This window comes from Notamacropus eugenii, chromosome 1 (assembly GCF_028372415.1).
Source record: "Notamacropus eugenii isolate mMacEug1 chromosome 1, mMacEug1.pri_v2, whole genome shotgun sequence".
In the NCBI taxonomy this organism is placed as follows: domain Eukaryota; kingdom Metazoa; phylum Chordata; class Mammalia; order Diprotodontia; family Macropodidae; genus Notamacropus; species Notamacropus eugenii.
This window is the reverse complement of record NC_092872.1, coordinates 439,947,788-440,019,876: the sequence shown is the minus strand read 5'-3', so window position 1 is coordinate 440,019,876 and position 72,089 is coordinate 439,947,788. Positions and strand designations below refer to the sequence as shown.

Genomic DNA, 72,089 nt, shown 5'->3' with positions numbered 1-72,089 from the left:
GGTTCTGTCTCTATCTACGCCTGTGGCTTCAGGCAAGTCACTTAGCTTCCATAGATCTCCATTATCTTATGTGCAAAATAAAGGAGTTGGATTACCTGATGCCTAAGATTCCTTCCAGCTTTAAATCTATGATCCTAGGTTCTAATGTCTTTTTTAGATCTAAAATGATGTTTCAAGGTTCTGTATGTCTATGTTTTAAGGTCTCTTTCAGCTCTAACGTTTCACAATCTATATTCTAATATTATGTTATCTTTTGTCAGAGAGGAGAAATGAATAACAAGTCTTAGGTTCCTTTCTGCTTTGACCTTGTAGACATCTCAGATCATTCAGTTTAATTACTTTATCAGGGACCCTGTGAGGTGACTAGGTTTGACTCTTAGAATCAACAAAGCTATCATTTCATAGATGGCCAATTCCTGTGGAAACAGGAAGTATTTGAGATGAAAGTTCCAAATGGCTTCTTTGCTCATGACTCTGGTTCATCTATTTCAGCAGACTCTCAGTATGGAAGAAAGACTGACCAAAACATAAGGTATAGATAAATTCACATTTCCACTTTTGATAGCAGTACTTTCCCTCTGAAATCTAAGGCAACTCTCATTTTGAAGCCATGGCCAAGCCAGAAGATGATTATGGACTTGCAAAGTACTTGGGCAAAGAGAAAACAAAGGGGGAGAAAATGAGAGAGTCAGAGAAATCCACTCTTCATCCTCACAGCCTATTATGGAGTATACCCACCAAGTTGGGTCTCCCTACTGTGTTTAACAACACAGCAGGAAATCACCTTGAACAGACTTCAGATTCCTTCTCCCAGACATGAAATAAAACAAAAGATTCCTTATTAGTGGGTTGAAAATGCAGGGAGAGTGGCTGAAAAAATAATAAAGTTATAAAAATTTGTTCCCTTTTAATAGAATTTTGTGTTGGTATTGTAAATTCATGTAAATGTCACTTTAAAAAGGGATACAGAATTAAAAACCCAATAAAGTTAGATGGCACCACAGGGGTGGAGACTAAATTGAGAGAATATTTGATTAGATTTCAAATGCTGCTTTTTTAATTTGTGGAGACCTCTCTTTCCCCTCCTCGCTTTATTAGATGTGCTTGTTCACAGCAAGTTCCCTAGGCTGAAGAAGGCCTCCTTCATCTCACTTTCAGTTTCACATTAGCTACTCAGTAACAGCAATTCCTTTGTCCCACTTCCAAGCATTTCTTAGTTATTAGTCAATCCCCATGACAAAGTAGAGCAGTCATGTCCATTTGACCAGCAAGCAAATGGAAGCAGGGACAGATTAAATAAGTTTGTCAGGGCCACAAATTCATACTTAGGCTTTGGTTGGGTTCTCCATTGTAAGTTCTTGCCTCTCTTCTGGCACATAACTGATTCTGTGTTAGTCAAGGGTTCCCAGAGAAAACTCTTACAGGTTGAGGTAGCATAATCCTAGTGGTGTGTTCTCTACTAACAAGGAGAATTGGGTTTGCTATCAGAAAATCTAAGTTCAAATCTAGTTTCCACAACACACTACCTGTATGATCTAGAGAGTATCATTTAATCTCTTTTTACCTCAGTTTCTTCATCTGTCTGGAATATATGGTCTCTAAAGTAATTTATCAACTTCAGATCTTATGATCTCCATGTTGACTATACTTTGTCTAACATTTTATTCTTTACAAAGCCCTTTGACTCCCTTTGTGTCACTAGGTTCTTCTAATATGCGCATTCCATAAATTTGTATCTTTATTTGGCAAGTGCAGAATATTTTTTTCTTGGAATTTAGAAGCCCCAAAAATGTTTTTCTGTACTTGGGTAGTACTCATTGGTCCAGTCACAGAAAAGATGCTTCTCTGCAAAAGGACTAATTTTGTACGTAGTCTTAAACAAGCTATAACTGAACCAGTAAGTGTGAATGAATACAAAAGATAGCAAGGATTGTAGAAATCCCTTGCATAACATCCATCTGGTAAAAAGAAAGTATTGATTTAATAGCCATCTGGTTTTGAATTGGGCAAAGATGAATGGTCTCCCAGCAGTTATAAAAGGAGCCAATGACCAAAGGTGACAAGTTCTGAGAAGGTTTGGATCTATCTACAATGATTTTATAACTTAGTCATTATAATAACCCAAACCACTAGCCATCTGTTCCTGAATAGGCATGACTCATTCATTTAAGGCTTCTTAAATCCAGTGTTTCTTAAAATCCGTGAAACATTCATGATTTCTTCCACAAATTCTTTCCTGCTTAAACTTAGAGATTTATCAAGAGACACCTTTAAAAATGAAATGCTAGGACATAGAATGCAGAATTTTATAGTGCAAGATATGTAATGTTTGAACTGAAAACTTTCTTAGAGCCATCTAGGACAATACAATTCATTTTACAGATGAAGAAACTGAGGCAAAGAAAGGTAAAGTGACTTTCAAAACTGAGCTTTTCTCAGTTTTTCCCATTGGTATTTTGGGTAACCTGCTCTAGCAATTTGTATGTGCTTTACATATTTGCTTAGTAGATGAATACCATATCTTGATAACTTTAGTTTCACTGGGGGCAAAGAAAAATGATTCTAAATGAGTCTGAGAAAATCTCTGAAATTAGAGCACATTTTCAAAGTGATGTAGTTTGATTACTTTATGTAGTGATGACTTGGACTTCCAAAGCTTTAGCAAATGTAGTTAGTCAGGGAAAATGCTTTAATGAATAGAGATGCATGCCTTGTAATTAACATATTGATAGTTTACTTATAAAATAGGTACTTTAAAACTACTTGAAATGCTAATGATCATCAACAATTTAAACATTTCCCTTCCTATTTTTTGCCATCAGTTTGCTAAACCAACATTTTTTTTAAAATGACATAAATATAAATTTTATTTTGTCCATTATCTGTGACTGTTCCATGTCCCCTCTTTCTCATTCCTCACTTTCCAATCATAGGGTTTAATTCTTGTCAATTGTTCTGGCTTTTCCAGTGCCCTGTGAGATGCTGGGTACCTAGTGATGACTGATTTGAATCATAAAAAACTATTAATGAGGGGAAAGCTCATTAAGTGAAGTAGGAGGATCTGTGCTAACAATTCACCTTTCTGCCCTGATACCAGTTGGAGGCCACATCCAGAGAGTTTAGTAGACAGCTTCTTCTCAATTGGAACTTTTTGATCTTGTTTGAGATTGTCTGCATAGAGTAATGGTAAACCTAGTAAATTAAACAGATAAGAACCTTGTAGCCCTAAATGTACGCTGTTTACTTATTCCAAACAGAAATCTTGTTAGAAAGTCATTAATCATGAATCACCAATCCTCTCCACTGTGTAGCTCCAATTATTTAAATTCTAAACAAGGTCAAGGGATGAATTGTTTTCTTTTTAAATAATAATAACAATAAAATGAATCACAGTATCTAAGAGCTGGAAGAGACCTCAGAAATCATCCAATTCATACCTAAATAAGGCATTGTCTTCTGTAATATCACTGATAATCAGTGCTTGAAGACTTTCAGTAATGGAGAACCCAGTTCTTTCTGAGAGATTCCATTTTACTTTATGAATATCCATCCATTGTTCCAAACCTTCTTCTAGATCAGGGGTGGGGAACCTGTGGTCTGGAGGCCGCTTGTGGCCCTCCTGGTCCTCAAGTGCTGCATTTGACTGATCTCTGTTAAGTCTGAATTCAAAGGGGAGCACTTGAGGACCTGGAGGGCCACACGTAGCCTCCAGGCTACAGGTTCTCCACTCCTATTCTAGATGAAGATCTCCATTTACTTTCATGATTCTGACCTTCTTGCTCTAGACATATTTTACTTTGTGGATGTTTTTCTTAAACTGTGATGACTAAAGTTGAACATAATATGCCAGAAATGATCTGACCAGAGGAGAGTAGAGTGGTATTATCCCCTTCTTTGCTGTCATCACTATATCTATTTCAGCTGATGGTCAAGCTCTTTTTTGGAACTGCTATTTAACATATTTGACTTGAAATAGCTTTCACATTAGAAATATCATTACATTGCCCTTCCCCTCAAAAAAATTTCACACAAGGTTGATATTCTTTTAATGATAAGGATATCCAAATTTAGAGAGTCTCTATCGCAGATAATTGTGGATTCTAGGCTCTTACTCAAAGTCATTCAACTTTTACAAGGCCTGGCAATCTCTTCAAGAACAAAAGCATATATCCTTTGACCCAGCAATATTGCTTTGAGGATTGTATTCCAAACAGAAATATTTATAGCAGCTCTCTTTGTGTTGGACAAGAATCGGAAATCGAGGGGATGCCTATCAATTGAGGAAGGGCTGAACAAGTTGTGGTTTATGAATGTAATGGGATACTATTGTGCTATAAGAAATGTTGAATAGGAGGACTTCAGAGAGGCCTGGAAAAATGTATATGAACTGATACTGAGTGAAATGAGCATGACCAAGAAACATTATACACAGTAACAGCCACAGTGTGCAAGGACTGTTTCTGGTAGACTTAGCTCTTCACAGCAATGCAAGAACCCAAAACATTCCAAAAGAACTCTTGAGGCAAAATGCCATCCATATCCAGAGAAAGAGCTATGGAATTGGAATGAAGAATGAAGCAAATTATTTTGTGTCATGTTTTGGTTTTGTTTTTTCTCATGGCTTCTCCCATTCATTTTAATTCTTCTATGTAATTTAATTCTTCGCTAATGTGAAAATGTGTTTAATAAGAATGTATAAATAGAACCCATATAAGACTGCATGCCCTCTTGGGATGGGAGGAGGGAGGGAGGGGGAGAAAATCCAAGACTTATGAAAGTGATTGTAGAAAACTGAAAACAAATAAATTAATTTAAAAAAAGAATGTATGTGTAGAACCCATAGAAGATTTCATGCCTTCTGGAGAGGGAGGGGCAGAAAATTTAAGACATATAAGTGATTGATGAAAAACATAAACAAGTAAATTAATTTATTACAAATAAAATAAAATAAAATAAAATAAAATAGAATTGAATCTGAAAAAAAGAACAAAAGGATATCTCCATACCACAATGGGCCCTTGAAGGAAGGCTTAGTTTAATATCCATTCTTTTAAAAAGGCAGATGCTTTTGGTGAGTGTGTGTGTGTGTGTGTGTGTGTGTGTGTGTGTGTGTGTGTGTGTGTGTACGGGTGTGTGGGTGTGTGTGTAATATAACAGCTTTATTTTTACATAGCACTTTAATGTTGTACAACATTTCCCCCCAAAACAACTCAGAGGTAGCATATATATTGTTTTGCTCCCTTTACAGAAGAAGATACTGAATTTCAGAGAAGTAAAATGACTTGCCTAAGATTATAAGAAGTAGCAGAACTGAGAAGAGATATAGGAGGTAATAGTATTTATCATGCCAAATCTAGTACTCTTTCTATAACTTTCTTTGCTAATGATTCGTATACATCCTTGATAAAGTACCTTTCTCTCTAGGAATCAATGTTATAAACAAAACACAACAAATTAAACTAGAACTCTCCTTTATATGAAATGGTGAAATTGCTATCTAGTTTGAATGAGTAGTCAACAACTTTTTCAAAATTAACTCATTTGAATTTTGCAACATACAAAGATTTTAGAAGCTCTTATCACTCAGAGTCACTTATGAAGGTGATGTAAGGAAATCCTGTCAACCACAAAAAAAAACAAAAAAACAAACTAACTAGCAATGCCTGATTTTCCATACTTAGCCATTTGTTCTTTTGGGCTAACCATTGCCCTTTCACTGTGCTTCTTTAAAAAAAAAATGCAAATAGTCCCAGGCATGAGGGGGTAAAAAACACACTGCATCTGAAATTAACACAAGGGTTCAAATTCTAGCTCTGTTACTTCTTATAACTGAATGAATCAGTTTACTTCTCTAGGCCTCAATTTCCTCATCTATAAAATGAGCACTGGAGAAGATTTTTAAGCATGCACACCGTCTTGATACTACGAGTAAGAAGTTAGGTCAAAATACCTCGTCATGAATAAATGTATTGGACACATTTCCTTGTTTGAGAGGCAACATGTTATTAAAACTGGAGAGCTGGACCTGATAGTAGGAAGATCTGAATTCAAATCCTGACTCAGAAATCACCTATGGGAATCAGAGTAAGTCACTTAACACTCTCAGTCTCAGTTTTTTCATCTGCGAAATGTATTAGATAATGATAGCAGATAATAAAAAGCTAGTGTTGAGAACAAATGAGATGATGTTTGTAAAGAGATTGGAAAACCTTAAAGTACTTTTTTAATATAAGCTATCAAAGTTCGTCTTTTGCATGACAACCCTTCAAATATTTGAAGACAGCTCCAGTTATTACACAATCTCCACTTGTTCTGACATTCTTTGCCTTTATTTATTTGAGGTTGCACTTGATGCCTAGTTAAAAGGTAACTATCAAAATGAAGGAAGGGAAAAAAAATGAGATGTGTGAGGAAATAGAAGTTTTCTACTTCACCATGAATAGTATATGTCAAAAATCAACTCTGCAGACTTATGAAGTGACACATTACTACTCTACTTAGCCTTTCCCATCTCTTTTCTAAGTGTCATTGTGAAACAAAGACCTATAGGGACCATATTAAGTCTATTTTCATTCACTAAATTATGTCCCTCTGTACTTTAGATTAAAAAATGCAAATGTAACAGAATCTAAGAGTCTAATTCACTAGCTGTGCCTAAGTCACTGGCTACTTTGTTGATTCCTATTTCAGGCTTTAATACAAACACAAATCAGATGATTTTTGAAGATTCATGTCATTGCTAGAGACTCAGGTTAATGAACTCTCATGAGCATTAGACACCACTTATCTCATATCATCAACATTGTTTTTGTAGACCAACCTACTTCCTTCCCTTCCTCCTTCTCTTCTTTTCTTCCCTCCTTCCCTCTCTCTGTCCATGTAGGGTACCACAGCCTTCCCTGCAGATGTTCTGCCCAAAGGAATGTAAATTTTAGTCTTTGAAACATGGAAAGATATCTTAGGGTTTGCTGGCTACATTTTTTTTTTTATTAAACTTTTAACATTTATTTTCACACAATTTTGGGTTACAAATTTTCTCCCCTTTTTTCCCCCTCCCCCCCCCTAGACCCAAGTTTTCTAATTGCCCCTGTGACCTATCTGCTCTCTCCTCTATCCTCCCTCCCTGCCCTTGTATCCGTCTTCTCTTTTGTCCTGTAGGGCCAGATAGCTTTCTTGACCCCTTAACCTGTATTTCTTGTTACCCAGTGGTAAGAACATTACATTTGGTCCTAACACTTTGAGTTCCAACTTCTTTAGCTCCCTCCCTCTCTACCCCTTCCCTGTGGAAGACAGGCAGTTCAATATAGGCCATATCTGTTTAGTTTTGCAAATGATTTCCATACTAGTTGTGTTGTATAGGACTAACTATATTTCCATCCATCCTGTCCTGTCCCCCATTACTTCTATTTTCTTATGGTCCTTTCCCTCCCCATGAGTGTCGACCTCATATTGCATTCTCCTCCCCATGCCCTCCCCTCTATCCTTCCCCCCATCCTGCTTGTGCCCCTGTCCCCCACTCTCCTGTATTATGAGATAGGTTTTCCTATCAGAATGAGTGTGCATTATATTCTTTCCTTTAGTGGAATGTGATGAGAGTAGATCTCATGTTTTTCTCTTGCCTCCCCTCTTTATCCCACCACTAATAAGTCTTTTGCTTGCCTCTTTTATGAGAGATAATTTGCCCCATATAACTTCTCCCTTTCTCCTCCCAATATTTCTCTCTCACTGCTTGATCTCATTTTTTTTTTTTAGTATATGATCCCATCCTCTTCAATTCACTCTGTGCACTCTGTCTCTATGTATGTGTGCATGTGTGCATGTGTGTGTGTGTGTACTCCCACCCAGTGCTCAGATACTGAAATGTTTCAAGAGTTATAAATATTGTCTTTCCATGTAGGAATGTAAACAGTTCAACTTTAGTAGGTCCCTTATGATTTCTCTTTGCTGTTCGCCTTTTCATGGTTCTCTTCATTCTTGTGTTAGAAAGTCAAATTTTCTTTCCAGCTCTGGTCTTTTCATCAGGAAAATTTGAAAGTCTTCTATTTCATTGAAAGACCATTTTTTCTCCTGAAGTATTATACTCAGTTTTGCTGGGTAGGTGATTCTTGGTTTTAGTCCTAGTTCCTTTGACTTCTGGAATATCCTGTTCCATTCCCTTCTATCCCTCAATGTAGAAGGTGCCAAATCTTGTACTATCCTGATTGTATTTCCACAATACTTGAATTGTTTCTTTCTAGCTGCTTGCAATATTTTCTCTTTCACCTGGGAATTCTGGAATTTGGCCACAATGCTCCTAGGAGTTTTTCTTTTTGGATCTCTTTCATGCGGTGTTCTGCGGATTCCTTGAATATTTATTTTGCCTTCTGGTTCTAGAATCTCAGGGCAGTTTTCCTTGATAATTTCGTGGAGGATGATGTCTAGGCTCTTCTTTTGATCATGGTTTTCAGGTAGTCTCAGAATTTTTACATTGTCTCTCCTGATTCTATTTTCCAGGTCAGTTGTTTTTCCAATAAGATATTTCACATTATCTTCCATTTTTTGAATCTGCGTGGTATGTTCTGAGATATCTGTCTTTCTCGAAAAGTCCAAAGCGTCCATCTGTACCATTCCAGATTTGAGAGATCTATTTTCTTCAGTAAGCTTTTGAATCTCCTTTTCCATTTGGTTAATTCTGCTTTTGAAAGCATTCTTCTCCTCATTGGCCCCTTGCACCTCCCTTGCCAGCTGAGTTAGGCTAGTTCTCAAGGTGCCAATTTCTTCAAGATTTTTTTGGTTCTCCTTTAGCAGGGAGCTGATCTGCTTTTCATGCTTCTCCCTTATCCCTCTCATTTCCCTTCCCAGTCTTTCCTCCACCTCTCTAACTTGATTTTCAAAATTCCTCTTGAGCTCTTCCATGGCCCGAGCCCATTGGGTAGGCTGGGACACAGGATCCTCGATTTCTGTGTCTTTGCCTGATGGCAAGCATCGTTCCTCCCCATCAGAAAGGAAGGGAGGAAGTGTTTTTTCTCCGATAAAGTACCCTTCAATAGTTTTATTTCTTTTCCCTTTCCTTGGCATTTTCTCCACCTAGTGGCCTGACCTCTGAATGTTCTCCTCACACCCACCTCACCTCCTGGTCCTCCCAGCCAGCGTTTGGGGACTGCGATTCAAATGCTGCTTCCCACCTTAGGATTTTTGGCAGGGGCAGGGCTGCTATTCAGTGTGAGAATTAAGTTCAGGTGCTGAGGTCAGGGGCAGGGCCGCCTCTCTGGCTCAATTCCCTCAGAGGGTTTATGCACAGACCTTCCACAATGGATCCAGGCTCCCGCCCGCTTGGGGAGCCCCCGTCCACAGCCGCCTCTCAGCCCCCACCTCCCAGGGGGGCCCGAGCCATGGGGGCACTTCACTCCCCTCTCAACCCGCCAAAGAGACTCTCTCATCTACTCCTGTCAGTCACCTGTTGGTGGGGGGCCCATGCAGCTGCTGAAGATCCCGCCTCCGGAGCCCTCTCAGAACTGTGTCTGTCGCAGCCACGGCCGCCGTCGCAGCCACAGGTCCGGGCTTTTCACCGTGTCTGCAGCGCGACGGACCTTTTGTGAGAGGTTTGCAAGTCCTTCTGTGGGTGGGAGGACCTGCATGGCCGCTGGAGATCCCGTCCCGTAGCCCTCTCAGATCTTTTTCTCACGGTGTCACTGCCACGGTAGGGCTGCTCTCTTCTTCCTGCCCCGGCGCCCAGTCCCCGGTGCGAAGGACCCCCCGCGAGAGGTTTGCAGGTCTCTCCGGAACAGAAATCTCCCTCGCTCCAATATTCTGTGGTCTCTGGGTGCAGAATTCACCCTGGGTTAGTCCCCTCTGCCGTTCTGTGGTTTGTGGGTTCAGAGCTATGTGTATGTGCGTCTTTCTACTTCGCCATCTTGGCTCCGCCCCCCTACATTTTTTTTTTTTTAAAGATGATGCTTTAAACCCAAATCCCTCTGGCTCTCATTGATTGCCCAACAGTAGGTCACAGACCAAGCTCCACTAGCTCATTGTTTGGGCCCAGATAGTCTCAGAGTGAATGTGAAGAGCAATTGTTTCTGTTTTGGCCAGAAACTCCGAGAGTTTTCGCCTCTTAGATTATTATTCTTTTTTGCCTAGGCAAAAGAGGCCATTCTCTGCTTCATTTCTTACCTAGCCTTCTTGTTGCTGTGTTTGTCCTTGTTTTCAAAGAGGACCATGACTTCAGGGAGATGATGACTTGACTTGCACTTGACTTTGATCTGAGTGAGGGAAGGCATTGCAAGGTTACCAGACTCAATTTCTCCTGCAGAGCTATCTGGATCCAGTGACCTGATATTCATGATGACAACTGGACATGGCTTAGGATGCAATGGGAGACCATGGTCTTTTCAGACTAAGATCTTTTCAGATGAGGTAAGTGAGTTAAGTGAGGTAACACCCTCATGTCTTAAAGAATAGGTTTAAATAGACTCACTTAAAGAACAGGCTTCTTTAAGTGAGTCAAGGGATGGCACTTTAATTGAAAAGAAAAAAAAAATCAAACTGGAAGGGGAAGACCCAAGCAGTTGTTGATCAAAAGAGAAACAGTTATGATTTACTTTCAACTCTGAGCTAAGAGAGCCCCCCAAATTGCCATTAAGTGGTGCTTGGGCAGGAACCTATTGTTGTCCAATCTTTGAGCTCCATTGAATGAGTGCTGCCTCAGTCAAACTGAGACCTGTTAAAGACTTTAGCTTAAAAAGGTCAAGGTCTCCCACTGCATCCAGGGCCAGCTCCAGTTGTCCTATATCTTGTCACTGGACCCAGATGGCTCCAGAGGAGAAAGTCAGGCTGGTGACTTTGCACAGCCCTCCCTCTCTTAAATCCAAGTCACTTGCATGTCATGGCATCACCTTCCTGATGTCATGGTCCTTTGATAAGCAATAATAACAACAACAAGGGAAAAGTAGCAGACTTTGACTCAGAAGCAGCAGGATACACAATGGACAGAAGGTAGACTTGGAGTCAACTTATTCTGGGTCTAAATGCTTCTTGAGATGCTCAATAAGCCTGGGCAAATCACTTAACCCATCCGGGCCTTATATTTGTAAACTCAGGAGATTAGATTACATGACTTCAAAGACCTCTTTCAGCTCTAGATATATGATTCTATGAGCCCCCAAAAGTAGTCATCTAGCTGCTATTTTAAGACCTCCAGTAGTGAGAAATGCATAGTCTAACAGGTGCAATCTGTTCCTCATTGGGATGTCTCGACTTGTTGGAAAGAAACTCTTAGAAACATTCACTCATTGTTTCTAGTTCTTCTGTTTATTACCAAGCAAAACAGTCATCATGTCTCTTCAACATTCCAACCTTCTAATGTGTCCTCTTAAAGTGAAACATCTCCATTTCTTCCAGTGAATTTTCATATTGCATAAATTTTATTTCCTTCACTCTTCTGGTCACCCTCATCTGGACATGTTGTAGCATGTCAACATCCTTCCTAAAATGAGATACCCACAACTGAGCAAAATTTTGCAAATATAGTTTGATAATGGAAAAGGATAAAAAGTTATAATTTGCTTTCAAAGTATAGCAGATCACAATCATTCCTGTCTAATCTTTGATAAAGTGGGATTATGAAAAAGAGCTGTCAGTAACCTTGAATTCAAATCCTAGTTCTAACACTTTCTAGTCATGTGACTCTGGGAAAGTCTCTTAGCTTCTTTGATTCTTAGCTTCTGTACAATGAAGCAGAAACCTTAAGCATTGGATTTGGTGTGAGGAAGACCTGAGTTTATGTCCAGTCTCTGACTTAGCTACTTAACCTCACAGACTGAGGTATACTAGATTAGAAGACTAACATTTGTCTATCTTCTTTAGTAGAGGAAGTGTCCTCACCATGAATTCCTGTGACCATTGAAATCATAGGTCTGATTTGTTAAAAGTCTGTGTGTGGTGGTGGGATAGTAATATGTGTACCACCTACCTTACAAGTCTGTTTAAAGGAAAACAATGAACTTCAAAATGTTATAATAAATATAAAGTCATTCTTATTGTTATTATTTCATTAAAAGATCCCATGGAGATTTTCATAAAAAGACACCAAAGAAGCAATACTATGTTGCTATAGTAGAGCTAACAGTGGCAAAGGCAGATGAAGGAACACACAATGCCTCACATAATATACAGGGGATTCCTTTGAGGTGCTTGTGCTGTGCTATGACTGAGGAATATGTGAATCAAGAGATAGCTGATTGCACCAACATTTTCTCTAGAATATTTATGGGAGCCAAAAAGTGAGAATGGGATTGGGATAAAATGGATATAACAGCTTATTTGTAGTGATGAGCAGTGTGGTAGAGTGAATGTTGTACAATTTGGAAGAAAGTGATGGAAGTTAGAAGAAGTCACATAGTATCAGTCTTTCATATTTATATCTCTGATCAGTTATTAATTGGTGAATGGCTCTCATCTTAAACATATGAGTCAGTTCCCTTTATATTTTAGAAATGAGAATTTTATTGGAAACTAGTTGCCAAGATTTTCCCAATTACCTGCTTCTCTTCTAATTTCAGTTGTATTGCTTTTGTTTGTTTGAAACCTTTTAATTTTACATAATCAAAGTTATACATTTTACCTTATATGATCCTTTCTATCCTTTGTTTGAGATATCCCTTATTCATGGATTTGACAGGTGATTTTTTCCTTGCTCCTCTAATTTGTCTATTATGTTTTTGACTGTCTTTTTCTTTATATGCTTAGCACTTAGCACAGTGCCTGGACCATAGGAGGCACTTAAAAAAATGCTAGTTGACTGACTGACCCTCCTACGCAGCAAATTTAGGTTTGATGTCTGGAAAATTTTCCAATAATTAAAGTTGCCCAAAAGTATATTATTCAAGAGGTGACGAGTCTCCCTCCTTGGAAGTCTTCAAGCAGAGGCTGTACAACTTCTTCTCAGGTAAGTTATAGTGGAGATTCTTTTATATGTGAGTTGGACCACTAAGATCTAAGAAGAAATTCCATGATTATGGAATGTACCATATTCTAAGGCATGATAATGAAAACTGTGGCAAGATTCAATACAGAGCTGTCTATTTGAATATCACCAGCCATGTGTAATCCCAATCTCACATTCACAGACAAATAATAACCCATAGTGAAAACTGGGCAATGGGACTATGAAACACCAATAGCACTTAGCCACAATCTCATTGCTGAGTGTTGTGAGATCACTGGGTTATGAAGATAAGAATAGATAATATCCTTTTCTATAATGGAATTAAATACAGGAATGATCTGTTAAAACATTTTTAATTAGTTCTTTGAAAATATACAATAGAATGTTAGAATTTTAAGGCACATTAAAAGGTATCTGACTGATTTTTTTTTAATAAATAAGGAAACTGATGTCCTAGGAGGCAATGAAACCATATGGTTTGTGAGAGCCAGAACTAGAAGTGAAATCCAGTTCTCTTAAATCTTAGTATTTCCAGTCTTTGCAGAGCACTTGAAGGAACAACATCACAGATGCAGAATGAAAGGACCCATATCAGAACAATTCCCATGATCATCACAAAGATAACTTCAAAAGATTTCAGAGCACTGATTAAAGCAAATTTTTAAAAATATGATTTTAACGATTGCTGATGAAGCACTTTTTCCAACTTTTGTCAGCAAAATGATGAATCAGAGGTACAGAATGAGGCATGCGGTTTCAGAAAGATTGATTTTGAATGACTACAATTATACTACTACTACTACTACTACTACTGCTACTATTGCTACTACAGTGGTTGGGTTCTGTTTGGGAGAGGAGCTTAGTGAATACTTATATAGATACTAGCTTTTTTTAAGAATTATAAAAGGTACCAATATGTTTTTTTGTAAGCACAAAATAAATTAGAAAATCAGAAGGAGAAACAAATAGACTAATTGTACTACTCTCTTGTTAGTTATAAAATAGGCTTTCAAAACTGTATTAACATAATTTCAGTTTCATATACCATCTTTTAGGTTCTTCTTTGTATAGTCCTATTTATGTATGCTGATACTAGTTAGATTTATAATAAAAAAGAAATTGCATTACACAAAGCCCTTAGGTGCATAACAATAATGTCTATTACTTCACAATAATGTTAGGTAAGCAGTATGGTGACAGGACTTCAAACCTTAAGGGATGCGATACCTTTGAGAGTCTAGTAGGGACTTGAATCATCACTATCTGACTTGTGTTTTTAGTAGAACCAGAACTAAACATTAGGAAGATATACAATGGCCTGGGGGAACACAAGAAGTAACACTTTATTTTTACTCTGATTTTCAAAGGTAGAAAATTCTTTTCTCTGTGGTTAAAAGTGATTTACTTTTATGATTAATCAAGTTTCATGTATTACAATGGTGTCTCAAAGCGTCTAATAGGCAGTGTTAAAAATAGCTCCTGTTTAACAGTTCTTTTTGTGGAAATTGAGGGAATGTCCATCAATTGGGGAATGGCTGAACAAGTTGTAGTACATGAATGTAATGGAATACTATGGTGTTATAAGAAATGATAAACAGGAGGACTTCGGAAAAACCTAGAAAAAGTTATATGAACTGATGCTGAGTGAAATGAGCAGAACCAGGAGAACATTATACATAGTAACAGCCACAGTGTACGAGGACTGTTTCTGGTAGACTTAGCCCTTCACAGCAATGCAAGAACCTGAAACATTCCCAAAGGACTTTGGAGGCAAAATGCCATCCACCTCCAGAGAAAGAACTATGGAACCAGAACATAGAATGAAGCAAATTATTTTCTCTTGTGTTGTTTTGGTTTTTCTCATGGTTTCTTCCATTTGTTTTAATTCTTCTATGCAATATGACTAATGTGAAAATGTGTTTAATAAAAATGTAAGTGTAGAAACCATAAGACTGCATACCATCTTGGGGAGGGGGAGAAAATTTAAGACTTATGGAAGTGATTGTTGAAACCTGAAAGCAAATAAATTAATTACATTTTTTAAAAATAGCTCCTATTTTCTATAGAATTTTGAGATTTATAAAACACTTTTCTTATAATAGTCCTGTGAACTAGCATAAATATGGCCATCCCCATTTTATATATCAAAAACCTGAGTCTCACATAAAGGAAGAAGCAACTTGCTAGTGGTCTCAATCACACACTTGCAAGACAGAAAGGAGACGAATTTTCAAAGCTTTGTCAAAAGCAAACACCTTTCTCTGATCTGAAATGACAGACTGAACAATTGAACATGGGTACTTCATCTGGAATCAGAGACCCTCAGTTAAAATCTCAGCTCTTCTATTTCCTCCTTATGAGATTTTTGCTGCTATGGGCCTTAGTTTCCTATCTGTAAAATGAGGGAGTTGAAATAATTTTTCCCTAAGATCTCCTTCAGCTCAAAATTCTACAGTCCAATGAGATACATTCAAGAAATGCTAGCTATGCTGTATTAATGATATTAATGTGAAATGATGCTAATCATTTCATGTCATATCATGGTCATATCATTTAAGGTACGACTGAACTGGAATGAAGATCTAGTTGTACTTTGAGCAACTTTCCCAGATGAATGAAGACACACATTCCTAACCACCAGCAAACACAGAGCAGCTTACCTATATCCCCTAGGAAACCAGGATAAAACCTGTCCAAACTTCCACTGAATCTTGCCTCAGGCCCATTTACCACTGATAAGGAGGGGTTGTGCTCTGAAGTGAGAATTTAAAAATGTTCAGGGAAGAAAAAAACCAGCCAGGCAATACTTACTTGGAAAGGAGTTAGCCACGTGCAAAAAAAAAAAAACAAAACCCAAAAAACATAAAAAAAGAACTGGTCTAAACATTTCTCTCCACACTTGAACACTGACCTTTTTTTTTTTTTTTTTTTTTTTATCATGGTCTGATAACTCCCCAAAGGCCAAACTTCCCATGCATGCAGGGGAAGAAAACATCAGGCTTTTCTTGCTAAGAAAAGGCATATTTTTCAATCTGTTGAACAATATTTTTGAAAAGTGATAAGCAGGTAAAAGCAAAATCTTAGAACAATAGGACCTCCTTCACCTATAGCTAAGGTACAATTATAGCCATATGGTTCCTCAATGAACTCATAGAACCATAAAATGGCAGAGCTGGAAAGGACTTTAAAACTTAAAAAGTTAGATCACGGACTATAGAATGGAAGTCTTACAAGGTTCTTATAGAAGACTATATCTTTTATTGGGTGGGAGCTCAGTGATTTCATTGGTACAGAAAACTCCCTATGAAAAAGAAAAAAATTTCTACCAATCCAGATAAGACTCTGTTCTTCAAGTAATAGTATCAAAGAGTTGTCCAGAAGCAATGAGAATCTAAGAGCCTAGTATGTGGGCACACAAGCCACATGTGGGTGGAGCTTGAACCCAGGTTTTCCTGATTTTTGTCCCATTCTTTATCTACTATGACATACTTAGAATAAAGAATAGCAACTCCTATGATAGAACATAGGTCAGAACACAGGACAGAATAAAAGTTCTAGAAGGGAGCTTAGGACACAGAACATTAGATTATAGAATGTTAAGGATACCCCCTCCCTGACAATGGATCTTATCTATTACAGATACATATTTGCAGTCTTATGAGGAGAAGGGTATTGCAACAGAGGAAACATTAAAAAAATGTAGACTGAAAAAATGATATATTATTATGAGTTCACTCATGTTCTAACTTTTTGTCCCATATCAGCTTCTCCTGTCAGCTTACTTATAAATATCATTGTATCTTCCTACATTCTTACAGGATAGATAATATAAATATGATAATCTTCATTTTGCAGGTAAAGCAATTTAGGCTCAGCCCTAGAATTAACTTGATTCAATAAGTATTAAGTTCCTACTATGTTTTAGGCACTTTCCGAGGTGTTGAGGATATAAAGAGAGCTTCAGAACTCTTTATTTCAAAGTATAGTCCTTCTTCCACTGTAGTATTACTATAATTAAGATTTTTCCCCCATAACATAACAAAGTTCTCCTATCAAGTTTAGTTAAATCTTTTTGAAATGTAGTATTCTTACTTTCCCAATAGGTTTGATGGGACATTTTACCCAAGGATAGGCACATATTAAAAGTTTCTGTGCAAGATAGTAGAATAGAAAATATAGAAGTCTTATGATCAGAACATGTGAGGTCCAAGTTCCAGACCTGATAGTTACTAGCTGTCTAACTCTGGGCAAGATGTTTAACTTTTCTGATGTTTGATAGCATAAATACATACGGATGCACAAACACGTATATGTATATATAAATATATATGTGGTCTTCTTTAAGAATGAAGGACAAAGAACTCATTATGATATCTATAACTATCTATGTATGGATAAATAGATACAATGTAAATGTAGATATACAATGAGAATACATATATATATATATATATAAAACATGATAAATGGGTATATGACATTACTGATTTTGCAGTTCTATTGATTTGAATTGCAACTCAATCATGCCTACTCATCTTATGTAACTCTTGGACATATCCTGCCACATATTTCCCATAGGTTATTGTATCAGTGTATTGTATCAACATACACGGGGGTGGGGGAGTTCTTAACATAGGTTCTTTGATCTGCTTCTATCTTTACCAGAGAGGGAAGCAACAACACCTGGGTTTTCAAAGGGGGGGGGGCGGGGATGCTTAGAAGCTTCCCAGAGTCTCATCTGGCACACAAAGCTTCTTCCAAAAACTAAGCCCCAAAGAGAAACCTCACCCTCAGAGTACTTATACACTTTTCAGAGCCAGAGGGCATGACCCTCTGACTCAGTGCCTCAATAGAAAAAACAAAAGGTACTTGGGACTCTCCTACAAAACAGCTCCCCAAATCAAACTTCCCTCAATAGGCAGGTCCATCAATGGGTGGGGAAGATCTTCCTTAATTACATTCAAATAGAGGCGTTATACTTTTTGATTATGCTAAAATAAAAACAACTAAGATCCTACTTTGCTTGGCCTCACAGTTACCTACTCAAGTTGCTGAGGGCTTCCCTTAATGTCCACTGACTTAATGAGGGTATTAGTGAAACCTCACACTCATAACATGACCAAACAATATTCTCTTTCTATCTTGTAATTCCTTGATAATGTCTTTTACTCCTACTACTTTTTTTAATAATTAAATTTATTTATTTAACTTTTAACATTCATTTTCACAAAATTTTGGGTTACAAATTTTCTCCCCTTTTATCCCCTCCCCCCCCAAACACCAAGCATTCTAATTGCCCCTATGACCAATCTGCTCTCTCTTCTATCATCCATCTCTGCCCTTGTCTCCATCTTCTCTTTTGTCCTGTAGGGCCAGACAGCTTTCTATACCCCTTTACCTGTATTTCTTATTTCCTAGTGGCAAGAACATTACTCGACAGTTGATCCTAACACTTTGAGTTCCAACTTCTTTAGCTCCCTCCCTCCCCACCCCTTCCCTTTGGAGGGCAAGCAATTCAATATAGGCCAAATCTGTGTAGTTTTGCAAATGACTTCCATAATAGTTGTGTTGTATAGGACTAACTATATTTCCCTCCATCCTATCCTGTCCCCCATTACTTCTATTCTCTTTTGATCCTATCCCTCCCCATGAGTGTCGACCTCGAATTGTACTCTCCTCCCCATGCCCTCCCTTCTATCATCCCCCCCATCCTGCTTGTCCCCTTATCCCCCACTTTCCTGTATTGTGAGATAGGTTTTCCTACCAAAATGAGTGTGCATTTTATTCTTTCCTTTAGCGGAATGTGATGAGAGTAGACTTCATGTTTTTCTCTCACCTCCCCTCTTTATCCCTCCACTAATGAGTCTTTTGCTTGCCTCTTTTATGAGAGATAATTTGCCCCATTCAATTTCTCCCTTTCTCCTCCCAATATATTTCTCTCTCACTGCTTGATTTCATTTTTTTTTAAGATATGATCCCATCCTCTTCAATTCACTCTGTGCACTCTGTCTCTATGTATGTGTGCGTGTGTGCATGTGTGTGTGTGTAATCCCACCCAGTACCCAGATACTGAAATGTTTCAAGAGTTACAAATATTGTCTTTCCATGTAGGAATGTAAACAGTTCAACTTTAGTAAGTCCCTTATGACTTCTCTTTGCTGTTCACCTTTTCATGGTTCTCTTCATTCTTGTGTTTGAAAGTCAAATTTTCTTCTCAGCTCTGGTCTTTTCATCAAGAATGCTTGAAAATCCTCTATTTCATTGAAAGACCAATTTTTCCCCTGAAGTATTATACTCAGTTTTGCTGGGTAGGTGATTCTTGGTTTTAGTCCTAGTTCCTTTGACTTCTGGAATATCCTATTCCATGCCCTTCGATCCCTTAATGTAGAGGTTGCTAGATCTTGTGTTATCCTGATTGTATTTCCACAATACTTGAATTGTTTCTTTCAAGCTGCTTGCAATATTTTCTCCTTGACCTGGGAACTCTGGAATTTGGCCACAATGTTCCTAGGAGTTTCTCTTTTTGTATCTCTTTCAGGTGGTGTTCTGTGGATTCCTTGAATATTTATTTTGCCCTCTGGTTCTAGAATCTCAGGGCAGTTTTCCTTGATAATTTCATGAAAGATGATGTCTAGGTTCTTTTATTGATCATGGCTTTCAGGTAGTCCCATAATTTTTAAATTGTCTCTCCTGGATCTATTTTCCAGGTCAGTTGTTTTTCCAATGAGATATTTCACAATATCTTCCATTTTTCCATTCTTCTCTCTTTGTTCTGTGATTTCTTGCTTTCTCATAAAGTCCTTAGCGTCCTTCTGTTCCATTCTAATTTTGAAAGAACTATTTTCTTCAGTGAGCTTTTGAATCTCCTTTTCCATTTGCCTAATTCTGCTTTTGAAAGCATTCTTCTCATTGGCTTTTTGAACCACTTTTCCCAATTGAGTTAGGCTAGTTTTCAAGGTGTTATTTTCTTCAACATTTTTTTTGGGTCTCCTTTAGCAGGGAGCTGATCTGCTGTTCATGCTTTGACTTCATGTCTCTCATTTCTCTTCCCAGCTTTTCCTCCACCTCTCTAACTTGATTTTCAAAATTCTTTTTGAGCTCTTCCATGGCCTGAGCCCATTGGGTGGGCTGGGACACAGAAGCCTTGATTTCTGTGTCTTTGCCTGATGGTAAGCATTGTTCTTCCTCATTGGAAAGGAAGGGAGGAAATGCCTGTTCACCAAGAAAATAACCTTCTATAGTCTTATTTCTTTTCCCTTTTCTGGGCATTTTCCCAGCCAGTGACTTGACCTCTGAATATTTTCCTCACACCCACCTCGCCTTCTGATCCTCCCAGCCAGCCTTTGTGGTCTGAGATTCAAATGCTGCTTCCAGCCTTAGGGCTTTTGGTGGGGGCAGGGCTGCTATTCAGCGTGAGATTAAGTTCAGGTGGTCAGGTCAGGGCATGGCCGCCTCTCAGGCTCAGTTCCCTCAGGGGGTTTATGCACAGACCTTCCACAATGGATTCAGGCTCCCGCTGGCTTGGGGAGCCCCATTCTGCAGCTGCCTCTCAGCTTCTACCTCCCCGGGGGGCCTGAGTTATGGGGGCACCCCACTCCCCTCTCGACCCGCCAAAGAGACTCTCTCACCGACCCCCGTCACCTGTGGGTGGAGGGACTTGTGCAGCCGCTGGAGATCCTGTTCCTGAAGCCTGCTCAGATCTGTTCGCCGCGGCAGGTCTGGGCTGGGCTCCACATCTGCAGTGCGAGGGACCTTTTGTGAGAGGTTTGCAGGTCCCTCTGTGGGTGGAGGGACCCATGTGGCCGCTGGAGATCCCTTCCCTGAAGCCCGCTTGGATCTTTTCCTTCCGGTGCCACGGCCGTGGCAGGGCTGCACTCAGCTCCCAGTCCCGGCGCCCAGTCCGCAGCACGAAGAACCCCCCGCGAGAGGTTTGCAGGTCTCTCCGGAACAGAAATCTCCCTTGCTCCAATGTTCCGTGGCCTCTGGGTGCAGAATTCGCCGTGAGTTACTTCCCTGTAGCCGTTCTATGGGTTGTGGGTTCGGAGCTATTTGTATGTGCGTCTTTCTACTCCGCCATCTTGGCTCCGCCCCCCTACTCCTACTATTTTTTTATGGTTCTTATTGGCTAAACATTACAGCCTTCTCATGAACTTTTTCATTTTCCTGTGGTAATATTCAATTTTAACTCATATTATTGCTATAGTCTATATGTCATTACACTATGGTAATATCAGTAGAATATTGGTACTAAAAAGAAAGGATTTTGTTTGCAATATCTTGAAGGCAATTCAGCCCATTTTCCTCATCTTGTTTATTGAGGGGTCCAACTCATCATCCATTTGAACTGACTCAGCTCTATAGGTTTCCATTTAAATACATGTGGTTATCTGGGCAAAAGATATTATTCCTCCTCTTTGTGCTTTTTCTGTGTGGATGGTTAAGTCAAATTTTTTTTTGAGAGTGGCTTTAAACTACTTCAGGGAAGCTCTTCTACATTCTAGAGTTTGATATAACCAAAAAGATGTCATCTACAAATAGTAGTACCTTGGGAATCTCACCATCCTCAAACAAATTTTATTCTACTTGGATTCTGAGCTAATTTACCTCGTCACAGGCTGAATACTTTTGTCAAACATTCATTTCCCTATTTGATAACTCACCTGATTTTTATATTTGGGATTTCAATGAATAGAATAAATGCTATTGTTTTGCCTTTCAAGGAATCTTGAATTATTCTGATGCATGATTGAGATTCCCCTTTTTCAAAATTAGACTTTGAGATGATATTTTGCTCTTTTGAATCAAATGCTTTTTCATAACCCACAAATACAGGCTTAGTACTGTGCTAACACATAATAAGCCTTTAATAAATTCTATCTAAATGACAACAATCGCAGTAAGATCTTATATTCTCTACATCTTTCAAGTCAGTTGTGAAATGGTAACACTGTGATCAACTGCTGAATATCATTTGCAAAAACTTGGTGTTTCCCTACTAATATTTTTATCTATTATGCCTTTTACTTTTGTATAGATTACTTACATAAAGAGTTTGTACAGATAGAAGAGGATCATATAAAGGTGCAATTACTGATATATTTGTTTCCTATTTGGGGATATGAATAAGGATTGAGTTTTTCTACATCTCTGGTATCTTTACCTTTTGGTACTTTCTTCAGAAACTTTGTATATTAGTCCTACAGTACTTTTACAATTGTGCTTCCTCCAGTATGGATCACCTATATGTGTATTTGTTCCCTTTGTTCCCTTTATACCATTTCTACCTGTATAAATACATTTAGAATGGTGATATTAGAGTCTAGGTATGGGGATTCCAGTATTTTTTTATGGAAAAAACAATTTATTACATGTAACATTATTTACAGATTTTTTCCACTTTTATATTCATTGTTCTTCTTACACTTTTGCCCTTAAATATTCTTGGTATGACTTTGCCTGGTATGATCTCTGCTAACCTTTCTCTAAACCAATATAGGTATTACATCTTACGTTTGTTTTATGGCATGATACTGGTCAAATTTTTCAGTATCCTTCTCCATAAGTTACAAGTTTATATGTTAACAACTTTAAACAAGTTTATAATTTAAAACAGTTTTTCCTTTGGCTGTCATTCCTATTTGAAAGTAAGGCAAATCTTTCCTGAATGAGGTAATTTCTGAGGTATTTTGGTCTTGTTATATCAACAAGTTTATTTCAGTTAAGTTCATTATAAAGCCATCATAATTGGTATCGGTGACATCTCTAATATCTGTTTCCAGTTTCTCGTTATTATGATTTTGTTGGTTTTAAAATTATTTTTCTTTTTTTTTTACTTTTTTAAAAAAATATTTATTACTTTTTGGTTTTCAACATTCATTTCCACAAGATTTTGAGTTCCAAATTTTCTCCCCATCTCTCCTCTCCCCCCATCCCAAATCACAGTGCATTCTGATTACCCCTTCCCTCAATCTTCACTCCCTTCTATCACACTCTTCCCTTCCCTTATCCTCATTGTCTCTCTTTTCTTGTAGGACGAGATAGATTTTCATACCCCATTAACTGTATTTCTTATTTCCCACTTGCATGTAAAAACAATCTCAACATTCATTCCTAAAACTTTGAGTTTCAACTGCTCTCCCTTCCTCCTTCCCCACCCATCCCCACTGAGAAGGCAAGCAATTCAATATAGGGTATATATGTGTAGTTATGCAAAAGACTTCTATAATAGTCATGTTGTGAAGACTAATTATATTTCCCTCCATCCTATCCTGCCTTCCATTTATTCTTTTGACCTTATCCCTCTCCTAAAGTTTTTACTTCTAATCACTCCCTCCTCCTATTTGCTCTCCCTTCTATCATCCCCCCACCCTACTATCCCCTTCTCTCCTACTTTCCTGTAGTATAAGACAGATTTTCATACTAAATTCAATGTGCATGTTGTTCCCTCCTTAAGTCAAATATGATTAAAATAAGCTTCACTTTTTCCCTCTCACCTTCCCCTTTTCCCCCTCCATTGAGAAAGTTATTTTTTACCTTTTTTATGAGAGATAATTTACCCTATTCCATTTCTCCCTTTCTCCTCCCAATACATTCCTCTCACCTCTTAATTTTATTTTTTTTAGATACCATCCCTTCCTATTCAGCTCACCCTGTGCCCTCTGTCTGTGTATATATGTATAATACCTCTGACTACCCAAATACTGAGAAAAGTTTCAAGAGTTACAAATATTATCTTTCCATGTAGGAGAGCAAACAGTTCAACTTTAGTAAGGCCCTTATGGTTTCTCTTTACTGTTTACCTTTTCATGCTTCTCTTGATTCTTGTGTTTGAAAGTCAAATTTTCTACTGGGCTCTGGTCTCTTCATCAAGAATTCTTGGAAGGTCTCTATTTCATTTAATGATCACTTTTTTTTTTGCTTTTTGTATTTAAATTTATTTATTTAAGTTTTCAACATTTATTTCCACAAAATTTTGGGTTCCAAATTTTCTCCCCATTTCTCCCCTCTCCCCACCCCAAAAGGCCAAGCATTCTAATTACCCCTATCCCCAATCTGCCCTCCCTTCTAACATCCCTCCCTTCCCTTATCTGCATCTTCTTTTTTGTCCTGTAGGGTAAGATAACTTTCTATACCCCATTACCTGTATTTCTTATTTCCTAGTTTATGCAAGAACAATACTCAAAATACTAAAACTTTGAGTTCCAACTTCTGATCCTCCTTCCCTCCCCACCCATCCCCTTTGGGAAGGCAAGCAATTCAATATAGGCCATATCTGTGTAGTTTTGCAAATGAATTCCATAATAGATGTGTTGTGTAAGACTATATTTCCCTCTATCTGCCCCCCATTTCTTCTATTCTCTCTTTTGATCCTGTCCCTCCCCAAGAGTGGTGGCTTCTAATTGCTCCCTCCTCCCACTGCTCTCCCATCTATCATCTCCCTCACCCTGCTTATCCCCTTCTCCCCCACTCCCTTTCTCGTCAATACTTTCCTACATTGTATTGTAAGATAGGTTTTCATACCAAAATGAGTGTGCATTTTATTCCTTCCTTTAGTCAAATGTGATGAGTAAGCTTCACGTTTTTTCTCTCACCTCCTCCCTTTTTCCCTCCACTGAAAAGTCTTTTACTTGCATCTTTTATGAGAGATAATTTGCCCCATTCTATTTCTCCCTTTCTCCTCCCAATATATTTTTCTCTCACCCCTTAATTTTATTTTTTTAAGATATGATCCCATCCTATTCAATTCACCCTGTGTTCTCTGTCTATCTCTCTTTCTCTCTCTCTCTCTGTGTGTGTGTGTGTGTGTGTGTGTGTGTGTGTGTGTGTGTAATCCCACCAACTATCCAGATATTGAAAAAAGTCTCAAGGGTTACAAATATTGTCTTTCCATGTAGGAATGCAAACAGTTCAACTTTAGTAAGTCCCTTATGGCTTCTCTTTGCTGTTTACCTTTTCATGCTTCTCTTCATTCTTGTGTTTGAAAGTCAAATTTTCTTTTCAGCTCTAGTCTTTTCATCAAGAATGCTTGAAAGTCCTCTATTTCATTGAAAGACCATTTTTTCCCCTGAAGTATTATACTCAGTTTTGCTGGGTAGGTGATTCTTGGTTTTAGTCCTAGTTCCTTTGACTTCTGGAATATCATACTCCACACCCTTCGATCCCTTAATGTAGAAGCTGCTAGATCTTGTGTTATCCTGATTGTATTTCCACAATACTTGAATTGTTTCTTTCTAGCTGTTTGCAATGTTTTCTCCTTGACCTGGGAATTCTGACATTTGACCACAATGTTCCTAGGAGTTTCTCTTTTTGGGTCTCTTTCAGGAGGGGATCAGTGGATTCTTTCAATGTTTATTTTGCCCTCTGGTTAAGAATATTAGGGCAGTTTTTCTTGATAATTTCATGAAAGATGTTATCTAGGCTCTTTTTTTGATTATGGCTTTCAGATAGTCCCAAAATTTTTAAATTGTCTCTCCTGGATCTATTTTCCAGGTTAGTTGTTTTTCCAATGAGATACTTCACATTATCTTCCATTTTTTCATTCTTTTGGTTTTGTTTTGTGATTTCTTGGTTTCTCATAAAGTCATTAGCCTCCATCTGTTCCATTCTAATTTTTAAAGAACTATTTTTTTCAGTGAGCTTTTGATCCTCTTTTTCCATTTGGTGAATTCTGGTTTTTAAAGCATTCTTCTCCTCACTAGCTTTTTGGGATTTTTTTTGCCATTTGAGTCAGTCTATTTTTAAAGGTGTTACTTTCTTCAGCATTTTATTGAGTCTGCTTTAGCAAGCTATTGGCTTGGTTTTCATGATTTTCTTCCATTGCTCTCATTTCTCTTCCCAGTTTTTCTTTCCCTCCTTCACTTCCCTCCCTTCCTCCTTCCCTTCTCTCCCTTCCTCCCTTCCCTTTCTCCTTTCTTCCTTCCTTCCTTTTTCCCTCCCTTCCTTTCTTCCCTTCAATTTTTTCTTTCTTCCTTTTTTCTTTCTTTCTAGCTGCAATATTTTCTTCTTTACCCTAGGAACTCTGAAATTTGGCTATAATACTCCTGGGAGTTTTTATTTGAGGATTCCTTTTTGGAAGTGATTAGTGGATTCTTTCAATTTTTATTTTACCCTCTAACTCTAAGATGTCATATAAGTTTTCCTTGGTAATTTCTTGAAATGTGATATCTAGGGTCCTTTTTAGTTCTTGGCTTTCAGGTAGTTCAATAATTCTTTTTTTTTTTTTTTAATTTTTTTTATTATTAAATTTATTTATTTAACTTTTAACATTCATTTTCACAAAATTTTGGGTTACAAATTTTCTCCCCTTTTATCCCCTCCCCCCCCAAACACCAAGCATTCTAATTGCCCCTATGACCAATCTGCTCTCTCTTCTATCATCCCTCTCTGCCCTTGTCTCCATCTTCTCTTTTGTCCTGTAGGGGCAGATAGCTTTCTATACCCCTTTACCTGTTTTTCTTATTTCCTAGTGGCAAGAACATTACTCGACAGTTGATCCTAACACTTTGAGTTCCAACTTCTCTTCCTCCCTCCCTCCCCACCCCTTCCCTTTGGAAGGCAAGCAATTCAATATAGGCCATATCTGTGTAGTTTTGCAAATGACTTCCATAATAGTTGTGTTGTATAGGACTAACTATATTTCCCTCCATCCTATCCTGTCCCCCATTACTTCTATTCTCTTTTGATCCTATCCCTCCCCATGAGTGTCGACCTCGAATTGCACTCTCCTCCTCATGCCCTGCCTTCTATCATCCCCCCCACCCTGCTTGTCCCCTTATCCCCCACTTTCCTGTATTGTGAGATAGGTTTTCCTACCAAAATGAGTGTGCACTTTATTCTTTTCTTTAGTGGTATGTGATGAGAGTAGACTTCATGTTTTTCTCTCACCTCCCCTCTTTATCCCTCCACTAATGAGTCTTTTGATTGCCTCTTTTATGAGAGATAATTTGCCCCATTCAATTTCTCCCTTTCTCTTCCCAATATATTTCTCTCTCACTGCTTGATTTCATTTTGTTTTAAAGATATGATCCCAACCTATTCAATTCACTCTGTGCACTCTGTCTCTATGTATGTGAGCGTGTGTGCATGTGTAATCCCACCCAGTACCCAGATACTGAAATGTTTCAAGAGTTACAAATATTGTCTTTCCATGTAGGAATGTAAACAGTTCAGCTTTAGTAAGTCCCTTATGACTTCACTTTGCTGTTCACCTTTTCATGGTTCTCTTCATTCTTGTGTTTGAAAGTCAAATTTTCTTTTCAGCTCTGGTCTTTTCATCAAGAATACTTGAAAATCCTCTATTTCATTGAAAGACCATTTTTTCCCCTGAAGTATTATAGTCAGTTTTGCTGGGTAGGTGATTCTTGGTTTTAGTCCTAGTTCCTTTGACTTCTGGAATATACTGTTCCATGCCCTTCGATCCCTTAATGTAGAGGCTGCTAGATCTTGTGTTATCCTGATTGTATTTCCACAATACTTGAATTGTTTCTTTCTAGCTGCCTGCAGTATTTTCTCCTTGACCTGGGAACTCTGGAATTTGGCCACAATGTTCCTAGGAGTTTCTCTTTTTGGATCTCTTTCAGGCGGTGTTCTGTGGATTCCTTGAATATTTATTTTGCCCTCTGGTTCTAGAATCTCAGGGCAGTTTTCCTTGATAATTTCATGAAGGATGATGTCTAGGCTCTTCTTTTGATCATGGCTTTCAGGTAGTCCCATAATTTTTAAATTGTCTCTCCTGGATCTATTTTCCAGGTCTGTTGTTTTTCCAATGAGATATTTCACATTATCTTCCATTTTTCCATTCTTCTCTCTTTGTTCTGTAATTTCTTGGTTTTGCATAAAGTCATAAGCCTCCATCTGCGCCATTCTAATTTTGAAAGAACTATTTTCTTCAGTGAGCTTTTGAATCTCCTTTTCCATTTGGCTAATTCTGCTTTTGAAAGCATTCTTCTCCTCATTGGCTTTTTGAACCTCTTTTGCCAATTGAGTTAGGCTAGTTTTTAAGGTGTTAATTTCTTCAACATTTTTTTGGGTCTCCCTTAGCAGGGAGCTGATCTGCTGTTCATGCTTTGACTTCATGTCTCTCATTTCTCTTCCCAGCTTTTCCTCCACCTCTCTAACTTGATTTTCAAAATTCTTTTTGAGCTCTTCCATGGCCTGAGCCCATTGGGTGGGCTGGGACACAGAAGCCTTGATTTCTGTGTCTTTGCCTGATGGTAAGCATTGTTCTTCCTCATCAGAAAGGAAGGGAGGAAATGCCTGTTCGCCAAGAAAGTAACCTTCTATAGTCTTATTTCTTTTCCCTTTTCTGGGCATTTTCCCAGCCAGTGACTTGACCTCTGAATATTTTCCTCACACCCACCTCACCTCCTGATCCTCCCAGCCCGTGTTTGTGGTCTGAGATTCAAATGCTGCTTCCAGCCTCAGGGCTTTTGGCGGGGGCAGGGCTGCTATTCAGTATGAGATTATGATCTGGTGCTGAGATCGGGGCAGGGCCACCTCTCAGGCTCAGTTCCCTCAGGGGGTTTATGCGCAGACCTTCGGCAATATATTCAGATTCAGGCTCCCGCCCGCTTGGGGAGCCCCATTCTGCAGCTGCCTCTCAGCTTCTACCTCCCGGGGGGGGGGGGGGGCCTGAATTATGGGGGCACCCCACTCCCCTCTCGACCCGCCAAAGAGACTCTCTCACCCACCCCTGTCACCTGTGGGTGGAGGGACTTGTGCGGCCGCTGGAGATCCAGTCCCTGAAGCCTGCTTGGATCTGTTTCTCTCGGTGCCGCAGCCGTGGCCGCAGCAGGTCTGGGCTGGGCTTTGTGTCTGCAGCGCGAGGGACCTTTTGCGAGAGGTTTGCAGATCCCTCTGTGGGTGGAGGGACCCGCGTGGCCTCTGGAGATCCTGTCTGTGAAGCCTGCTCGGATCTTTTCCTCTCGGTGCCGCGGCCGCGGCAGGGCTGCACTCAGCTCCCAGTCCCGGCGCCCAGTCCGCAGCGAGAAGGACCCCCCGCGAGAGGTTTGCAGGTCTCTCTGGAACAGAAATCTCCCTCGCTCCAATGTTCCGTGGCCTCTGGGTGCGGAATTCGCCGTGAGTTACTTCCCTGTAGCCATTCTATGGGTTGTGGGTTCAGAGCTATGTGTATGTGCGTCTTTCTACTCCGCCATCTTGGCTCCGCCCCCTCAATAATTCTTAAATTATCCCTTCTTGATCTAGTTTCCAAGCTAGTTGTTTTCCAATGAGATATGTAATATTTTCTTATATTTTTTCACTCTTCTGAATTTGTTTTATTATTTCATGATGCTTTACCAAATTATTAGCTGACACTCACCCAATTCTAATTTTTAAGGAATTATTTTTTTTCAGTGAACAAAAACTCACTTTTTCCATTTGGCCAATTCTGCTTTTTAAGGACTTCTCTTTTCTTTAGTGGAATTTTTAACCTCTTTTTACCATTTGATCTATTCTGCTTTTTAAATGTTATTTTCTTCATTTTTTTCTGTGCCTCATTTCCCAAGCCACTGACTTTTTTTCATAACTTTCTTGCATCATTTTCATTTATTTCACCCTTCTATCTCTCTTATTTTTTTTTATGCTTCTAGGAATTTTTTTTTGGGCATGAGACCAATTCAAATTTTTCTTTGAAGATTTAGATATATCTATTTTGACTGGTTTCTTCTGAGTTTGCTGGCTTGACCTTCCCTGTCACCATAGTAATTTTTCTACAGTCTGGTATTGTTGGTGATTTTGATGTCTACTTATTTTTCAAGCTTAATTTTTCACTTTTCACTTTATGTTAAAATGGTGATGTTCTGCTAGGGTGAAGAAAGCACTGTCCAAAGCTTTAGGTATTTTGTGCTGGTGTTTTTAGAGCTAGTGCTGGGGGTCTGTAAGTTTTCAGTTCTTCCAAGATGGCATGACCTAAGAAGAGGTGTGTTCCCTGCTCTTCTGGCCTGTGCTCTGGACTGTGAGTGATCATAAGTACTCTTTTCCATCCTGGAACTGTGACTAAGGACCCTGCTCCCCTCTGACCACATGCACTAGTGTGCTAATTTTCCTTCTCATCTTGGGACTTTGACCTGGAACCACATATGGACAATGCAAGAGTCTTATGCTTAGTTCCAAGAAAGGATCCTTTGTAATCTCCTGTTGGTCACTCCTCTGACCACCTTACTGTCTGTAGACTGAGAGCCCCAGTAATCGCAGCTGCCGTTCAGTCACCCCTAAGCCTTGCTGTTGGTGTGCAGAGGCACAGCTTACTCTGAACTCTGATCTATTTCTCCTCAGTGAAAAAGACCTTTTCTGCTGACCTTCTAGGTTGTCTTGAGCTGGAAAATTATTTCTCCCCATCCTTTTGGATGCTGCTCGAGAATTTATTTTATGGTATTATTTTTAAGTATTTTAGAGGGGAATTTGGGAGATCTCAGGCAAGTCTCTGTCTTTACTCCATCTTCACTTATTATTTCTTTAAATGGTACAGGATTAAGTTGTTTCAAATAAATTTCATGTCTTTTTGAATTATTCTTTTTTCTTTTTCCTTTATTCATTTTCATCTTTTCCTTGACAAACCAGTGGTCTGTGCAATGTTCAGGGAAAACTTCTACATCAAAAAGTAGTTTTTTCCTACTTGATGAACTATTAGCTACTTAGTTGCTGTACTATTATTTGATACTCACTTTGACTAATACGTATTTCTAATTCTTTCTTTCAAGGAAAATGATTGTTATATAAAAGTGTGATGATTATGTATCATCTGTAATTGTTTGACCTTTTGAATTCCTTTCCCTGAGCCATACTTTCCTACACATAATTCGGCATCCTCAGCTTTTGTCACATTTGTGTTGAAGTCACCTAGTACCTGAATCTATATTGATTTAATTTGGAAGGCTTTGTAAAATTTTTCTACTTCCTTCAGCAACTAATATTGGGGCACAAGTTGCAATTATTTTTATGGAAGTATTTTTGTAGATATTTCTCATTAGTACTATATTGTGTGATTGACAAGCTATCTCATGAAACAATATGCTTGTTGCCTTTGAATACATATATATGTACATACACATACATTCATATATATATGTATATATATGTATATGTATGTATATATGTATATATATTTCTTTCTTTAGTTTTAAGTCAGGATCATTATGACTCAGCAACTCAAGCAATGTGTGTGTGTATACACACACATACATACATATACATACATACATACATATATATATACACACATACACACACATACACACATTCACTGGTGATTGGAGAAGATCTCACAGAGATTTGAAAGTCAAATTAAAATTTATATATAATCTAAAAACTATGATTCTTAACATTCTCTGCATCTTTTTCTGACAGTCTGCTCTTGTCACTCTAGAAGTAGAAGGGGACTACATAGAACTTAGGACCATTTAATATTTTCCCCTTTGCTTTATCTTTTGCCACAGCACAAAAAGAAAACAATCATCACCAAATGGCCAGTCTATTCCAGAAGAGCCTCTAAGTACTTAGCTGGACTGGCCCTCAGAAAGTAGATTCAATCTGTTGCTCTGGCAATAGCTCTAGGTTTTCTAACTCGGTAAAAAAAACTTTAAGAAATAACGCTCCTTGGCTATAGCTTTTGAAACCCCAGGATCATCTCTTAGTCATCGTAAGGCATAAAAGCAGAATTTTGTAGAAGTTTTCATATACAGGATCAATCAGATATTACATGTATATGTATATGTTATTTGTATGTATATATATTACATATGCATAAATAATATCTGAGAGGTAGTATTGTATAATGAATAAAGAGTCCAGTCTTGGAGGCAAAAATAACTGAGTTCCTCTGATACATTCCAGCTTTGTGACCTGTGTCGTGACTTAACCTCCCTTAGCTGCCTCTATGTAACTGTCTAACACAACACAGTTTCTGATCTGCATTGGTAGGATATTTCTTAGGAGAAATTCCATATGGCATAGCCATTAAGATTTGCAAATCCCTTTACAAATATTATCTTTTCTACTCATGTTTCTACTTAGAACAACTCTGTGAAATAGGTGCCATTATACCTATGTTGCAAATGAGAAAAATGAGGTTGAGAAAGGTTAAGTAACTTGTCCAAGGTTACACAGCCAAATGCCTTGGATTATATTCATACCCATTCTTCTAGACTCCAGGCTTAACACTTTATCCACTGTAGCTCCTAGCATCCTGTGATATCACAGCTGCAGACACTTTCACTCCCTACTCTCCCCCCCCCCCCCTAAAAAATAATGAAGCAAAAACAGTGGGCCTGTTTCTGTGCTTTCTTCTGGTCAATTATAGAAAGAGCATTTGGTTTGCATGACATAGATTCGAATCTTGGCTCTTTTAACTTTCTATCCAAGTAATCTTGGCCAAGTCATATCTCCTTTCTGGGATTCAGTTCCTTTCTCTGTAAAATGAGAGGGTCAGACTGGATAATCTCTGAAGTGTTTTCCAACTCTAAATGCTACGACTTTTTCCTTAGCTCCTTACCTGTGCTTCCTGGGGATCAGAGGACAACTCTCTTCTCTGCTGCTTTGAGGCATAATCAGAACTTCCTTTAAAGGTCTGAGACTATGAGAGAGAACAGAGGAAAGAAGGGAAGAAGCACTCATTTTTTGGAATTTGCATTAACTCAGGGGAGGGAGCAGGGAGGGAGGCCTTTGAGTAGTGAGGAGGTTCCACCTTGCCCTAGGAGATAAGTGGAAATGTTGATTTCCAGAGGCCTGAGCAGCTGAACTGCAATACTGGCTGCAGTTATTTATATTCCTCTACCAGTCTTGTTTACACAACCTGCAAGGATGCAAATCAATATGAGGAAGTGTCGGAGTCGTTGAGGTGTGCAGCCAGAAGGGGCTCTGGGGATTGGCTTTAGTCATGTAGTGTTAACACAGACACACATGGCTACCCACACTTTTACATCTGAGGGAGAGAAAGAGAGCACTCATTACCTAGGACACCGCACTGGCCTGAGCCTTATGCTTCAGCAAGAGATGTATATTAAAAACTATATCACAGTGGGAAAATGGACTTCATAATCCTGATTCCCCTGCTCCTCACTCCTCATTTTGCACAGCCAGTCTGTTTCTTTTAGCTGAAGTTTGCCTCTTTCCATCTTGCCAGCAAAGATAATAAAATCCATCCTAAGCCCCATTCTGTGAGGTTAGATTTGTCCTTATTCTGCCACATCCTACCTGAGTGACCTTGGGCAAGTCTCATTCTCTCTCTACTCCTTGTTCTTGTTTTCTATAAAGTTATAACATTGTATTAGATGTTCTTTAAGGTTCTTCTAACTCTGTGTTCTAAGGTCCACTTCATTTATTTGATTTTTACATTCTAATGTCCTACCTTGTAAGATCCCTTTGTGTTTTAACGTTGTACGAATACTTGAATCTCAGGGGGGCATCCTGTTAAAGGGAAAGGACATTGTTTTAGGAGGATTTGAAAAAGTTGATTAGCTGTGTGACCTGGAAAAAATTATTTTACTTTGCTGAACCTCTGTTCTCTCATCCATTAAATGAGGATAGTACTGTAATCCCTGCATCTCCTTGCCTCACAGGATGGTTATGAAATTCCATTGGCAAAATAGATGGGGAAAGTAATTGGTTTATGGTAAAGCATTATCATCATCTCCTTTTTACAGATAGAACAACTGAGGCCTAGTTCACACAGTTGGATAGAAGCACTCAGAAAATAATTCTCACTGCCTGATTCCCAGTCAAGTGCATCATTTATGAAATTATATCATTTTCTTAGAGAGATGAATTTGTCATGAATTTTTGAAATTCAAAGCAACTTGTGTTGATAAGATCAGAAGTACTTTTAATCAGAAACTGGAGGGTGTGTGTGTGTGTGTGTGTGTGTGTGTTTATGTGTGTGTATTCAGCAATCCTTGATTCTCTTGCTAGCTCTGACACTCATGAGTTATATAGTCTTGACCTGCAATATGGCAGACTAGAAAGGGCACTGCCCTAGCAGTGAGAAAGCCTGGATTTGAATCCTGGTTCTGTCTTTCTCTTCTGAGAGGAGAAAATGCATCAGGTTTAAATATGCCTCTTGTAGCAGGTTGGAAATTAGGTTACACACCTATGGCATGGGGTAGCTATTCTTTGTTTGTAGTCAGTCTTAAAAGACTTCTTAGAAAGATTAGGCATTTATTACTGAGAACAACAGACTCTTTTATTTAGTATCTTTAAGGGAAGATCATGGGCTTGACTAGGGACACCCAAAGGAGCAAGGGATGGGGACAGTGGAAGAAAAATACTAGGGCAGTTCAGTGATTCCTTCTTTACACAAGGCCAACCTGACATCTCCAAACTAGGGAAACACACCAATGCCCTTCACCCTGGGGCAAAAACAATCATCTCTAAAATAGAACTTAGAAGCATGAGAGAAGGGATCCAACCAGAGATGTTACCAGTATAAAGACCTTCAAGTCACAGCAAGAAAAAGCTGTCAAGATAAATTGAGATTGCCATGTGTATACTTCAGGGTAACTCATGGTAGTATCATGGAACTACCATGAACAATTCTGGATCAGACCTTCCACCCAGAAGGAATAGAAAAGCCCTGTTCAGTTAGTTTTGACTGGTTTGTTGTCCCTGCCATTGGAAGAAAGTGGCTAACTATTAGCCCTAAAAACATGATGTTTCTAGCCTAGAATGTTTCAAGGATAGAAGTTCTAAATATGAGGGTGGGAAGTTTCTGTGAAGGAGCATGAGCTAAGGTAGTTTGTTAGACAAAAATTATTTTTTCTCTCAAAATTTGCTCATTAATTTGTTCATTAAATTTCTACTTTGGGAAGCAGTGCATAAAGCTGAGGGAGATATAAATATAAATAAGAAATGATATCTGGATATTATGCACAATCATATAGGGGAAAAATGGAACCATAACTGGTTCAAATCCTAGCTTACTGGTTTTATGATGGTGGGCAAAGTCCTGAACTTCTTTGATTATCAGTCCTTTTTATTTTGTAAAATAGAAGTAATAAAATCTATACTGCCTACTACAGAAGTTTGAGGAGAAAAATATTACACAAACTTTATGGTGCCTTAGATATGTTATTTATTGATGCTGTTACTATTACACAAAACGTGCTGTATTATGTTAGAGATGTACAAAAAGCCATTTAAGGTTCTAGAAGGAAAAGTTATTTTTCTCACTTTTTGGCATGGTGTGGATACGGAAGACTCTTCTGAAGGATCCAAGTTGTGTTTGAAGTGAACCTTGAAATATTGGAAATTTTTAAGGAGGGAATGATAAGGGTCATTTACAGCATAGACAAGAGTTTGAGGAAAATTATGGAAGCAGAAAAAAACATGGACCATATACATAGGATAGAGAATATAGGAATGGTGCACAAAGCACATATCGAGAAGGAGGATTTAGTCCTAGAAAGTTCAGAGGTTACTGGTTGTGGAGGGCCTTGAATGTCAGGTTAAGAAGATTCAGCTTGATTTGGCAGATGATAGGGAGTTATTGAAGGTTTTAGGTTGCTTAAAATTATGCTGTTTTAATACATCCTGTATTCTCCTTCCATCCTTGTGAGCAGCAGAATTCAGTTTCATCTCTCTAAACCTGTCACTATCCTCCCACTAATCTACACTTCCCCATGTTTTTAATCCTCAGTTTTTCACTCTTCCTTACCTTGTATAGCTAATCATTTGTAAATCTTCTTGTTTCTATATCCATAATATTTCACATTCACGCCTTTCTCTCTCTTGGTTTGGCCACAACTCTTGTCTTGGTCTTTATCCCCTAGTATATGGACTATTACAACAGCATTTTAATTGGTCTTCCTGCTTCCAGAGTCTTTCCTCTGTCATCTTCTCCACAAAACTTTCAAAATAAATTTTTTCAATTAACATGACAATGTTACACCTCTGCTCAAAAATCTTCAATGACTTTCAGTTTCCTGTCTGGTAAAATTCCAAATCCTCTTCTTATCCTTTAAAGACTTTAACTGTCTGATAGACTCCAACTGCCTTTTCAGATCCTTCATACTACTCTTCTCTATTTGTTCTACTTTCCAACCAAAGTGCCCTACTTTCTATTCACAGATATTCTGTCTCCTGCCTCTTCTCCTTCGTATCTTATAATTCTTACATTTCATTCATTGCTCAGCTGAGTTCTTACTTCCTATAAGAAGCCTCTCTTGATCTCTCTAAGTTTTTATTGCTATCTTTCTTTTTAAATTGGCTTGCATTTATTTATCTGTGTAGAATTTGTAAATCCAGTAGAATGTAAGATCTTTGAAAGCATTCCCTCTCCCCTGCCTTTGGATCTCCAACATCTTGCACATAGTATGTGCTTAATATATATTTATTGAACTAAAGAGAAGAAGCATGTTCTCTTGCTCCCTTTTTACTAGTAGAGACTTGAATAGAACTCAGGCTAACATATTACTAATGGTCATCCAGCAAGGCAGCTACAAATCTGGGGATTTCTTCTGAGTCTGTATTTTCTTGAGTTGGAGAAACAGGAATGAGAAGACCAGGAGACCATTCTTAGTCATTTTTAATTCATCATTTTGCCTCAGAAGATTTACTTAATACTGAAGCTGCTTTTCATTTTTGGACTTATGTTTGCAAACTCAGAGTAAGGGAAAGGATTAAAAAAAACTATTAAAACAAGATCCTTGCTAGTTTATGGTAATTAAAAGCAATAAATATTCTTTCCCACAAAGCTGAAAACCTCCAATAGCCAGTAGGTCAATACTGTTTTCCTGGTTAGGATGGCAATAAATCTTGATTCTTTTTGAGTGGAAATAAGGAAGAGGTTTTATTCATGAATTCCATGACCTGGTGCTGCAACATTTTCAAAACAAACACTCTCAGAATGAGGAGTTTCTCTATCAAGTGGCTTAATCTACCCTTTTTCAACCTACTCCCTCAGTGGCTGAGGATGCCTTTCTCTGGGGAGTTTTTATTAAGCAAAGAACAATTTTCTTATTCACCAAAAGAACAACAAATGGGTGTGGGGGCTGGGCTGGTATATGTAGGTAAGAGCTGACATTTACTTGGTCATGTCCAATTACAAAACATTTTACATATATTATTTCACAATAGCCTCATGAAGGAGATTGTGTAAATTATAACCATAGGTTATAATATTTGGAAGTAGAAGGAATTAATTTTAGAAACTATAATTTAACCCCTTCTTCTTACAGATGAAGAAATTGAGGCCCAGAGAAAAGAATTGCCAAAGATAAACTGCAAAATCGAATTTGGACCCAGATTCTCTAATTTCAAAATTATATGGCTTCTATGTACTCATTTTATCCTCATTTTATAGATAAGAAAACTGAGGATCAGATAATTGAAGTGATTTTCCTAAGATCATACACACTTAAAAAGTAACAGACCTGGGACTCTAATAAATTCAAGACTTCTACCTTGAATTAGGACTCTTTCCATCGTACTGTACAGTCCTTGGAGGATTATGAGGAGATCCACCCACCTTCCTCCCTGATATTTACAGTATCTTTGCTTCTATTGGCCAGGCTAGATGAATGTTGCTATACTAGAATGTTAGCATTATTTCTTTCCAACCTTTATTCTTTCTTCAGAGGTCTCCACTGGAGATTCTCATCCCACAGATGCTGAGTTTCTCCTGAGCCATCAACATTTATTAGCATCTTTTTCTAAGAAGATGTTTTCTGAGTTCTGATTCAAGAGTAGTAGCATTTGGTGCTCATCTGCCATCAACACAGCTTGCTTAGGTAATCTAATTGGCTTTGGTCCCTATGTGAGAAGTGGGCACTGAGCCAGACTTTCCTATAATCTAATTGGAAAACTAAACTCATACACTGCACCCTCCCACTCCCACTCTCTTTTAATCCTTTCTTCTCACTGGGATTTTCCTTTATAAACATATGGATACAGAAGTTCAAGCCCACTCAGAAAGAACGAACTAGGTTAGCTCGAGTACTTATGATGTAACCTTGGTCAATTTGCTTAGCTTCTTTGGCCTTATTTCCTTTCATTTTCTTCATTTGTAAAATGACAGGATCTCTAAGGGTTCTTCTAGCTATGATCCACAAGTTATTGATATAATGAAAGGAGTACTGGATTCAGTTAGAAGGCCTGGGTTTTAGTCCTGAATCTAACATGTTTTGGCTGTGCCACTTTAGGTGAGTCATGTCACTTCTCTGAGACTCAGTTTTCTGATCTGTAAAATGGGAATAGATATCCTTGCTTTGATTACCTTACAGTGTTGTTCAAATAAGATAATATATGTAAAAGATTTTGTAACCCTAAAAAACTACACAAATTCAAGCTATTAGTATTATTAAGTGATTTGACTCTAAAAATCACTATCAAAGAAGAGGCAGGATGCAGCCTGGGCAGCAGGTTGGGTTGCTCTGATAAACACATCCTTCCTTAGGCAAGGAGCATGAATCTGTCTTCTCAGCATTGATTTTCTCCTTTTGCATATTAAATTATTCTAAATCCAAGTTCCCTAGTAAACAATGTTCTTGCGGGGGTGACTTAAGGGTGACTTTATCATTTAGTTAAGACAACATATTGTGCTCCTGGATCAGATTGGAGATAAATGTGAAGGCATATAAGGTACACACAAAATAAGTAACATTTTCAATGGCAAACACATACACACATTCTTAAAGGGGTTAAAATCCCTCAGACAATAGATTTGCCAAATAAGATAGAGTCTTTTCATGCTTGCATTTTGAATCACAGGTATGTTAAGAGATGTTTTATGCTAAAAAGCACTCAGGCTAAACAGTAAGGAATGTCAAGAATAACCACATATCTTTGAATAACACTATAGACAGTCAATGACTGAAATGAGTTCTTAAAGAAGCAGCCTGTTCTAGAGAAAATGTTAGGTCTGTCATTAAGATCACCCATTTTTACATTAGTGCTGTGCTGGTATATTTCTAAATTTTCCACAGCATCCCTATGGCCAGGCATGGTGAGGGAGGGGCTTTATAGTCACAGAACTCAGCAACAATGGTAGATCTCAGCAATAAATTACAGAAGTCAAAGACAGTGGTGGAATGTAACAACAACAATAGCAGAACTTAGTAAGGAATTTAGAAAATGCAGCAACAGGGAGTGAATGTTCAGCAATGGATTATGGAACTCAGCAACAATGGCTAACTGAGCAATGGATTATAAAACTCAGGGACAGTGACGGAATATAGCAGCAATGCCAGAACTCATCAATGTATTATAAATCTCAGAGACAGTGAGAGAATTGAGCAACAGCTATAGAACTTGGCAGAACTCTGAAAGGGGAGGGGTGACTACAAGGAAGTCTTGAGTTGATGAGTTGCTCAATCCAAAGCCCTGAGGGGACTTCTGACTTGGATAAATCAGTAATCAGTCAATGAATAATTATTAAGCACCTACTATGTGCTCAACATTGTGCTAAGCACTTGAGATATAAAAAAAGGTAATAGACAGTCTCTACTTTCCAAGAGTTCACAGTCTAACGGGGGAGAAAACATGCAAAGTGATGTACAAATAAACGATACTGGATAAACTGGACATAATCAAGAGGAAAGTCACTAGAATTAAGAAGGACTGGGAAAGACTTCCTATAAAAGATGGGGTTTTAGCTGAGACTTAAAGGAAACCAGGAAAGCCAAGAAGGAGAGAAACATGAGCATTTTAGGTATGAAACAGCCAGTAAAAAATACAGAGTTGAGGGACAGACTCTCTAGTTCAAAGAACAACAAGGAGACAAGTATCACTAGATAGACAAGTACATACGTGGTGGAGGATGGGGTGTAGGAAGAGGCATAGTGGGGGGGGAGGTTAAGAGGAGTTTTGAAGGTCAAAGGATTTTATATTTGATACTGGATGTGATAGGGAGTCCTTGGAGTTTATCAAATAATAGAGTGGCAAGGTCAGATTTGAGTTTTAGATAAGTGACTTTGACAATTGAGTGGAAGATGGACTGGAGTAAGGAGAGAGATTTGTGGCTGGAGGACCAACTAGTTCTCTGATGTTATAGTCCAAGTGTAAGGTGATAGGGTTCTATACTAGGGTGGTAGAAATGTTAGAGAGAGAAGGTGGTATATGTAAGAGGTATAATGAAGGGTCAAATGACAGATTTTGGCAATGGATTAGATATGGGGGTGAGAGAATGAGAAATTGAGGATGACACCTAGAATGACAGTCTAGAGGACTGGTTGACAGGATGACAGTGCCCTCAAGAGTAAGTGGAGTTAGGAAGAAAGGAGTTTTGGATGGAAAAAAGTGAATGTGGTTTTGGACATGTTCAATGTAAGATGTTCACAGGACATCCTGGTTAGGATGTCCAATAGGCAGTTGGAGATGAAAGTCTAGAGGTCAACAGACAGGTTAGAGTTAGATAAGATTTTAGAATCATGATGATAATTGAGATGAGAATTGAAACCACTGGAGCTAATGAAATCAACAAGAAAAAAAAAACTTATAGAGAGAGAAGAGAGCCCAAGAGGCCCTTGTGAGACACTCATGATGAGACAGAGAAAGAGCAGTCAGGTAAATAGGAGAACTAGGAAAATTTAATGTCATGAAACCTAGAGAAAAGAGAGCATCATGGAGAAGAGAGTGATCATCAGAGTGAAAGGCTGCAAAGAGGTCAAGAACAATGAGAATTGAGAAAAAGTCATTAGATTTTGCAATTAAAGGATCATTAGTAATCTCAAAGAGAGTCATTTCAGTTGAATGATAAGATCAGAAGCCAGACTTGTAGAGAGTTAAGAAGAGACTCAGAATAAAAAAATGAAGGCACTTATTGAAGATACCCTACTCAAGGAGTTTAGCCAAAAAGACATATGTATGGGATCATAGTTGGTAGAAATAGACACATGAAATGAGAGCTTTTTGAGAATAAGGAAAACAAACTCATATTTGTAGGCTGTAGGAAAGTAGCCACTAGCAAAGAGAAATTCAAGATAAGTGAAAAAGTAGAGATGATCAAGGAAGAAATCTTCTGGAAATGATAGGATGGAATGAGATTGTTTGTGCATGTAGGGGAGTTTCCCTTGTCAAGGAGAAGGAACACATCATTATGTGAGACAAAGCTGAAGAAGGAGATAGTGGTAGAAAATATCTGATTGATGTGAGAGGGGATGAAGGGGGAAGAGTGAGTCTCAGTGAATGACCTCATTTTTTTTCATTAAAAATGCACTGAAGGAGTGGAAGGAGAATAAGCTATGGTTCATGTATAGGAAAGAAATGAAAATGCTTGAATGTCTTGAGAAAATCATTGTATTATATATGGAAGTAGATATACTTTGACAAGAAGAGAACAGTACCTTGCTTAAAGGTATTGTTAATTACTGGGAGATTTGGGGATGGAGGATATTACCAGTGCTTTGAGTTTGTCTCTGGTCAGGGTGATATGCCTGGGAATAATTCTACCTCCCATTTCTGTAATGTCTTATAGATTAAAAATATTTTCCTGACAATAACCTTGTGAGAGACGCAATGTGGGGGCATCATCACCCCTTTTTTTTACAGAGGAGGAAAATAGTAGTACCTGGAAAGAAAACTTTCTTAAGCTTACATGACTAGCAAGTGACAGTCAAGACTCAAAAGCAACATCTGTTTTCTCTCTCTCAGCATGAGACCTGTCCTCTGCCCTACTCCCCAAATCTTGTTTTGCTAATGATCACACAGCTACTATTTATTTTCTATAGTGATTATTGAGACTAAATATCATCAGACACATTCCCAAAGGTGATATCAAACCACCATACTTCTTTTAGGAAGAATATCAAGAGGAAAGTCCTGTATGTCACCAGGTTACTTAAGACCAGGCTGAATTATTTCAGATGATCCTCAGTCCTAATTAATCATACTTGGCCATACAATCAGTCCAGGAGAGAGACCATTTTCCCCTTTGAATTAATTACAAAAGACAACTCATCTCCAAACAATTACTGTCCTTTCTGTTTGGTTAGTCTAAGGAAAGAGAATCTCACAGATGGATTTTCTTGATAAGAAACTATTCTATATGCATTGTGTGTCCTAATGTAGCATCTCTAATCGGAATGTCTATTTTCTATAACCTGCCATGATTTTTAGACTCCTAGTCTTCCCTCCTGCTGGGCTCAACAAAATGTGGTTTATTTTTATGGAGTCCTTAATGTTAAAATGCTACACATACACACACACATACACACACACACACACACACACACACACACACACAGAAGGGAACAATGGCCAAGTGGACCTGCAGTTAGTGGGATAATGGGCACATACATACTTCCTCTCCCGTTGTACTCATCATCATCAGTACTTGTGAACTCAGAATATCTCCCTTTACCCCTACTACCAAATTCAGTAATATTGAAAACAATTCCATTTCAAGAGAAAAGGGAAGAAAAGAACAAAAGAGAATGAAAGAAGGAAAGGAGAAATGAAAGGAAGTAGGAAGTAAGTGAAGCAGAAAGGGAAGGTGACAATATAGAGAAAAAGAGGGAGGAAGAGAGGGAGAAAGAGGCAGAGAGGGCCAATAGAAAGAAGGAAAGAAGTGAGAAAAGGAGAAAGGAAGAGAGTAGGAAGTAGAGGTAAGAAAAAAGATTGAGAGAAAGAACAGTAGAAAGAAAAGCAGAGATGAAAAAGGAGAGGCAGAGAATAACAGTATGAGGAAAAGAAAGTGAGAGAAAGAGCTGTATAAAAGAGAGGAAAGAAAAGACTGTAGAAAAGAAAAGAGAGAGGAGGAGGAATATGGTTGAAGAAGGCAGAGTGGGAACATATATAAGGGGAAAAGAAAAGGAAATAATTTAGAGAAAATCAAGAGAAAAGGAGGTAGGGGAAAGAAGGCAAAAAAACAGAGACAGCTGCAATCTGCAAGGTTAACTTCTCCAATAACAATAGTTGCAATTTGTATGGTCCACCTCATCTGGTGACTCTAGCAACTATTTTTCAAAGCGAGCAGGCCCAGCTGTGCTTCTCTAAGCTAACTGCTTTCCTCTGCTCCTGCTGCGTGTACAGTAATGCTCCCTGCAGGCTGGTATAAGAAAGAGACATTTCTTTCTTCCTCAGCTAACAACTCTCCCCTTGAAATGCTTCTCCTTGTTCCTATCTTTCAATTCATTGGAAATAAAAAAAAATAATAAAGGAAAAGATGAATAGATTTTTTTTAAAGTTAAAATTGCAATGAACACAAAATTTTTCCCAGTCAAAATCACACTGTTATTAAGCTGTAGTCTTTCTCAGTCATCAACCAATCAGAACCTGCCTTTAGGAATAATGGCAACTCTGGTGGTGATACCAAACTTAGAGAAGGAAGGTAAGATTGAGTTATCTGATGAATTTCATAGAAAGGCAGGATGTTAGAGCTAGATGTTCAAAGAAGACTCAGAATATAGATTATTAGAATTTAAAATCTCAGTGTGGAAAGGTATCATAGATTACAGAATGTTTAATATACAGCACAAGAATTAGAGTTGAAAGATAACATAGAATCCTACAGTGAAAAGAGACATTGAAAACTATCTGTATCCACCCCCCTTAAGAAAGAAAAAAAAGGTTTTACTCAGGTAAAATACATGGTTGCAAAGTCTGGACTAGAATCTAGGTTCATTGATCCTAATAACATAGAAAGGCAAGGTGTTATAGTGGAGTTTCAGAATTGGTCAGGAGGAAATGAATTTTAATCCAGTCTTAGAAACTGACTAGCAGTGCACCTAAGGACAAATCACAACATATCTGAGCCAATGTTTACTCATCTATTAATTGAGGATAATAATAATATTTATCTGACATGGTTGTGGAAAGAAAGAAATAAATTAATTTATGCAAAGGATTCACAAACCTTTAATTGCTATGGGCTAGCTATTATTATCATTCTTCACTTTTCATTCTGATGCCTATAACTTTTTACTTCACCTTGGGCACAAATTCAAGGCCATGTTGTCACACTTTCTGGAAAAAAATGTCTTTCTCATTGGTAACAGTTAACCTGCCATTTAGTTCAGGATGGTATAAACCATTCTACTTCTCTGTTTAAAAATGATTGTTGCTGATTCATGCCTTTACCTCATCCCTTGTTTAATCCCATTTCCCCTTCAGGGGATGCAATTCGTGTCAGATCATCTCCTTTATGTAAGATGTTATATTTGTGATTTTTAAAATTTTATGTTTCAGTAAGCTGAATTGTCTCTCTTAAAAAAAGCATCAGCATCTGTCTGTCATACAGGGGGCAGTCAGAGACACAAAAAAACAGTCAGAGAATCAAGGTAGAGATAGTGTGGTGTATTAGAAACAGCACTAAACTGAAAGCTGATAATCATTCTTGTTCTGACTGTCCTATAATTTATGCTATTTTAGTCAACTAGTCTCATACCCTAAATCCCAATTTCATCACCTGTAAAATGAGGACCATATGATTTCTAAAATCCAATGGTAGCTGATGTTCAATTTACTAATGTTCCATGTTCAAAGTAGCAATATTTGAAGGTCTAAAATGATATTTTCTAAAGACATCTAAAACTCTAAAATCGTAAGATACACATGCATTTGTCATATCTAAGATGTCAGAGATATGTCCATGGTCCTGAAAGAATCTTCAGCAGTTGCAAAAAGTTGACTATAGTTCTGTCATCAATGAAAGTGAGTTATGTATTTTATTACATGCGTAAATTTGAGAAATGTATTATCTTGAGGAGTATATGTGAAGACATATATGTATGCATACATTATATGCATATAAACACCTTTCTGTATATATATATATGTACACACACACATATATATAGATATATAGATATAATCTATCTATCTATCTATCTATCTATCTATCTATCTATCTATCATCTATCTATCTATCTATCTATATATATATAAACTTGAGTTCTTTTAAAGTTCTATAGTGATGAAAGTCAAACAAGAAATTATTTTCTTTTTAAAGTCTCTTTAGGCATGGACACAGGAAAGACAATCGAAGTAAGATGAAGGCATATTGAAAATATTATCCAATTTTTCCTTTACAACATGAAAGTAAAAATGTTTCCACTAAATTCACCCTTCCTAACAGAATATTTTTTGGCAAAAACTAAAGAGTACAGTATATAAAATTTAGAATATCCAATACATCTCATTAATAAAACAAGAAAGAAAATGCCATCATATTAAATAAGACCATATGTTAAAAATATAGTCTATAATAAAGTCATACTCAATTTTTTTTCATTCCGCATGGTATAGTGTATTTTGAATCATGTTAGGGTTCTTTTGCTGATTAGGTGTTATGACACTATTATCTCAATTTTATAGATAGTTAAACTAACACAAACACTTCAGGAGGTGATTTTTCTACTGATTTTTATCCTCTTCGTGTCACATCTGCAGTATTGTTTAATTGCATGTCGCTAGGTAGTTAGAAAGTTAAAATCAGCTTAGAAGAGCAAACAGGATAGTGGTAGAGGTAATGGTATTTGTGTGTGTGTGTGTGTGTGTGTGTGTGCACGTCAGTAGAACAATTAGACTCAGTTGCTGCTGGGTTACAACAGAGGGGTTGCTTGGCTGCTGGTCATAGATGCTGCCGAGATAGTCTGAATGGCTTTATCAGCTGTTGAGATGTTGAAAGACTAGGGAGGTCAGATACATCAGCCCCTGGACTCTTCAGAGATATGAAATATCTGTTAAGTTGATATGATGGTTTGGGGGGGGTGGTTCACTCTTCAGTGGGCTATTACAGTCTTTACCACTTTCAGTCTGTGACTTTGGTATTAATGTGCTTTCTTCAACTGGAGTATTACACTTCTCTTCAAATTTAGTGCTTTGTATTCTCTGAGGAAGAGAAACTGCCCTTAGCCTGTCATTGCAGAGTTTTCACCTTTTTTAGACCTTTGAGGTTTGTCACTTCCCAGTAAAGGGGGAAGATATCTAGCCTCTTTTATTTGATGATTCTTTCTTATTTAGAGGTTCTCTTCCTTTATGAATGCTGACCAGAGAGTAATACTTCCCAAATTTATTTTGGGACTTTATGAAGATGAGTAGATGAGAACAAAGAACATTTACATGATAAGGATAAATTCATTGTGTTCTCTGACCTTTTCATATGTGGTTGAGTTCTTCAAGCCTCAGACCCTTTGTAAGGTGTAGAATGCTTCCTTTATATATCATTTCGTTATTTTTTTCTTTATGACCTGTAGTTTTGATAAAACTAAGGGGGAATATCTTTACATGTAAATGAGGCAACAAGATTGCTTCTGACATCCCTTCTTGACCTAAAATTATCCATGATCAATATTATTCTAATTAGCTGGACACCAAACTTTGTCTGTCTTTCTGAAAGATGTTAAATTCTTTCAATGATCTCTAAATCTGGTAGCCAGTGGCAAAGCCCCAAGTGTTCTGCCCCAATTATGGGTCTACTTCTACCCTTGTCTCCTCATTCTGTCACTTATGATTAAGCAGAATAAGTTTTTTTCTTTCACATGACAATCATTCAAGTATTTGAAAACAAATGCTTCCTCCAAAGAATTTTTTTTCCATCCTAAGCGTCTTCTAAGTTATTTCAACTCAACCTCAAATGAAATGGTTTTAAGTTTTCTCCCTGTTTTCATTGTCTTTCACTGAATGAATTCCCTCTTGTCAATATTCTTCATATAATATCTTTTTCAGAATTTAATGTAGAAGGCTGGCTGAACAAATAAAAATAAAATTATGACCTCTCTTATTCTGGAGACAGAATGATGTTTGAGGTGACTGTAGAACATGCAGGTCAAGATATTCAAAAGGCAGGTGGAATAACATGGCTATAACTAGTCAGGTATATAAATTCAGTGCTAGTACGGGTTGGGGTAGTGAGTTCAAAGTGGATGATACACACAAATATGGGCTTGGATTGACACTTCTCAAACCCTGCTTCTTTCCCTCTTCTCTCTACTTATAAGCTTTGAACTCAGAATTCTGGGATCTCTGTCTTTTCCACACAGTTCCCTGTTGAACTGAGCTTGTGCTTATATATTGCACACACACACACACACACACACGCATTTTTGTGTCTATCTATCTATCTATCTATCTATCTATCTATCTATCTATCTATCTATCTATCAATTATGTACACTGAAGGTTCCCACTTTATCCAGTTTGGCTGTGTATGCAGTTCAGTTTCATTGACACTTTGCCATTTAATTTCATGATAGAAATAATTCACATCAATGTAGCACAAAACAATGACAAAACACTTTCGCATCTATTATTACATTTGATTCTCGCAATGCCATTCTGAGGTAGGCAGGATGTTTAGAAATCCCATTTGGTAGATGAAAAAGAACCAGTTACTATTTGCTAGATATGTTGAATGATTGTTCAATTTCCTGTCTGTTTACATAGATATAAGCAGTGTAATAGGAATTGTTGGGTGGGTGGTAGGGTTAAACCGTTAAGGACTAAGTCTGGGTAAAGTCACTTTCTATGTGACTATAATAAATTAATTCTCTTTAGTTTAATTGATTTCATTGCATTTCCTTTCCTTTCAATTCATTTTGATCCAAGCTGGTTCAGTTCTCTTCAATTAAATTTAGTTCCATCCAATTTAATAAACATTTATTTATTAAAGGCCTGTTATGCCCAAGGCTCTGTGATAGGATTAGTGAAACAAATTTGAAAATGCCATTCTTGCCCTCAAGAAGTTTGAAGTCCAATTGGGGAGGATTTGTAGTGGCAGAGCTGTGTATAAAACAAAATACATTAATAATTAAAATACTACAAGTTAGAATGTGATGACTACATAGGAGAAAGCACTGCAAGATTGATAAATTTCAGTTTCTTTATTTGTAAAGCTGAGATAATAATTGCACACCCTATTTCACAGGGTTACTATAAAATTCAAAGGAGATACAGATTATGAAAGTCCTTTGTAATCATAAAATATTATGTAATAAGATAAGTTATTATTGTTAGCCAAAGATATCTGCAAACCTGGAATGACCTTCATTTTAACCTCTCCTGGAATAGACTTCATATTTGGGATGAGTCCAAACTCTATGTGCCCCAGAGAGGAGATTTTCTTCCTGAACTCACTCACAAACACACGGCAAGGATTTGTAGAATGCATTTAGTTTCCTGTAGGCTCAGGAGAGCAAGCCTTTTGGGTAGTGGTGGGGAGCGAGGAAAGGAGGGAAACATAGAGATAGAGACACAATGATGTCTTAAATCCTATTTCCCTAGGAATCTAGGCTCTGAACAGATGTTTGCAAAGTAATGCTCAACTGTGAAAGCGGGGAAATGATGAACTATTTCTGGGCAGCCCAAGAAAGATTTGAGCTTCTCTGGGATGCTAGACTTATCCTGATGCTGCAGATGCCAGAACTACATTTGCTGTCCTCAAAATAAGAAGTGCTTTTCAAGGTAGTTAAGCTTCATGGGAGGGGAGAGAGAAGATGGGGGTGATGCACCTTGTCCTACAAAAAGCAAAACAAAAGAAAGCAAAACAAAACTCTAAATATAGTCCTAGCACCCAAGTTGCCTGGTCAAAAAGATCAATTCACCTGAATGAAGAATTTCCCGAGTAGTCCTCTCATATCTATTTCTCCTTTGTTCTTGCTTATACATCATTACCCCACTGTCATCCATTTCATAGAATTAAAGGCTTTAGAGCAGCTCAGATTTTATTTGGCTTAATATCTAGGAGAATTGGTGAACTAGGAACATATAAACTGCATAGATACCAACTGTGCTATCATTACCAATGTGTACGTAGTGTTTATCTGGGATATTTAATCAGAAAGAAGAATAGGAATTATTGCTAGTGGCTTAGTAAACTGGGTAAAATCTGTTTGCCTTTGGGTAGATTTGGCCTTAGTGTTCATTACTGATTTCCCAAAACGTGTATATTTTGGTGTATGTCACTTGTAATATGCTCTCTACCCATTTCTGAGTGTCTGAACCATGATCTCTTTTTGAAAGTGCAGCTCAGGTACCATCCCCGAACTTCTCTGATCTCGCCAGTCCATGGCATAGCATCATAGATGTAAAGAAGTAAAGATACAACCTTCAAGGGCACTATCTAGTCTAGTTCTCATTTTGTGGATAAGTAAATTTAGGCCCAGAATGGTTAAGAAACTGGCCCAAGGTCATACAGGTAATGGGCAAAGGAGCTAGGGATTTAGCTCTCGTTCTGAGACAACAAGGTATTTGCACTTTCTATTGTGCTCACTCAAATTTCCCTGGAGCACTTTGCCTAACTGCCCCTACTCCCATAGCTCCCTGCCTTGAAGTATACTTATCAATGTACATATGTGCATAGAATCATTTTTCTAGAGCTTAAATGAACCTGAGTGATAATCTAGCATATGTTTGTTATTCTTCAGATGAAAAAATTATGCCCCTAACAGTGGAAAGATTTGCCCAAGGTCATACAAATAAAATGGAGCAGATCTTAGTTTTCAACTTAGGTCTTCTGAGCTGGATCTCCTATATTTAGCTACTTTATTAACTTATTAATCCCTGCTGGATCATCAGTCCTCCAAGATCTTTTGGGAGAAACCTATTCTTTTCTCAGGGACAGGGAGCATCTCCATTTTTTTCTAAAGAGGGACTGTCACCCCCACTTGTGAATAATGCAGGAATGAGGAAGCCCCCATTTGAGGTTCAGCTCCATCAGTCTAGCCAGGGGTGGGGAATGTGTATCCCTCTGTGTCCTCAGATATGGCCCTTTGAATCCAAACTTAACATAACAAATCCCCTTAATAAAAGAATTTGGTCTGTAAAACTTGAATTCAGTCAAAAGGCTGTACACAAGGATCTAGAAGGTCACATGTCACCTGGAGTTTGCAGGTTTCCCATCTCTGATCTAGTCTATTTCCAAAGACTCATAAACTGATCCCTCACATCATTTTCATCTATTTTTAAATGCACTTGTCTGTCCCAACTAGGAAGTTGGGAATACAATTCAGAGATGTATCTGAAAGTTAAGAGTGGGAAGCTAGACTTTATTCATTTACTCATGTTCACATTTATGTCCACCTGCCAACTCATATTCACTGACCTCCATATGCTTACCAACTAGAGAAGAGACTTATGAAAAAAAATAAAGAACAAAAAATCAGGTAGCTGAATTTAAGCTCCTTTGCATCAAGAGCACCTGGCAAAGTGCCTTATATATAGTGGGAACTAGATTAATATTTGAGAAAAGGAATTTGATTAGATCAAGTCTTCTGTTTAAATACTTCCTGTAATGAGGAACAAACTACCTTCTAATGTTTATATTTATAAAGGGTTTTAAGTCCTATTCCTTCAAGATACAGCTCAAATGTCTCCTCCTCCAGGAAGCCTTAACTTACCCATGCGAAGGGAAATGATCATTCCTTTCTTCAGTCACATATATCACTTTGTGTCTTTCTTGCATTAGTAGTCTTTCAATTATTATTCTAAATTCTTATCTCCTATCCTATCTCATTCCATCTCATTTTTTCACATCCCATCCCATACCCTTAGCACCTTATCCTATCCTATCCTATCCTATCCTATCCTATCCTATCCTATCCTATCCTATCCTATCCTATCCCATCCTATCCTACTTGTCAGACTTTGGGTAAGTCATTTAGCTTCTCTGGAACTCAGTGAAATCAAGACTTGATAATATCTAAGGGTCTTCCCATTCTAAATACTATGATTCCATGACTTAGACTGTCAGCATATAACACATGCCTCTTCCAGTGGCTCACTACTCTTGACTGAGCATCACAGGGGCTCTGACTGTGCTAGTGAAGTCCTTCCTTAGAAGAAAGGTTAAATAGCACCTTTGACTAGGTCGCTGAAGGGTGAATCCTTACCCTGGAGAGATTATGGTTCAATCCCCCTTCTTTTGGACTTTGTTAGAGAACCAGAAGTGACTTTGATTTGGGAATTTGTTCCTCAAGCGAGCACATCACTTTAGGAGCAAGTTGGAAGTAAATTAGATAGTCTAGTTTTGATTTATAGGGCTTGAGAAAATAGGCTTTCTGTTCTATGAAAGATTATTAGCCTGCTTTTTGTCTCTTCAGAACTTATGGATGGCAGCTCTTTCTATAGCAGTTTTTTTTCTCTTCTCCTTGATCCCTTTTTTTCCTTCAAAGTCTTTCTTAAAGTGTGTTGTAATCATTTTCCTACATTTTCTTCTGGATTTTCTAATACCCACTCACATACCCCAACCCATAGCAGTTCATAATATGAAGGCTTAGAGGAAGCATAGCATAATGAAAGAGCATTAGATCTGATATCAACATATTTTGATTTGAATTCTGGCTCCAACACTTATTTAACACTTTATGAGTTGTGAAGTAATAACTACACATAGACACATACATGTATACATGCATAATTACATGTGTATATTTATATGTATAGATACACATGTATTATATATGTTTGTGTGACTTTTCTATGTATGTATACAACTCCAAAAACATATGTGTGCATTCATAGATTTGAAAACCATCAAGTTATACATATGTTGAAGCTAGAATTCAAACCCAGACCTTTTGATGCCAGGTTCAATGATCTATCTGACTGTCTATGTATGTATGTATGTATGTATGTATCTATCTATCTATCTATCTATTTATCTATCTATGCCTCAAAACAACCCAGTGACTACTACTAAAGCAGAACAAATTTTGGTTCCAATACTTGTGTAGCACTTCATGGTTTTCAAAACATGTAAACATACATATATATGCCTATATATACATACATACTTGAATATATGTATATATACATATATGCACATGTATACATGTATCCATATAGTCATCTGTGCCTCATAACAACCCAATGATTACTAAAGAAGACCAAAACACATCTGTAGCTTATAGACTTGGAAAGTTTCCTGAGTTCAAAGAGAATTTTTGACTTGCCTATTATCATCTAGCTACTAAGTGTCAGAGAAAGAATTTGAACCCATTGTCTAAATTCAGAACTTTCTCCTCTCTAGCTCTTTACTTCTTAGATATTAATAGACTCATTTTTCAGATGAAGCAGTCTTGTCCACGGCCATGTAGCTAGTATAAATGGTAGGATCGGCACACAGGTATATCCCTGATATAAAGTCCAAAGCCCTTTTTTTCATGCTACTTCATGACATGTCTAGGTAGGCTAGTTAACTACCTAATCTTTGCTTTTTAGCTGCAGAAACTCACACAGGCAGTTGTATTATGAAGTATTCATGATCTGTGTTGGTGAAAGAAGCATGTAGCAATGAAATCTCCTCCTTGAAGTATAGATGAAGAAAGTCATACAGCTAATATGTTGTAATCTCATTCACTTTTGGTTTCTTTTATCATGTTAGTGGCTGAAATGGATGAATTTTGAGTCAGTTTCATTGGAGAGTAAGGTGGGGCTGTCCTTTGCCAAGAAACCAGAGAATAAAACTAATTATAGTAATTAATCCTTTCTATTTACATAGCTCCTTTCAGGCAGAAGGAACACAGAGCTCTGTGCCAGGGCTGTTGAGGAAAATTGGGCCAGGCATTCCATACTGTGGTGAAGCAACTTCCCTGGAGAGTCAGTGTGAAGGCTAGGGACCAGCATATGGCAGCAACACCCGGCCATTTAGAGATGTAAGTATGCCTGAACACTGAATGTCAAGTGAGGGCTTTAGCAGATTTCCGTAGCTCCCAGGAAATAGCCTTCTGGAGTCATGATATAACCTGAGATATTAACTCTAACCTGTCCTATTTCCCCAACACACATACATTCCAGGGATGGAAACCATAGTTATAAGTCAATCAGTTCATCCCTCTGTCTCCTGGCAAGAGGGAAACTGTATCCCTGTAACTTATCTTAGAGGCTAGGTTGCACTGTGGATAGAATGCTATGCCTGGAATCAGGAAAATTTAAGTTCAAAACTAGCATCAGATACTTGCTAGCTATTTGACCCTAGGCAATTTCTGTCTGCCTCAGTTTCTTCAAAAGTAAGATAAGGATAATAATAGCAACTACCTCCCTGGGTTATGAGGATTAACTGCAATATTTGTGAAGAGCTTAGCAAGAGTCCCTGACGCATACTAGGTTCTTAATCAATTCTTATTTCCTTCTCTTCTCCCTCCTTTCCTCCCTCTCTTCCTTCTTTCCCTCCCTCCCTTCCTCCCTTCTTCCTTCCTTCCTTCCTTCCTTCCTTCCTTCCTTCCTTCCTTCCTTCCTTCCTTCCTTCCTTCCTTCCTTCCTTCTTTCCTCTATCCTTTTTTTCTTTATTTGGAACTGGCTGAATGACTGGATCCAGTATTTGATCATTAGCAGATTATGCACTTTAATGCATATGAATTTCTGTAGGTCTTTTATACCTTGTTCCTTTCTATCTAGAAGCTACTAGGTAGAGTAGAGGGTAGCGTGCTGGACCTGAAGTCAGGAACACCTGAATTCAAATGCAGTCTTAGATACTTGCTAACCATATGACCCTTGGTTAAATCACTTAACTTCTGTCTGCCTCAGTTTTCTCAGCTGTAAAATAGGAATAATAATAGCACCTGCCTCATAGGGTTGTTAAGATCAGTTAAGATAATATTTATAAAGAGCTTGGAACATAGTAGATGCTATATAAATGCTTACTCCCCCTTGTCCTCCCCACATAGATCAATGATGATAGAAGTAGAATGTCTTGCCAGAGGTCATACTGGGTAAAGATGTAACCAAAACCTAGGTTTCCTATCCTTCTTGGACTCTCCAGATAAACACTTTCCTGTCCGTTCCCATTTTCTGTCTTTGATTCAGCTTTGCCTTTTTTTTTTTTTTTTTTTTTTTGTAGGCCCTGGTTTTGTCAGCCTTCTGCTCTCCTGCAGTGAGCACTGTCTGTCTGGGCTGGACCCTGCAGGGATCAGGGGAGCTTGTCGACTCAGACGGCGCCTTTGGCTCACCGGGCTGTAAAAAACCTGCCGTAAATCCTGTCCGAAAAATTCTTTATAGAGTCCACCTGTCCACAGCGGATAAATCAATTGCTCTAAATTAAATCCTGTAAACCTGAGCAGCCCAGGGTCTGGTACTGGATTTATTCAGACACCAGGAAAACAGTAATTTTCTAAGTCAACATTCTGACCCTGCTGGAGTCAGCTACTGATCATGATGGAGAGTTTCCTGCCAATTGTCGCTCTCTTTGAAGGAGCCTTAGCCCACTAGTTCTGGGGAGAAGAGGGCTTGAGTCCAAGGGACAGGAACTAATCAAGATATGGCAGCTCCAGAGGGCTCCCCTGCCTCCCACTTCTGCTGCTGCCAGTTCCCTCCAGGTAAGGAGGGAACAACCAGGCAGCAGCCAGGGTCTTGTTAGCCACTTCGATTGGAGAGCTCTGACGTGCCATTAATTATGGACCCTCTCCTCTGCTTCTCCTGCTGAGCTCAAGGACAAGCCTTTATGATCAGCCTTGTTAGGTTTGAAGTTAGCTTGAAGCCTACTGCTCTCCTCTGTTTTACCAAACTCTCTATCCCATGGAGTTTGGGGTTTCAAGCCTAACGTGAGGAAAGGAAACAGAAACTCATATCTGATTCAGATGGAAGCAGAATTGTAGAGATGGAAAAGCCCATAGAGGTCATCAAGCTCTACTCTCTTCGTTTGTAGCCAGGAGGTAATTGAGTCTCATAAATGGAAAGCAATCAACCCCTTGATCACAGCACATTAGTGCCAGCCCAGAACAGATCTGTTGATTCCCAGTTCCATGCCAAGCCTTATTTCATACAGAAGTTGGTAGCTGGATGTGAGAGACTCAAGGTCTTTCCCCCTTGCATCACTCACAGCCTGGAGAAAAAAAGAAAATTAAGAGTCTGGTCCTCTTTACCTCTCCTTAATTTTTCCAACTCTCTTCAGCTAAATTAATATCCTTCTTCCCTTTAGCAGTGAGGTTTTTATTTCTGTATTTATGTGCTTTAATTTGATCTCCACTGAATGAGAGTATTGATATAAAATAAAATTTAGGGGAACTCTCAAGGCTGTGTGAGGTAGAGTCACTAGAGAGATAAGCTACTCTCCAGATATTCCACATTAGGTGAAAGTGAGAGATAGAAAATTTGAGGTGAAATAGAAAAAAGGTTATGGACTCAGAAGATCAAGGTTCAAGTCCTGGCCATGTCACTTAGCAATGTGTCTTTGAGTAAGATATTTACCTTGTACTCAAGCTTCCTTATTTATAAGAGAGACAGAGGCAGAGAGAAAAAGAGTAGATGAGTTCTAAAATCCCTTCTAGCTCTAGTTTTCTATGGTCTGAAATCTCTTTTCCAGTACTGTGCAAGTAAATGTTGAAAAACCAGCTCTCTGGGAACAAAAATAAATGCTGAAAACATGCAACATGAAATATATTTAAATTTGATCTGAATTGCTAACTTTTTCTGCATCCCTTTCTTAAATCTAGACAACCAACAAAATAAACCAAACCCTTATTTGTAGCATTTATTAATATCTAAGGTATAAAGGCTCTCATTGAATATTTGAGTTTGAATTAGTTCCAATACTCTCCTGCTTCTATCTCTAATAGAATAGGTTTCATAGTCTAACATTTTAGGTGTTGATGTTCTCCCAAGCTCTAGTAGTTCATATTCTTAGATTCTTCTCAGATTTAATATTCTAAGCTCCCTCTCAGGACTGACATTCTGATATTCCTTCTGTTACTAATATTTCCATTATAGTTATGCCTTGTATCAGTTCAGCAAATAATTGGGCATGGAAGTAAACTGGTCTTATTCCCATATCTGTGCCTTTGATCTAGCCATTAGTAATATGCCACTCCTCTCATCAGGGTCCTACCAATTTTTTTTTTAAGTTTCATGAAATTTATCACTTTACAATCTTTTTCAAAATGAATTTTACAATAATTAACAAATAAATATTCTAATATATAAAGAAGAGAAAAGATTGTATAAGAAACTAAATTATTATAGTTTATTTTCATTATTGAGTATAAATTAAATATAGCAATTTAATTTTAAAAAGAGCTATTTGTATCTTCTGCACTTTGGTTTGTTCTCCCTTCTGTGTTGTGGTTCAATCCCACCTCCTCCATAAGACTTCCTGGGGCTCTTCCATCCCCACACTCATCTCTCAACATTCTGATGTTGTATTTATCTTATACTCAGCATCATTTGATCTGCCATTTAATTCTGTTCTAACTCACTGCTCTCTTACTTTTACACATACCTTTGCATATCACAGGTGTTCTTAATCACTTTAATGTCCTGGACCCCACTGACAGTCTGGTGAATTCTACGGACTTCTCATAATAATGTTCTGAAATGAATAAAATACAATGTAAGAGATTTCAAAGGAAATCAGCTATACTAAAATAGTTATCAAAATACTGGTGGAACAAAGTTAACCAAACTCATGTTAAGATTTTCTGCTTTGTAGGGACAAAGCCAAGATAGTGGATTAGAGATAGCAACTTAGCTGAATTCTCTCAATATTTCCCTGCAAGCAACCTGAAAATAATGTCTCAAATCAAATTTAGAGTGACAAAGCCAACAAAAGGCTAGGGTGAGAAATTTTCCTGGCCTACAAAAACTCAGCAAGAGAGCTCTGTAACACCTGGTTGGGAACTGGCATGGAGAGTATATGGAGAGAGTAGCAGTGGCTGCCATGACAGTGGCAGCAGCAGCAGCAGCTTGAAAAACTCTCAGCCCAGATAGTAAGAGATAGTAAGGACATTAGTCAACTGATCAGAAAGAGATTGTAGGAAACCCTTTGCTGACACTGGATACAATTGGTGCTGCATGGCAACTCCATTGCTCACATGCAGTTCTCTATTGTAGTTCGAGGGCTGAAAGGATTACTGGTAGACAGCCACAAGGGAACAGGAGCTCTGGTTGCAGTCCTAAGGCAAAGAGTAGCACTAACACTTGGAGCTGCAACGGGGCATAGGATCTTCCTAGGTAAATACCAGAGTGCAGACTAAGAGAACAGTTACCAGAATCACATCACCTTGGATGTACCAAAAACTTCTGGACCCACAGAACTAACTCTGAAAACAGCAGCCCCAAACCCCCTGGAACTTGGAATAATGTCTCCCAACCGTTCATGAGAGCAGAGCACAACTTTAAAATAAAGTTCAAAGTCAAGAAATAGGCTGAGCACAAAACAACAACAAAATAAGATGTGGCACATAGAAAGCTACTACAGAGGCAAGGAAGACCAAGGCATAAAATCAGAAGAAGACAACATGTGAGAACAGCTGCAAATCTTTAAAAATGTTAATTGGACCAAAGTCCAACAAGAATTCCTAGAAGAGTTGAGGAGCAAGATAAGAGTGGTAGAGGAAAAAGGGGAATAGAAATGAGAGTGAGAAAGAAAATTATGAAAAGAGGATTAACAGTATGATAAAGCACACACAAAAATATTGAAAAAATAACATCAAAACACAGAATTGGCATAATATTAAAAGACAAAAATCTCACATAAGAAAAGAACTTAAAAAAATCAGAATAGACAAATGGAAAGGAGGTACAAAAATTCATTGAAGAAAAGAACTCTTTAAATGTAGAATTGGTCAAACAGAAAATGAGGTACAAAAGTTCACTTAAAAAATTCCTTAAAAATTAGAAATGTGCTAATGGAAGATAACCACTCCCTGAAACATCAAGAAACAATAAAACAAAATTAAAATAATAAAAAAAGAAAAAATGTTAAAAACAGAATTTTCTTTTTAAAAAGTTAAATTTCATTAGAAAAACAACTGACCTGGAAAAGAAATTAAAAAGAGGTAATTTAAGAATCACTGGACTACCTGAAAGCTCTGATTAAAAAAAAAGTCTACAAATAAAATTTGAAGAAATTCTCAAAGAAAACTGTCCAAATCCCTTAGATCAAAGAGGTAAAAGAGAAATTGAAAGAATCCACTGATCACCCCCTGAAAGAGATCCCAAAATGAAAAATCCCTGTAACATTGTAGTGAAATTCCAGAGTTCCCAGGTCAAAGAGAAAATATTGGGGAGCCATAGTCAGTATCACACAAGAGTTAGCAGCTTCCACACTACAGGAGAAGAAGACTTGGAATATATTATTCTGAAAGGCAAAGGAGCTAAGATTCCAACAAAGAATAATCTCCCCAGCAAAACAGTGTAGTCTTTTAGGGGAAGAGGCAGATATTTAATGAAATAGAAGATTTTCAGGCATTCCTGATGAAAAGACCACAGCTAAATAGAAAATGTAACATCCAAACACAAGATTTCAGAGAAATATTAAAAGGTAATCATGAAAGTATAACCATAAAAAGACTCAATAAAGTTAAACTGGTTACATTGCTATGTACAATTGATGATACATATGATTTCGAAGAAATTTATCATTATTTAGGCAGTTAAAAGGATTTTATATAGACAGAGGGCATGACTGAGTAAATTATGTTGGAATGATCTACAAAAAATAGGTATGAAATAATGAGAAAGAAGGATGCACTGGGGGATGGGGAAAGGAGAGGTAGAATGAGGAAAATGTTCTTACATACAGGAGGTATTCAAAGAAGAGCCTTTAAAATGGAGGGGGAAATAGGTGGAATTGGGAGCAATGATTAAAATTCACTCTCATTGGATTTGGTTCAAAGAAGGAAGTACATGCACACACACATACACACACAGTTGTACATAGAAATCTAACTTAACTTATAGATAAATAGGAAAGGAAGAGCTTAAGAGAAAGAGGTGGTAGTAGCAATAAAATGGAGGAAAAGTTAAGGGAAGTAACAGTAAGAAATAAAATAGACTTTTGAGGAGGGACAGGATAAAAAGAGAGGGAGAAGAAATAGAAGAAAATAGAATAGAAGGAAATGTACAGTAATCCTAACTGAGAATAGAATGAGTTCAACAATAAAACAGAAGCAGAGAGAAAAATGGATTAGAAACTAGAATCCAACAATATATTGTTTAAAGAGGCACACTTGAAACAGAAAAAAAGAGTTAAAATAAAGGTCTGGAATAGAATCTAATATAGTTCAGCTGAAGTATAAACGACAGGGGTAGCAATCATAATCTCAGAGAAAGCAAAAGCAAAAATTGACCCAATTAAAAGATAAACAATTAAAATTCATTTTGCCAAAAGGTACTATAGACAATAAAGAAATATCAAAGATTTTACAGCAAATTTCTCTAATAAAGCCTTCATTCCTCAAATATATACTGAGTATAGAACTGAATCAAATTTGTAAAAATAAAAGCCATCATCCAATTGATAAATGGTCAAAGGATATAAACAGGAATTTTTCAGAAGAAGAAATCACAGCCAGCAATAGTCACATGAAAAACATTCTAAAATCAGTATGGACTAGAGAAATGAAAATGAAAAGAGCTGAAGTACCACTTTACACCTATTAGAAATGATCCAAGGGAGGAGTAGAAAATAACATTAATGAACTATTGGTGGAGTAGTGAATTGGTTCAATCATTCTGGAGAACTGTTTGGAACTATGCCAAACGTCTATGAAACTGGACATATCCTCTGACCCAGAAATACCACTCCTGGGTCAGTATCCCAAAGAGATCAAAGGAAAAATAGCAACATGTACAAAAATATTTTGGTAGCTCTTTTTATGGGGACAAAGTGATGTATGTTCATTAGTTGAGGAATGGCTGAGCATTTTGTGGCATATGGTTGTGATGGAGTACTATCATTCTATAAGAAATGACTGGGGGGTAGTTTCAGAAAGAAAAAATATGGCAGAACCTTATGAACTGATGCAAAGTGAAATGAGGAGAATTTGGAGATCATTGTTCACAGTAATGAAAGACTAGGCTTCTCTGTTTAATACAATGATCTAAGATGATTCCATAGAACCCATGATGAAAAAAAAGTTATCCACCTTCAGAGACAGAACTGGTAAATTCTTAGTACAAAGTGAAATATAATTTTCCTACTTTATTTTTCTTGCTTTTTTAGAACTAAAATTTATTTAGTTGGAATTTATTTTACATGATTTCACATACATAAGTAATATATTGCTTGCCTTAGTGGTTGGGGAGGCAACCTGGAGGTTAGGAGAGAATTTGGAACTTAAAATTAAGAAAGAATGCTGAGGGTGGAGGCAAGATGGTGGAGAACAAGAAGGGACATGCTTGAGCACTCCTCACAAATCCCTCCAAGTACCTGTTAAAATCACTCTAATCACTAAAATCACTATAGCAGCAGAAACCACAAAATGACAGAGTAAAACAAATTTCCAGCCCAAGACAATATGAAAAGCTGACAGTAAGGGTCTATTGCACCAGGCTAAAAGTGAAGAGCAGCCAAGCATGGGCCACATTGTCACAGACAGAAATGAAGCAGGCCTCAGGAAACTGAATCCCTGGCAGCTATAGTGGTTTCCATACTTCTCAATCCCCAAATGCCAAAGACAGTTTAAAAGATCAGTGGGAAAGTGCTGTCACCAGGGTGAGAGAAGAACATGGTACAGTCTCAGCCCTAGGGTGGCAGTAGCCACTGCTTCAGCAGCAGCTGCTTCTGGAGCCCTCAGCCTACACACAGTGGGGGAATCAAGTGGCTGACACAGTGACACAGTCACAGTCCTAGGTGGTGGTCCTGGAGCGAGGAGGAATCCTGGCATGGCAGAACTGGTGTTGGCTGTGGAGAGGGAGTCATACTCTCGGCTCCAGGGTAGAAAAGAGTGCTGGGTAGTTGCTCACAGACCAGAGCACAGGCCAGGAGAGGAGTAAACACCTCTCCTTTGATCATACTACTTTGAAGTAACTGAGAATTTACAACTCCCTAGAGATATCTCTGAAAACAGCTGCACAAACCCCTGAAACTTGGGGCAATATACCCTCCACTTAACAAGGAACTCAGAAGTCAAGGAATTGGCTGGGAAAGTAACCAACAGGGGAAAAAGTAAGAGTATACAAGGTTACTTTCATGATGCAATGGTATTTTCTTATGAGGAGGAAGATCAAAGCAGATAACTAGAGAAAGATAGCAAATTCAAGACTCCAACATCCAAAGCCTCGAAAAAAAAATAAGAAATGATCTCAGGCCATGGAAGAACTTAAAAAGGATTTTAAAAATCAAGTAAGAAAAGTAGAGGAAAAATTGGGAAGAAAATTAGAGTAATGCAAGGAAGTCATGAAAAATGAATCAATAGCTTGCCAAATAAGACCCCCAAAATGCTCAAAAAATAAATAATAGTTTTAAAAATAGATTAACTCAAATGGCAAAAGAGGTCCAAAAAGCCAATGAGGAGAATAATGCCTTAGAAAACAGAATTGTCCAAGTGGAAAAGGAGGTCCAAAAGCTCACTGAAGAAAATAATTCATTCAAAATTAGAATGGAGCAAATGGAAGCTAAGGACTTTGTGATAAATTGAGAAACTATAAAACAAAACTAAAAGAATGAAAAAATTAGAAGACAATATGAAATATCTCATTGGAAGAAGAACTGACCTGGATAAGAGATCCAGGAGAGGTAATTTAAAAATTATGGGTCTATCTGAAAAATGTGATAAAAAAGAGCCTAGACATCATCTTTCAAGAAATTATCAAGGAGAACTGTCCTGATAATCTAGAACCAGATGTAAAATAGAAATTGAAGGAATCCACCAATCACTTCTGATTAAGATCATAAAAGGAAAACTTCTAAGAATATTGTAGCCAAATTCCAGAGTTCTCAAGTCAAGGAGAAAATATTACAAGCACCCAGAAAGAAACAATTCAAATATTGTGGAAACATAATCAGGATAACACAAAATTTAGCAGCTTCTACACTAAAGGATTGAGAATTTGAAATATGATATTCCAGAGGTCAAAGGGGGTAGGATTAAAACTAAGAATCACCTACCCAGCAAAACTGAGTGTAATACTTCAGGGGAAAAAAAATGGAATTTCAATGAAATAGGGAACTTCCAAGCATTCTTCTTGAAAAGACCAGAACTGAATACAAAATTTGACTTTCAAATACAACAATCAAGAGGAGCACGAAAAGGTAAATGGGAAAGAGAAACCATAAAGAACTTGTTAAAGTTGAACTGTTTACATTCTTACATGGAAAGGTGATATTTGAAACTCATGAGATTTTTCTCAATTTTAGGATAGTTGGAGGGAATATAGATATAAATATGTATATATATAGATATATATGTGTATGCATATGTATATTTGTATATGTATATATGTGTGTATATCTGTATGTGTGTGTATGTATACATACATATATGCATATATATGTAGAGAGAGACAGAGAGGTGGAGGGCACAGGGTTAGCTGAAGATGAAGGGATAATATCTAAAATATAAAATTAAGGATAGAGAGGAATGTAATGGGTGAAAGAGAAAGAGAGAGATAGAATGTAGTAAATCATCTCCCATAAAAGAGGAAAGAAAGAGCTATTACAATGAGGGGGAAAAGAGGGAAGATGAGAGGGAATAAGTGAGCCTTACTTTCATCAGATTTGGCTTCAGGAGAGAATAGCACACACACCCAATTGGGTAAGGAAGTTTATGTGACCCTACAGGAAAGTAAGGGGGAAGGGGATAAGATAGGTGAGATAAAGGAATTGACAGCAGATTGAGGGAATGGATAATCAGAAGCTAACACTTTTGAAGAGGGACAGAGAGAATAGAATAAATGGAGTGTGGGACAAGATAAAGGGAAATATAGCTAGTGTTTCACAACATGATAGTTATGAAAATGTTTTGCATGATTACACGTGTATAACCTATATTGAACTGCTTACCTTCCTAATGATGGTGGGTATGGAGGGGAGAAGGGAGAAAATGTGGAACTCAAAGCTTCAAAAATGGATGTTAAAAATTTTTTACATGCAACTAGGAAATAAAGTATATAGGTAATGGGGTATACAAATCTATCTTGCCTTACATGAAAATAGAAAGGAAAGAAATAAGAGATGAGGGAGTGATAGAAGGGAGGACAGATTGGAGGAAAGGGTAATCATAATACAAGCTCTCCTGGGATGGGGGAGATGTGGAGACAATTTGAAATTCAAAATTTTGGGGAGGTGAATATTGAACACTAAAAATAAATTTAATCTAATTTAATTTTTTAAAAATTATTTTATTTGTTTTCAGTTTCATACAATCACTTCCATGTATCTTCCCTCCTCCCTCAAGAGACCATGTGCAATCTTACATAGGTTCTACACATATATTTTTATTGAATACATTTTCATGTTCCATAAAAGAATTAAAATGAATGAGCAAAATCATAAAACAAAACAAAATAGAACACGAGAGAAAATGATCTGCTTCATTCTGCGATCCAATACCATAGTTCTTTCTCCGGATGTGGAAAGTATTTTGCTTCAAGAGTCCATTGGGAATTTTTTAGTTCCTTGTATTGCTGTAAAGGACTAAGTCTAGGGTGGAGCCAAGATGGTGGAGGAGAAGGAGGGACCTGCTATAGCTCTCCCTCCATATCTCATGAAATACCTGTAAAAAATGACTCTAAACAAATTCTAGAGCAGCAGAAGTCAAAGAGAGAGAGAGAGGGAAAGAGAGAGAGAGAGAGAGACAGAGACAGAGACAGAGACAGAGACAGAGACAGAGAGAGCATAGGATGAGGAGAAAGAGAAAGGGAGAGGTGGAATGTTGTAAATTGTCTTACATAAAAGAGGCAAGAAAGAGCTTTTACAATGGCAGGGAAGAGGGAGAAGGTGAGAGGGTATATGTGTGCCTTACTCTCATTGGATTGGGCTTAACAAAGGAATAACACACATTCCATTGAGTATGAAAATCTATTTTACCCTGCAGGAAGGCAGGAGGGAAGGGGATAGAAGAGGGAGGATAATAGAAGAGATGGGAGATTGGGGGAAGTGGTAATCAGAAGCAAACAGTATTGTGAGGGAACAGATCAAGGGAGAGAATGGAATACATGGAGGGCAGGACAGAACAGAGGGAAATGTGGTTAGTCTTTCACAACATGACTCTTATGGAAGTGTTTTGCATGGCTACACATTTATGACCTATATCTAATTGCTTGCTTTCTCAATGACAGTAGATGGGGAGGGAATAAAGGAAACAATGTGGAACTCAAAGCTTTAAAGATGAATGTTAAAGATTGTTTTTGCATGAGGATGGGAAATAAGTTGTATAGGCAATGGTATAGAAATCCATCTTACCCTATAGGAAAACAGAGGGGAGGGGATGGGAGAAGGGGATGATAGAAGGGAGGGTAGATTGGGGAAAGGGTGGTTGGGGTGCACTCTGTCCTGGGGTGGGGGCAGGGGAGAGATAGGGAGAAAATTTGGAATTTAAAATATTGTGGAAGGGGATGTTGAAAACTAAAAATAAATAAATTATATTAAAAAAGAATTATATGATGTAAAAAAGGTAAAGATGAATAGTAAATCATCCAGTTGCAGTGAATGTTTACTTCAGTTCTCTTACAGGTATACTGAACTAATATATACTGGTATATATTTTCTTTTGGTTAGAAAGAATGCCTGTAGTTTCAATGGATAATTATATTTGTCAATAAGAATTGCTATATTCCAAAGTTATTAAATTGTAATTTCTTTTTTTAAAAAAAGAAAAGAATGCTGGAAACAAATAAATAATAATATTTTAAAACATTTTTAAAAGAATTCCTGTCTTAATCCTGTCTCCCTAATCTGCAAGGTCAATAAAGACAGGAACTTTACCTTCTCCTTTTCACAGCTACAATAGCATAACGCTGGGCACACCAGTTACTTAATACAGATTCACTCATTTGATTGGGACATACATATTGTTTCCCCACACAGATCTTTTATGTTCTTTCACCGTTGATTGCCTTCACCCAAACTATTTTTCTATCTAAATATCACCCATCCTTCAAAGCCCAGCTCAAGCTCCACTCTATGAAGCCTTCCCTAACCACTCCCGCCTAGAGTGAACTGATCTGGGACTGTCCTGTAATCACGTGGCATAGAAAGCTTCATGCAGTTCATTATTTTTTCATGTATTAGGCCTATCTTCCCCAACTAGGTGATCCCTTTGAAGGCAGGAATCCTACTCTATTGAACTTAGCAGCCTCTAGCAGGGGCTTTTAACATGGGATCTAAAAATTAAAACAACTTTGTTAATTGGTTTACTTTGTAATCTTGAATATTTTAATTTATGCATGTAAAACCACAATTCTTAAAAGGTGTCCACAAAGCTGCCAAAGACATCCCCAAAATAATAAAAATGGTTAAGAACCCTTTCTATAGTACTAAGAAAAGAGCATACAAGTGTGTAAGAAAGTATTATAGAACTGAAAGAGCAGTGAGTCGTTTATGACTGTGCAAATCACTTCATCACAGTGAGCTTTAGTTTCCACATCTGGGAAATAGGGGTAAAATAATTTGGTTTATCTCCTTTCAAGGCTTCTCTGAAGAAACTATCTTATAAAGCTGAAAGCACTATAGAAATATGTCACTGTTATTATTAGTTGATGCTTAATCAATATTTATTGAATTGTCTAACTTCACAATTACGCTGATGTTCAGCCCTATCGTGCACACTCTATACCCTTTCCTCTTCACCCCTTCTACCCTGGAGCTCTGTTTCAACCTCATTCTTGACATAAAGACCTTCAAGGCCATATGTTTTCCAGTCACCCCTCCACTGGCAATAACCTCCCATGCAATTAGTACCAGGGGCGCTGCCTGGGGATGCAGAGCTGCCCCCATAGTAATTGCAATTCAGGATTACTTATGACACAAATGTTGACATTCTGTTGGCATAACTTGCAATAATTTATGCAGATTGCCTCCTTCCCAGGCCTTAATTATTACTTCTCAGCAAGAAATCATCAGGTTCTTCCCTGCCTTGATTTCTAGGAGGCAATTTCCCTATAGAAGCCTGAATTTTTCAAGTGATGAAAAAAAGGAGAGGAAACACACTGAAGAACAGACAACTGTGCGATGGCTAATGCTCAGCTGCATACATCTCAGACCCATACAACATCCTCAAAAGATAACTTTCTCCAGATAAAGACTATAAGAAGCACTTAATTTTTCCTTCCCACTAAATGAGGAGGATCTGGGTTCAAATCCTGTCTCTGCTCTTGTTTTTCTCTTTTCTCTTCCTCATGTCTCACACATCTAATGAGTTCCTAAATCTTGTCAGTTTCATCTCTGTAGAATATCTTTTCTTTGTCCCCTCCTCTCTAGCACCACTGCCACTGCCCTAGTTCAGACTCTCATCTGCCTGAATTATTGCAATGAGCCTCATACTCAGGCCTTCCCCTTTTCATTCTTCATCACCTGATTCCATCCTCCTTCCTATTGCCAGAATTATACTTCAGATACAGACATCTGATTGTGTCAATACTCTGCAAAAGTCTTCAGTAACTCTCTATTGAATTCCAAGTGAAGCTTGGTTCCTTCTTGTAGGTGTTGATGAGCCTGTACAACTTGATTTTTCCAGGCTTACCTTAAGTTAATCATGTCTATACATGCAATCATCTAGTTTAATTGGACTGTTCTGTGCCTCCCGTAACATATGCTGGGCCCTCACATTTCTGTACTTTTGCTTAACGAGAAACCATGCTTGAAATATCCTTTCCTCCCCCTGTTTTGTTTTCTCTCATAGATCTTTAAAGTACAATTCAAATACTATCTCTTCATAGAGGTATTCTAAATCCCCATCCCCTCACTGTTTGTAATAACTTCCCTTTTCAGACCTCAAGGCACTTTGTATTTTAACACACTAATACACTTATGGAAAATTATGGAAGATGGTTATCTGTTTTGGTGTTTTATCCCTTTGGGAAGAATAGCCACAAACAGGGGAAGCAAACATTTGTTAAGCATTTACTATATTGCAAACCACTCTACTTGATGCTGAATATGAGTGAAAAAAAATGACATAGTCCCTGCCCTTAAGGGGGCAGAAGATGAAGCAGGGTATAGAAGATGATATGCATGCAGGTAGGGAAAAAGAAAAAGAAGAGGCATAAATTAGTCTGGAAATATTTGGGAAGATAAAAGATGCCATCAGGTGTTTGGGCCTGAGGACAAGTAAAGCAGTAGGAAGTAATATCTGAGCTGATCCTTAAAGGAACATGAAAGAGAGAAATAAGGAAAGAGATTGACTATTCAGAACAATGGGATGCTTCTAAATGCTTCAAAAATGTTGAGAATGATAAGAATGGAAAAAAGACCACAGCATCAACACCATCATAACAATATACAATTTATACAGTGATTTAACATCCAGTTTTTATTTTAGTTGATTCTAAACAGATTTATTCAAATAGCATTTAATATATTTAAACAATATCCTAAATAAACTTAGGAATAGATTCCTAAATTTTAGGAATAGATCCTAATTCCCAGAGATGATGAAATTGAGGGTGAGAGAGACTAAAGGAACTACTTACAGTCACACAACTAGTAAATATTAGAGGAAGGATTCATATTTAGGTCTTTCTGACTTCATGTCTGAAACTCTATCCACTAGCAATAAAGATCTCTTAGTGATCTCACTGTTCATCTTGGAAAGAGGACTTTCAATGAGTTGGTAAAGACAGAAGAAAGAAAGTCAATCAATAAGCATTTTTAAACATTCACTATGTACCAGCACTGGGCTAAAGGTTGAGATTACATGTACAAGTGGGAAAAAAATAAAATATAGTGTGGTGAGGAAAAAACAAAAGGTGGTGAAGTCCACAGAGTCAGAAGTGGAGCTAGAGTAGAAAGGTCTGCAACCTTCTTCAAAATGGAGTTACCAGGAGTTACTCACTGATGGGAGAAAGGATTGAAAGGAATGCAAGGGATAGGGTGATATTCCAAGGTAAATAGGCCACAAAACAGAAGGAAGTTTGCATATGTGAAGAAATATGCTATTGTTCAGTCTTCTTCACTTCTGAGAACTCATGGACCATAGCGCACCAGGCCCTTCTGTCGTCTGCTATCTCTCAAAGTCTGTCAAAGTTCATGTTCATTGTTTTCATGATATGTAAAAAGTATTTAAGGTTCAGCTTCAGTATTTGGCCTTCCAGTGAATAACCTAAATTAAGTTCTGCTAAGTATTGACTGATTTGATCTCCTTGCTGTCAAAAGGACTCTCAAAAGTCTTCTTCAGTACCACGTTGCAAAAACATCAATTCTCTGATGCTCAGCTTTCCTTATAGTTCAACTTTTATAGCCATACGCTGCTATTGGAAAAACCATAGCTTTGACTATGGGGGCGGGGAAGGGTGAGAGAGGTGGTTTTTTTTCCCTTGTTGGGAGTCATATGAATGACAAGCAGACCAGTAGGTCAGATTATTGTCATACTCTTTTCAGAAGTAATGGTAGCATTGATTTAATTGTTGTTCCTAGAAAAATAGAAGGAAGGATGTGGGGAGAATGTGTATAGCTGAAGGGTATATGGCAAGATGTCCAGAGTGGATGGCTGAATAGGAGGTGAAGCCTGGTCTGGGGCAGGCTAAGTTTAATGGATTTGTGAATTTGTATTCAGGCACTCACCAATCACAAGAGCTGAACCCCAGTATCAACTTTCAATGCTGAATGGATTGACAGCTCTGGGGAGCAGATCTCTGGAAGTCTAGGCTTGAAAGAAAGGCACAGATGCATGGCTACCTTGCTATTCTCTGCTATTACACTGAGCTCTTGGCTCTCATCATTGTTACAGTTCTGTGTGGGCTCCATGTGTCATGTGCCTTGGCCATAATCTATCACCAAATCAACCTATTAATTTGCCTGCGAACTGACTGCAAATGAAAATAGGTACAGAAAATAATTGTTTTGTCTCACCTCCTATTCCTTTGATTCAGATGCTCTGTGATTGTCATTGCTGCTTCAGTGTCCTTGACACTCAGGTGAAGGGTGGTATGAGTATAGATACAGAGGATAGTTAGCATGGCAGATATCTCCATCTACACTTCCAACTCCAGAGCCTTGAGTATCATCCTACAATATATTTTTTTTAAATGTATAATTTATTTATTTTTCAGGTCTCAATATTCACTTCTACAATAATTCTAATTCAAATTTTTCTCCCTATCTCTCCTCACCCCCTGCCCCAGGACAACATGTACCCCATCCACTCCTTCCTTCTGTCTGTCCTCTCTTCTATTACCTTCTCCTTCTTCAATACCCCTCCTCTCTATTTTCCTGTAGGACAAAATATATTTCGATACCCCATTGTCTGTACATCTTATTTTCCAGTTGCATGCAAAAACAATTTTGAACATTCATTATTAAAGCTTTGAGTTCCATATTCTCTTCCTTCCTCCCTCCCTATCCACCCTAATTGAGAAAACAAGTAATTCAATATAAGTCATACATGTGCATCCATGCAAAATCTCAATAGTTAAGTTGCTAAAGGCTAACCATATATCCCTCTGTCATATCCTGCCATTCGTTTATTCCATTCTTTCCCTTGGCCTGTCCTCCCACGATAATATTTGCTTCTGATTATTCCTTTCTCCAATTTGCTGTCCTTTCCATTTTCTTCCCTCTCCTATCCCCTTCCCTCCTGCCTTGCTGCAGGGTAAAATAGATTTCCATATCTAATTGAGTGTGTGTTATTTCCTCCTTAAGCCAAATTCCATGAGAGTAAGGCTCACTAATTTCCTTTCATCTCTCTCCTCATCCCATCTATTGTAAAAACTCTTTCTTGCCTCTTTTATGTGAAATGATTTGCTACATTCTACCCCTCCCTTTCTCTTACTCCTAGTACATTCCACTCAACAGCAAATTTTATTTTTAGTTATTCTCCCTTCATATTCAGCTCACCTTGTGCAGTCTATATATACATACATATATATGTATATATATATGTGTGTGTGTGTGTGTTTGAGTGTATATATGTATATACACATACATATGCACACACACACATATACACATATATAAACACACACATGCACACACTCATGTACATACACATACCTATGCATATTATATATACATATATATAACATACACATGCATACATACCCATAAACACTCACACATGCACACACACACACACACACACACACATATATTCCCTCTAATTACCCCAATATTTAAAAAGGTCTCATGAGTTAGTCTTTTTCTGATTGTATGCTTTGCTCTTCCAAGCCTGAAAGGATGGAAGAAAATACCTTTTCACCAAGAAAGTAACCTTCTGCAGTCTCATTTCCCCTCCCCCCCTTTTTGGGCATTTCCCCAGTCAGTTACTTTATTTTTGAGTCCTTTCTCAACTGGAGGGTATACTACCCTAGGTTTCAGAGGTTTTATACAGCTGTTCTCTGATATATCTCCAGGGACCTATAAGTTCTCAGTTCCTCCAAAGTGACACAATCAAGGGAGAGGAGTTTACTCCTCTCCTGGTCTGTGCTCTGGTGTGTGAGCAACTGCAAGCACTCTTTTCTGCCCTGGAACTGAGAGTAGGATTCCCTTTCCACAGCCACCACCAGCTCCACCATGACAGGGCATCTCCTCACCCCAGAACCACCACTCAGGACTGAGACCCAGATAAGCTCCTCGATTCCCCCAGGGTCTGCAGGATAGATGGGTCAGCTGCTGAGGTAGTGGCTTCAGCCATCCTGGGGCTGGGGCTAGGGTCCAACCACACTCTCCTCTTACCCAAATGAAAGAGCTTTCTTACTGAACTTTGAAGCTGTCTTTGGTGTTTGTGGGTTGACAAATCTGGAAACTATAGCTGCTATCCATGATTCAGTGCCCTGAAGCCAGCTCCAGTCCTCTCCATGTCCCATGGCCCATGCTGGGCTGCCCTCTGCTCTGCGCCTAGTGTGATAGACCTTTCCTGTTGGGTTTCCAGGCTGTCTTGGGATGGCCATCTGTTTCACTATATCATTTTGTGGCTTCTGCTGCTCTGGAATTTGTTTAGAGTCAATTTTAGAGGTATTTTAAGGGCTATGGGGGAGAACTAGAGCATGTCCCTCTTTCTAGTCCACGATTTTGGCTCTGCCCCCTCCACAATGTGTTCTCTTGTGTACTATTTAGATTTCCTACTCTATTTTAATCATACTTTTTTGAAGTTTGAGTGGGAAAAGCTGAATTTTTCTCCCAGAAATCATTTTTGGCAATTGACACCTCAGCCTTAGAAATAATCCTGTCCTCTCATGAGGATCACTGGTCCCTCAGTCTTGGATTTTGTCTCTAAGAAAACACACTGAAAGCAACATGTTTGAGAGTTTGATAGTTGACTCCTCACTCACAAGATTAATGATCACAGTATTCAGTATTGGGAAGAATTTGTACTCTGACTCTTCAATTTTACAGATGAGGAAATAAAAGAGATGAAATTATTTCTTCTATGTCTCTAATTTCTTATGAGAAATGTAAACAGAGTACTGAATTTGGAGTCTTGAGAAGTGGTTCTTAAGTTATAGCTCATCTATTTTCCACTTGTTTGATTAAGTCACTTCCCCTTTCTGAGTCTTATGTGCAAAATGCATATAGTAATACTGTCCTATTAATCTCACAAGTTATGAGGAATCTAGACTGTAAATTGTAGCATGCCAATAGAAATCTGAGATAGTAATAATTGCTAAAAATCATATAGTTGTTATTCTTATGGCATGTTTTGTGAATCAAATAAACATTATTACCCTTATTTTATAGGTGGGTAAACTGAGACACACAACTGATTAAATTATTTTCCCAAGACCACACAGCTAGTAAGTGGTGGAATCCAGGTCTTCTGACTCCAGGTCTCAAGAGATATTTCAACATGATTCTCATTATGGTGCATAAATTCAGCTGGAACCTGTTTACATTTTCAGCACATCCTTAAGGAGTAATAAACCCTAGGTGTTTCTTCCCTACTGTGCAAAAGAGAAAAGTTAACATTTTGCTCATCATAGAGTTTCAAGGTTGATAAGATCCTTAAGAGGTCGTCTTGTCCATCCTCCTGACTCTAGGTAGATTGTTCTTATACTGTTCTGGAAAAATGATCTCCTTTATGTACCTAAAGGTCTTTGGGGAAGGTGGCTTTACAGGTTCCTATAATAAGAGTAGAGATCAGGCTGATAACCCTAAAATGCCACAGGATTTAGTCTACCTTAAATTTTTCCTATCTTAAATTCTTTCTATAGTTGTCCTTTCTGGTTGGTAGAGGCAGAACAAGTAGTTTCTGTTCTACTGGAAAACTGTTCTTATGATGTTTCCTAAAATGTTCTATGTGTTTAATTTAAACTGGATTTATTCTAATTTGAACAAACAGTGCCCTACTTATCTATGCCATTGAAGGGCGCTAGATGTAAGAGTATAAGCTTCAAACTCATTTGAGGATCGTGGAATGAATATATAGAATGATAGGATTTAGATCTGGAAGGAACCTCAGGGATCACCTAGTATGACTCCCTCATTTTCACTGCC

General features: G+C 37.9%; 1 long non-coding RNA gene across 2 annotated transcripts; it reads left to right on the top strand.

Moving 5' to 3' along the window:
- Positions 1 to 14,178: 14,178 nt before the first annotated feature.
- On the top strand, positions 14,179 to 53,826 carry LOC140526569 (uncharacterized). 2 transcript variants are annotated; one of them, XR_011974431.1, is made up of 3 exons: positions 14,179 to 14,289; positions 52,287 to 52,440; positions 53,625 to 53,826. It is a non-coding gene; the product is annotated as an uncharacterized lncRNA (long non-coding RNA). The 2 variants fall into 2 exon arrangements; XR_011974435.1 differs by lacking the exon at positions 14,179 to 14,289 and adding an exon at positions 48,083 to 48,250.
- The last annotated feature ends 18,263 nt before the right edge of the window (positions 53,827 to 72,089 follow it).